At 33.1% G+C, this 63614-nt stretch overlaps 5 protein-coding genes and 2 long non-coding RNA genes across 14 annotated transcripts; 4 read left to right on the top strand and 3 right to left on the bottom strand.

Annotated features, from left to right (window-relative positions):
- Positions 1–6903: 6903 nt before the first annotated feature.
- Positions 6904–9711, bottom strand: LOC111619939 (serine-enriched protein-like). 2 transcript variants are annotated; one of them, XM_023361768.1, is made up of 6 exons: positions 9583–9711; positions 8360–8553; positions 8147–8288; positions 7962–8079; positions 7737–7894; positions 6904–7667 (listed from the first exon to the last, which is right to left on the bottom strand). In XM_023361768.1, exons 1-6 carry the CDS (start codon positions 9634–9636, stop codon positions 7152–7154), a joined length of 1182 nt encoding a protein of 393 aa, XP_023217536.1. In that variant the 5' UTR covers positions 9637–9711; the 3' UTR covers positions 6904–7151. The 2 variants fall into 2 exon arrangements, with proteins under 2 accessions (XP_023217536.1, XP_023217535.1); XM_023361767.1 differs by having other exon boundaries at positions 6904–7894.
- Positions 9712–10457: 746 nt separating this feature from the next.
- Positions 10458–13768, top strand: LOC111619941. The gene is made up of 4 exons (XR_002755840.1): positions 10458–10476; positions 11449–11551; positions 13293–13496; positions 13564–13768. It is a non-coding gene; the product is annotated as an uncharacterized LOC111619941 (long non-coding RNA).
- A 726-nt stretch (positions 13769–14494) lies between these two features.
- LOC111619942 lies at positions 14495–19188 on the top strand. The gene is made up of 2 exons (XR_002755841.1): positions 14495–14555; positions 19005–19188. It is a non-coding gene; the product is annotated as an uncharacterized LOC111619942 (long non-coding RNA).
- A 976-nt stretch (positions 19189–20164) lies between these two features.
- LOC111619938 (serine-enriched protein-like) lies at positions 20165–22975 on the bottom strand. 2 transcript variants are annotated; one of them, XM_023361765.1, is made up of 6 exons: positions 22847–22975; positions 21621–21814; positions 21408–21549; positions 21223–21340; positions 20998–21155; positions 20165–20928 (listed from the first exon to the last, which is right to left on the bottom strand). In XM_023361765.1, the coding sequence occupies exons 1-6, from the start codon at positions 22898–22900 to the stop codon at positions 20413–20415; spliced, it is 1182 nt and encodes a 393-aa protein (XP_023217533.1). In that variant the 5' UTR covers positions 22901–22975; the 3' UTR covers positions 20165–20412. The 2 variants fall into 2 exon arrangements, with proteins under 2 accessions (XP_023217533.1, XP_023217532.1); XM_023361764.1 differs by having other exon boundaries at positions 20165–21155.
- A 4306-nt stretch (positions 22976–27281) lies between these two features.
- Positions 27282–32254, top strand: LOC111619937 (ankyrin repeat and zinc finger domain-containing protein 1-like). 2 transcript variants are annotated; one of them, XM_023361763.1, is made up of 13 exons: positions 27282–27311; positions 27384–27688; positions 28067–28182; positions 28249–28402; positions 28493–28715; positions 28786–29010; positions 29084–29266; positions 30677–31250; positions 31325–31436; positions 31516–31602; positions 31688–31768; positions 31833–31903; positions 31967–32254. In XM_023361763.1, exons 2-13 carry the CDS (start codon positions 27518–27520, stop codon positions 32079–32081), a joined length of 2112 nt encoding a protein of 703 aa, XP_023217531.1. In that variant the 5' UTR covers positions 27282–27311; positions 27384–27517; the 3' UTR covers positions 32082–32254. The 2 variants fall into 2 exon arrangements, with proteins under 2 accessions (XP_023217531.1, XP_023217530.1); XM_023361762.1 differs by having other exon boundaries at positions 27384–27697.
- Positions 32255–32329: 75 nt separating this feature from the next.
- LOC111619940 (paired box protein Pax-6-like) lies at positions 32330–36588 on the top strand. 4 transcript variants are annotated; one of them, XM_023361772.1, is made up of 7 exons: positions 32880–33381; positions 35223–35296; positions 35365–35452; positions 35523–35655; positions 35719–35884; positions 35958–36099; positions 36163–36588. In XM_023361772.1, exons 3-7 carry the CDS (start codon positions 35371–35373, stop codon positions 36519–36521), a joined length of 882 nt encoding a protein of 293 aa, XP_023217540.1. In that variant the 5' UTR covers positions 32880–33381; positions 35223–35296; positions 35365–35370; the 3' UTR covers positions 36522–36588. The 4 variants fall into 4 exon arrangements, with proteins under 4 accessions (XP_023217537.1, XP_023217540.1, XP_023217538.1 ...); XM_023361770.1 differs by having other exon boundaries at positions 35183–35296; XM_023361771.1 differs by having other exon boundaries at positions 35223–35452.
- A 447-nt stretch (positions 36589–37035) lies between these two features.
- On the bottom strand, positions 37036–51932 carry LOC111619936 (sodium-coupled monocarboxylate transporter 1-like). 2 transcript variants are annotated; one of them, XM_023361761.1, is made up of 27 exons: positions 51542–51932; positions 50365–50839; positions 49193–49258; positions 49078–49129; positions 48865–48932; positions 48640–48794; positions 48434–48574; positions 48244–48373; positions 47650–47738; positions 47453–47568; positions 47312–47379; positions 47157–47243; positions 46856–47028; positions 46678–46778; positions 44982–45085; positions 40767–40832; positions 40647–40698; positions 39606–39673; positions 39074–39228; positions 38864–39004; positions 38642–38771; positions 38361–38565; positions 38221–38288; positions 38067–38153; positions 37531–37706; positions 37246–37465; positions 37036–37173 (listed from the first exon to the last, which is right to left on the bottom strand). In XM_023361761.1, the coding sequence occupies exons 2-27, from the start codon at positions 50713–50715 to the stop codon at positions 37066–37068; spliced, it is 3177 nt and encodes a 1058-aa protein (XP_023217529.1). In that variant the 5' UTR covers positions 50716–50839; positions 51542–51932; the 3' UTR covers positions 37036–37065. The 2 variants fall into 2 exon arrangements, with proteins under 2 accessions (XP_023217529.1, XP_023217528.1); XM_023361760.1 differs by having other exon boundaries at positions 50365–51675; positions 51744–51932.
- Between the last annotated feature and the right edge of the window lie 11682 nt (positions 51933–63614).

Raw genomic sequence — 63614 nt, 5'->3', positions numbered from 1 at the left:
TAATAGGCTTTCTATTATTAATACATATCAGAGCTTTTCTAAAGATCAGATGAATGTCCATGTACGATACAGGTCAAAGCCACAATAACAGGGAAAAAGACAAGTTTACGAGGCTCCTGATTTGCATAATCTCATGTGGGACAGGTCCTCTCACAACCTAGGCATGTCTGCAAAAGTCCAAACTTTATTGAAAAACTGCCTAAAATTGCTGGAAAGGTCAAAGGTTGAAGCCCCAATACCATGGGAAAAGACAGCTTTCCCAGGTGACTAATTTGCATAATCTTGTGGGGACAGACTCTCCTGCATTGTTCCAAAGTGTCCCAGACCATCCAAAATATCTATAAAACTGCCCAATTTGTTCCAAGGGGCAAAGGTCAAAGTTCAAACAACTAAAATACACTGAAAACTACACTTTTCTCCCTTCTAATTTGCATAATTCTACATTTCAACTGTCTAATTTGCATAATCTGATGCTATTATATATACATATGTAACTGGCAATACACCTACAAGTAAGCAGGAGTAGTGGGTTCAACTCCTACTTTGGGCCAATTGTTTTCTTTCAGAATATTCTAAATTAAATTAAATTTAATCAATTTCATTTATAATTATTAAATTTATTGCAAGATGGCAGTGTAACCACCTCCAGCTTGTCAAATAACTTTGTTTTGGTTTATTATTTAGTCTAAAAATAAAATTTCAGCAGATTGGTTAGTATTCAAAGGATACAGCTTGTATGAATTTAATAGAATTTAGAACATTTCAGATTGCTGATGTAAATACTCCAGAGCCACAAATGTTGGTGCACACACTTAAAAATGTTGCCCATCCCTTCCCTGCTCCTGCATCCGAGAAATTATCTATACAGAATATTAAATAAAATATTTTGTGAGGGTGAATTAAACTTAGAAATTTGGAAAAAAGTAATTCCATTTTTAAAATAATTTTTAGTTTTTTCAATGATTTGTTTAATTACTTGTTATATTTTAAGTATTAATTTCAAGTAATAAAGGATCTATAAGAAAAACTTTCATATAATATAACTGATATTGCTTCTATGATAATCATAGGCAATGTGGGAATAATATATCAAACTTGTGAGAGAGATGTAAGAGCATATTATTCTCATTAACTGTAACTTGTACATACAAATATAATAAAAAGTATATATAAATAATGTTTTTGAAGTCTAAAATTATTTTTCAGTAATAACTTGTGTTTGGAAGTAAAATATGTTTTTATTGCAGGTTTTAAGAGAGGAGCTGATCCTGGGATGCCTGCAATTACATTACTCAAGTAAGATGGTTTTTATTATGCAATTCTTACTGTATATGTATTTATTTGATTATTGCTGTAATTAATTTTAATACATACCTGTACATATTCATGGCTGGACAGCAAGAGTGGTGAGGCATAAGCCTGCTGCTCTGATGGACTTGGGTATAGTCCAATTAAATCTTCGGAAACCTTCATAGATATGGTTGCATGAACAGGCTGACACACAAGAAGTTGCATAGTAAAACTTTAGCCACCTACACATTAGACCCAGAGGTACAGATACTTCTTCAAGCCACTGTCTTCATCCTCCTGATCAGAGAGAGGGATGATTTAAGAGCATTGGAACAGATGGAGATGTACTGTACAGTACATCTACGAAAGAAATTTGAATTGCAGTAATTTTAAAAATTGTGGCACCATTTTCACTGTTTGAAAAACTGTTTGAATTGCAGTCACCTTTGCTTAGTATACTTATTTTTATCTGTATTTATTTTATCTTATGTTTTATTTTGTCTGCATCATTGACACCTATTCTTTATTCCTTTCTTTAGAATACACTAGTATCAAAATCTTTCAAAACAATTTTAAAGATTTTGACATTGATATAACATTTGAACACACATACTTTGGATTCGGTTGCTCTTACTTGTTAAAATTATTCAATTTTATAAGTTTGAATTTGAAATTTGAAAAAATCATTGTATCTTGAAAAGGTCAGTATAAAGGGAACACATTACAAGCATACTATCCAGTTAAATGATGGAAGAACATTGTCAAGTTCAGTATTATATTTTCACAGATTTATCAGTGATTTTACATCTTGGTATAGTATTGTCAATAAATCTGTGAATTTGTAGTGTGAAGAACACTATAGAACACAGTAAATTGTTAGTCTAATATGTAGATGGTATTAATGATGATGTAGATATTAAATTTGGAACAATAATAAAACTTCTGTAGATAGTTTGGATATTACTATTGTTATGTAGATCTACATAACAATAGTAATGGTGTTTATCATTAACCTGCCTTTAGATTTTCATGTATACGTCAGATATTGCTTATATGACAATTACAAGTTAACTGTTTATTTTGTGATTTAATTAAAATTAATTTATGGAGTATACAGTTAAATAAGATATCCATGACGGATTTTAAAAATTGCTTCCTAGGATTTATTAATTCTTATATTAACAGTAAGGTTTTGGAGTATTTTGACTGAAGTCCAAGTGATTAAACTTGGCTCCAACTTTGATATAAACTTTTATATTTAAACTGTACAGTTAAGTCTAAAGAAAAGCCTGATGATTTACATGATGATAATGAAACACCTCATGGTACTGTTTTAACAGATTTACCATTATTAATTTTAATGAGCTTTTATAAAGGAATCGGAGCCAAAGATATAAGACTTGGAAAGTTGCAGCTGGAATTGGGAATTTAAAAGTGAGAATTGATTTTGTGTATTGATCAAGGTCTAATATAACTGGCCACTGCTTTATTCAGGTAGCTACATCCATGGTAAATGAGAAAAGTTAGCTACACAATGCAAAAAATTACAAATTAATTTGACTGAAAAATAAAGCTGTATATTCAGATAATATTTTTTCACAAATGTCACATTGATTATATATTTTTTGTTTTAAACATAGAAATTTATGCTTCTTTTTCAAGTAGTATAATGTTTTATTATATGTAAAAATAGTTTTTTCATTAGGCTAGTTTTAGTTACAAAAATTTTGTATATGTTATAGAATTGAATAACAGTTTAACAAAAGTGAAGATAATTACCAAAGATGATCGCTTTCCTCTATTTTCAACTTGTAAACCATTCTAGGAGGAAAAATGCACTAAGGTTATTTTGGAGGGTCACTAAGAAATTTGTGTGTTGACTGTCACATTAGAATCTAACAGTTATACAATTTATATCTTCATCTTCTGTTTGAAATTGAGCCAAATAAAGATGACATTTTTGACTGTATCAATCTATTCTTTTCTATTAGAATTAAAAGTGGACATGGTTATAGCTAGAAATTTAATTTGTTCTGTGGCAGACTTAAATATTAAATCATTTAAAAGTATAGTGGGTAATATAGATTTATTGAGCTGTTGTTTTGTATAGGATCAAAACTTTTATAGACAATTTTAGAAGGCTTAATTGAAATAATAGTTAAATGGGTAGATCTAGTTAGATTCTCTACTCATTTGACTACTGGTATTAATTTTACCATTGAACGAACATACTAGCAAGTTTATCGTTTTCTAGATTCTTCATTATCACTTAGTTGTATCAACTTACATAATAAACCCAAACTCCAGCAGTAATGTGAAATATTTACACTGTGGAACAAAAATTTTCAGGGACTTGTATCTCCATTTTCAGGTTTTAAAGTCTGTTGAACATAGAACAACACTTCTGACAAATGTAGAATGATGCATGTAGAAAACGTTTTTTTATTTCTATAGTTTTATGTCTGGGAGCATTTGCATAATACTTTGACACTTGTATATATATATGACAAGCTGCATTCCAGTGTTTGATTAATAGGGCTATCACCCTTTCTATATTAACAATACATATTCACCAAACATTTAATACAATTAGATATATATAAATATAAACATCCAAACCCAATAGTTATATATTAAAGCCGAATGATTGCCTCATTTTATTGGGCTATATTACTACTACTATTGTTAATTAAATGCTAAGTAATGTGGCACTAGAAGCAGGTATTAGATGTCATCTCTTGCTAAATTTAATAATTATAATTAAATGAATATTTTATTAATCTGATTTACCACGTGATCATATTGCTAGTTACACTACCCGAACCTTTGTCCAATTCTCATTTCCAGAACATATTAATTTAGACATAACGATACACAGGTGCTTACTAAATTAATTATTAAAATATTAATTTATTTATAATTATTAAATTTAGCAAGAGATTACACCTAATGCCTACCTCTAATGCCAAATTACTTAGCATTTTATTAATAGTAGTATTAGTAATATAGAACAATATAATTTGGCAACTGTTTGGCTTCAGTTAGATATATAGTTGCCATTCACAGTCTTCAAAATAAGGTCATTGAGGAATTAATTATCTCACATTTTTATAAATATTATGTCTATGCTTTCACTAAAGTAAAAGAATTACATTACTGACAAATATCTGACAACAATTATTGTTTCAAACATAAATAATGTGGGCACCAAACTTTATGTTAGGCGTTTGCCATTTGTTATGCAATTGAGTAAGAGAACATTTTACGTCTGTTTCTAAAAGGTACGTTTACTCTTGCAATACTTAAAACAATAGGCTTTAAGCTCTCATTCTAAAACGAGAAGTTTAAGTATTTCAAAATTTTGTTTACGTTAATTTAAATAGTATTTTAATATTTGTGTGTTAATTTGTATTTAGATTCTTTCATTACTTAACATTTCTTGTTCTATTACAAGAATTTCTGTGACTGAATCTATCCTAAAAAGACTAAACTTTTTTATGCATAATAAAAAATTTGGCTATCCAAAAAAGCAGTGTGAATTTTTATATTTACAATACGATTCCATAAACTTTGCAGTTTAAAGATTTTAATGAGGTTAACAAAATGAGGCTGAGTGTCAGAAATGAATGTACAGTACATCTTAGTTTGGCTTTTAAATTTATTTTAACATTTTGGGACCTGTATGCAGTTATCATTGAAAATGTCAGCTCACAAACCCAAGTTGAGCCAAATTAATATGAGGGTTGGAATTTTAATAACGACAACTCTGAAATTACAATCTGTACAAAAAACATGCGTTTGTCAGATTTTTACTGTCTTTCAATGTAATCATCAGTATCTAATATTTAATTTATACAGAAAATCCAGTGTATCTGAGCTCACTAATTCATTAATAAATACTCGAGAAACTGAATGTCAGTTTCTCGAGTATTTTTGGACAATCAAGTCCATGCTCTGGCTTAGCTGTCAAAGCTAGTTTACAAAAGTAGCAGATGTCAACAACTGGTGCCACTAATTGTCTCTTTTAATCTTCACAATTAAAATGGGTGGTCGGTCAAATCTGTCATCATCATTCAATGCTGCCTTAAGTTTGCTGCTCACAATCATCGGGTTTTAATGTAAGTTAGTTAAGTTTTAATAACGCAGATTTTCAAGTTTAGTATCAAATATTAATAGAGAGGTTGCAGCCGAAGTTTTCATCTCTAAAATGTGAACGTCGAACATCGAGCTCCTCTATCTTGTAAGCAGCGCTTGACATTTGACGTTCAGGTTTCAGAGATGAAAACTTCGGCCACAACCTCGCTATTATGTTATGGATTTGATAATGTGTGTGTGTGGAAACGATAATTTTATTACCCTTTTCTGATTAAGTAAATTATACCCATTTTATAAAATTAAGTATTGAAACCAAACTTACATAAAGTTAGCTTAAATTTTTTTCTTTTTTTTGTAGTTTATTGTGGCAGTGAGAGAGAAACTTTGAAGTTATTTCAGGAGGATGGAAAAGTATATACAAATGTACAGTACATAATATTGGGTTAATATTTTGCGATGTTAAAAAAGTGTCCCTAAAATATGTTATCCGACATTTTTATGTTCATTAGTAAATGATAATAAATTTATTTATAGAATTAGCATTAAAGTATTTGGTTTATTTTTTTATGTAGTTTAGTCATCACATATCTTTCCTTATAATCTTCTCTATCACACAGAGCAGCAACAGGCTTATATGACACATTTCCAGTATTGAGGAAAATAAATTAGTCTCACAGTAGACATTTTTATAAAGTGATTAAAAGGACAAGTCGTTAACAATGACATTATTAATAATAATGTCTCTTAATTCAAGAGATCAGACGAGCACATAGTAAGTTGTCATCCTACCAAATTCGAACCTAATTAAAATGTAATGCAAACAGCTTGAGTCAAATGCTGTTTGTAATCCGTTAATCTTTTGTAGTGTCATTGTAAGCTGGGTTACCCTATAAAAATCATTATTTAGCATATGTGTTCCATAGAAAACCAGTTATTTTTAAATTATCCTCAAAGCTGCAGACACCTTTGCTAAAATAGCAGAAAATCTGGCTGCTGCTTTAGGGAAGCAGGCAGATTTATTAGGTTCTAGTCTTAATTAGTTGAACATTGCATTTTACTACAGTTCAAGCCTGCAAGTAATTGACAAAATTGGCCCCAAATATAATATATAATATGTTGCCTTTCTATAATAAATTAACGGATTTTCTTGTAACTTGGACAATTATTCTATTGTTTAGGAATGATTGCGTTAATCTATCCTTTGCCATTTTTTTTTAAACTAAACTATCAAATTAGCAAAATAAGTATAGTATTAACTCTTAAAAAGTATTGTTTTTAAATTTAGATAAAGAAATGATACTAATAGTGACATTCAGTAGTTTAAAGATCAATGGTTATCTTGAACAGGGCTTGAACATTGAATTAGAATGGCCAGCTTGATCCAGGATCAAGTGTAACAAATTTAAATACCACATCCTGAAGAATTCTATAAATATTTCATATAAAAGAGTTTATCTTATGGAAATTCTTAAAGAAGAGATGCTATAATGTAAAATGTTTATCAAAGTTCACTCTGAGTTGTCTTTTCGTATGCTTTATTATGTAAACATGACACATTCTCGTTCACAAAGCAACCTGAATAAAACTAGTCACAGATATTTTAACAAATTAGAACGATCGGAGTGAAGAAAATATACTCCAACTGATCACACGTCGTCGGTAAATATGGATAAGAAAATATACGCAAATCAATTCCACTCTTCCAACGAGAAAAATCACAGAAGGCAATGGATAAGATTTCATCCATGGAAAAAGGCAGTGAAAGTTCAACTCTCGGCCACCGTCTTGCTTCTCTTATATAATCTGGTTCTCCCCTTACGTCGCTCCCCTTCTGCGGGTTCCTTGGAGGCCATCTCTTGATCGTAAAGGCTTTTGCAGGCATCGTTGGCCAATGGGTACATCAGCGAGGTCCTCCTGAATCTTGTAGGTGTGCCCATTTTGTTCATGTCCACACTGGAAGGATCTGCTTGGAAGGCCAGCGCGTTCATGATAATGTGATCCGGCACTACGGAAAGGGGGTGAACTTCTCGCATTAGAACTCCTGCGGGGATCTTGTAAAACTCTATACACTCGAGAAAGTTTGACATGACGTCGCGCAATTCTGAACTGGGGACAACGTCGCAATAACGTTTACTCCAATGGACTGCCGCCTGAAATTTGGTAAGTTCATCGGCTTTCAACTCCTCGCGCGATAGTATCAGTCTAACGACGTGTTGAGGCAACAGGGCAAAACTACCTAATCCCAAAACCTCATTACCGTGAAGATCTACGAACTCTAGAACCTGCAAAGCGTCAAAGTTGTCTTTATTTATTAATTCACAAGAAATTGGTTGATTTAGAACATAGCTTACCTTCTGTACCAGTGATTTTGTACATTTATATTGTATATACTTCTCTGCCGAGGATAGAAGCGCGCAGACTGTATCCACATTGATACAACACTGTACGAAACCCATACATGCTCTTCTCAGCTCGTCGAGTCCATAGTAATCAGCCGCATTCATCAATCCTTTAAAAAAACAAACACCAGTGAAAAAATACGGTCTTTAGGAGTAAAACAGTAATAAGAATCATACCCAGGAGTGTTCTTGCCTGCAACGTAACACATCCCGTGTGTATATACTCGATTAATTGCCGGAAGACGTCAGGCTCGAATTCTTCGACAATCAAAGTTTGGTGCGCATTAAATGGCACCTATATAAGTAAGTTACGCCATAGAGCATCCAAACTGGACTTAAACGAAATAATTGACCTCACCCACCTGCGTTAAAGGTACATTTAAAATAGGCTCACTACTGCGCTTCAGGAATAATTTCAATTTTGTCTCCTTGCTAAAATCTCTCTTCCGAGATTGAATTTCTCTTGGAGCAACTTGCTGAGTGTACAGAATCTTGTGAAACACCCTAATTCAAAGTTTTCCCGTTAGAAAAGATTTTATTGGCTTTAGTTTTTAGATAAATTTCAAAAAACTCACCTGCTTCTCGCCGCCAAAACGGCTTTTACTGCACAAACTGGCTCCCTAGTTTCACCCACCAAGAACGTTACATCACACAGCTCGGGCATACTTGCCAAAAACTTCATGTCTTCTGCCAGACCGCTCTTATTCTCGAAAACGGAGTAATCTTCAGTATCTTCATTAGATATGAGTTCATCAGACATTTTATTTACCTGTTGATGAGAACGAACACAACAAAATGCTTATTAAAGCTGGTAAAATTGTTCAGATTCCAACGAAAAGTCGATTTTTTTTTTTAAATTTTATGCCCTTAACGTATAACTACAAAGTACAGTGCCATAGGGCTTTCTGGAGAAGAACTCAGGCCCGTGTTCACTTCACAATCAAGGGTCAAGAAGAATTACAGCTTAAGTTATAACTTGGCTTCTTTGAATTGTAGGTAGGAAATCTTATTCTTTAATTTTACTTAAGATAAATTATCAATTGTTAGTAAGGTCAGAATGCCAGACGGGTTTGAGGAAATTCATTGTAAGAACTGGCGATTCCAACGCATCTTTCTAATAATAGATCTTATGGAAACAAAAAACCGTGGACTCAAAGACACAGTTCCTTTACTTTTTTTACATTCTAAATAATGAAAAGCTAATTATTGCGAAAAATCCACGAATATGATCCATACTGAACTCGAGATCAAATATTCAATCAAGTATACCGTTAGACGTTGCATATATCATATTTCGTGTTGGAAACACTTGAATTGTGTGTAATTTAAACAAGATGGAACGTATTTCTTAGAATATATTTGAAGATTTTGTATATTGGCATAAAAATCAAGTTAACAACAACGGTATTTATTATCAAGTCCGACATTTTCGTGCTATTTTAAGAGCATGTATCGGGTGTTTACTAAGCGATTATGCCGAGGGGAATTGAGTTAAAATGGTTTTGCGCGCCATTTATCACGGAAAAATCATATTTTATAACAATTTTTACTTTCGTTTCGATTGTTTACACGCTCGATAGAAAGCGAAGTTAAGTTTTTTTCTTAATTTTTTTATATTTGCCAAAGGAGTACAACTACCTGCCGCCCACCTGTTAGTTCGTAGGCCTAAGATGTTGACATTCTGCGGCGGTTTTTTCGTTATTTTTATCAAAATTCTATCTCTTAACGCCCTTTATCGAACGTGTAAACATCACTCGAGAGTTTAGCACTATTTTAATGGCAAAATTAATTAATTTACCTCCAGTTTCGGGCATTCGAGAGACGGCTTCTCCGCACGACACTTCCACCTCATAACTGTTTATCGATCGTGACGCGTGACCTGCTTTCGTCCTTCTGCCTTTTTTCTTCTTATTTCTCCACTTTAATAACGTTTCGACGTATAAATAAAATATATAAAGGATTAAAAGCGATTAATTTCAATATTTATGCAATACAAATTGTTCTTTATTCTCTCCGATGTCTATTAATCGAATTCTAAATGAACGTAATCCGGCTTAATGCGTTTTAATTAATTAGGTTAATGAAGAACGGGATAGGTTACATTAGGTTATGTAGCGTTGTGACAACAAATTATGCCAATGTATTTCTTTAATAAATTTAATTATTTAACAAATATATAAATATTTTACGCGTATTTTAACAAATTAATGTAATATGAAATGGGTCGTAAATGTACTTCTAATTGTTAAAAATGTCGAAAAGTTTCAAATAATCACGAGGGGCGCTTTGTTCAAAAACCATTTTTAAATTATTAATAAACAGTTTTAATTCAAAAAATAATGTTTTAATTTCACAATAAAACTGTATAATATATTTCTAATTAAAAAACGAATAAGTAATTCTTAATTAGCCTAATTAACTGACTGTGGCGAATTTCCGCTTATACGTCGCCATTTTGATCGAATATGGCCTACATAGATACGAAAATAACATTACCTTTTTAACGGTAAAAATTTATCGAATAACTTAGATGTATTTTTAAGATTATTTAATATGGAATAATTTGCAGCTATGAGCATTAAAAAAAATATATTTCGGTTAATTGACTTTTGGGCCATTCTACTTGTACTGCAATTGGAAAATGCGCCAAGTTTGCCCTGGTTGCAGGAAGAAGAAACTATTGCTGTGTTTTGTAAGTATAAACCGAACTTGAAAGGAAAATTTACTTAATGTTCAGTTTATATTTCGTTGCTTACTTTTAAAAAATTAATGAATTTTATCTATTTTGTACCCTTTAAGTATAACAACGAGTTGCGTGACTTTCCCTTTGTTATATATAACAGCGAGAGTACCACGAAATATTAATTTTTGATATAAAACACGGAAAATATAAACAGTGGCGCGTTATCCCACGGGAAATTGCCCGAGGACCCCAACAATGCTTTGTAAGAAAGTTTCTCCCGAAAAACGATGAGTCAATACTGTGAAGTTGATAATTGAAATTCGTCTGGGCCCCATGAAGCTCTAACGCGCCACTGATTATGACGATACATATTTGATTAATAACGCTAGTGAATAATAATTTAAGCTTATATAAGAATAATTTCTGATTGTTTACGGTTTAAGTTGGTGACATTTAAATATTAATTCCGGTATTTTTGAGTTAAATAAGCAGCTACGCCCTAAAATGTGTACATCGAGTTATCATGTTATTGTATTCATGTTTGTTCGGGAATTTTTTGTAACGCATGATCGATACGACAACAAAATGGTTACTCAGCCATAGTGATGTCATCAAAAATTCTAATGACGTGTATTAAAGCGCCAGAGGCGAGTAGCGGTTGGTATGTAAACAAACTATGACCAAGCAGACAGAAATAATTTAAAAATAATAAAAATTATATATCACAATGGCACGCCGATGCTATTAAAATTTAATCACTCAACTCGAATATGTATGATTAAATAATTTGAAAAGAAATTTCCCCAATTTAATGCTTAAATCGTGATGCATATAAAATAAAGATTATACGAGAATGCCAGAAACTAGCAATTAAATTTATTTTATACTTAAAAAATATTAAATAATTTACAGTTAAAATTAATACATATTTTGTACGTTCGATTTTATTTTAATTTTTAATTCAATTTAAATTGGTATTAGGAATCCAGACGCGCCCCTGGTGGCGATTTTCCGAGGCAGAGCCAGGAAAGTACTCTATTGCACCATCGTGAGAAGTTACATCTGTGAACGGTTTCTGGCTTTGGTACGTTAATTTTATTATTATTAATTAAATCGAAGTAATTGTTTCTGTGGAATATTGCTTCGTTCTCTCTAAAATTAAAATCTTAAACAATATAAATCTAATTTAGATGATAATTACAATAATCTCGGATGTTATATGATGAACACGTGGTTTTATTAGCTTATTGAGCATTATTATGCAATTAGAAATTGTTTCTTAATCTGATAATTTGACGTGGATATGTTCACAGATTATCTTATTTTTTCAAATAATATAAAATTCTTTATGTCGAATGATGTATATAAAAGAACAAATTCTTCTAAAGAAATTGTTCAAAGATTGGATAATTTTGATTGCATAATGGATAATGGTATCGAAGAATGCAACCAAATAGCAACAAGACATTGATAGATTTAATATTCTGTACTGTACATAAAACTTTGGATTGTTTATTCTTATAAGATAGTGTGACAAATTAAATAGAAAGTTAATTTAATCAAATATGTCTCGAGTAAAGATTGCATAAAGGTGGAGAAGTGAAGTATTGTTTGGATGGTAAGATGATCTGATGAAGGATTCATCTCCATTAGATATGAAACTGTAATTTGGTATCATACTCGCAATAATAAAAACTATTTGAAATTTTGGACTCTATGGAATTTCGGTTATTTTTTAAAAGTTGTTTGGAAATTCTCCAAACGTTGTTTCTTTTTCATCGTGAGAAGTTTATATTGCTAATTGTAATTTTGAATTATTGTCATTTCCATTATTTTTCCTTTTTTGTCTCTCCCTCTTTAGTCATTATGAGAGTCTGTTTTAATTGTACTCGTTGCCACTGGTGCGAAAATTGCAGCGGTGGGATGGCGAGAGATTCGGACTTGACATATCTGAATGAACCGTCCATGAAAAATTTTTTGGGGATTTTTTTGACTCGTCCAAATTTGTTCCCGGATCCCCGGAGTGGTAGGCCGACGCCTTAACTGTTTTGGCCGTCCAGCTGTCTCATCCGCGTCCCTATTCCCTACATTTTGACGGGATGGTTAGGTAGTTGAGAGACCTTATTGTAAACAGGTATAATGTTGTAAGTAGTGAATTGACAACATTCATAATATGTATGCAAATGCCACCAGTAAATATTGTTGGTAAATTAACCATAATTTGTAATGTGTTCACTCTATTTACAGTTTCATCTGTGATAAAATAAGTTTTTTTTACATATCTATGAGTTCACTTTTTAATATTTTATATACCTAGATATAATTTTCCAAGCAGTTAATTATTTAATGGTTAAAATAATGTGAAATATATAGTCTGAATCTCATCAGAAGCATATATGCAATTTCTGGCTTAAATTACATTTTTCTATTTGTATAAGTTTTACTGTTATTTTAATCATTGATTTGTAAACATGAAAAATATTTATTAAAATTGAATGTGATTAATTTTTAATAAATATCTTCTGTTGTCTGATAGGTGGACTTTGACAGGTAGCAACATGGGTGTGGGCTAGAGTATTGCAATACTTTTAATGTTTTAAATGTTTGTGTTATATTTTCTCAAATTGTATATCTTTAAAATGCATTTTTATATGCTTAAATTGTTTGAGAATATTAAATATAGTACAACACGTTTCAAAAAACAAATAAACAATGCTTAAATTGTGTTTATCATATCTTTAAATGTATAAGTGAGGCTTTTTTATTATTATTTGCTATATCAGTACATAGCGCATTAATTGAAAAGTCTCTCTCAAAATTTCTAGCCATGGAGAATCCTGAATGTGCCGAAGGAACAGTTGCCTCAAAGAAAGAAAACAAAGAAGCAAACAAGGATTTGAACAATTATTCCACCTTTTCTTTAAGCAACGTAGAAGAAATGTCGACGATGTTAACGGGATTGAGTTTGGCGGATTTTACGCCCGTTGTCGAACGGGAACTATACTCCTTGCAGAAAAATGTGGCAAATGGTAATTACCAAATTTTATAAAGGAAAACTAAAAATAGTTTGTTTATAGCACAGACACTATCTTTTAGGTATAGAAAATGCTTCGGTGCAGTCGCCGCTTAGCGTATCGCGGACTATGGCGTGTTCCATCTGCAGCACGAGTTTTATAGACAGAAGTGAACAGGTGGGTGTAAACTTTGTACATGTTTTGAATTCTATGCACAATCTTAAAAATTGATAAGTATTTTATGAGATTTGAGGGATTATAAGGTAGAATCAGTTGAGCTATTGAACTCATTCTGGGCTGTTAAGGAAAGATTTGAAAATAATTTGCCAGTCAATTTAAATTGGATATCGGGTCAAGCATGGCACTTCAAACTAGATTTCTAAAGAATCGAGTTTGAGGTGGTATACTTCATCAGATATCTGATTAAATATGACATATATTTATTTCTAAAATCAATACAGAAAGACTGTAAGTGATGCCACAAACCTAAGTTTGTAACTTCAAAGCTTGGTTGTCAGTGATTTTAATTACATATAATTGATAGTGAAATATACAATTTGCATTGTCATTTGATGAAAGTTCAACTCATCTGAGCTGTACATTTATCATCAGAACAATTGGTTTTAAGTTCAAGGATTTTTTTTTACCTGTAAAAATTTCTTAANTGTGAGGGTGAATTAAACTTAGAAATTTGGAAAAAAGTAATTCCATTTTTAAAATAATTTTTAGTTTTTTCAATGATTTGTTTAATTACTTGTTATATTTTAAGTATTAATTTCAAGTAATAAAGGATCTATAAGAAAAACTTTCATATAATATAACTGATATTGCTTCTATGATAATCATAGGCAATGTGGGAATAATATATCAAACTTGTGAGAGAGATGTAAGAGCATATTATTCTCATTAACTGTAACTTGTACATACAAATATAATAAAAAGTATATATAAATAATGTTTTTGAAGTCTAAAATTATTTTTCAGTAATAACTTGTTTTTGGAAGTAAAATATGTTTTTATTGCAGGTTTTAAGAGAGGAGCTGATCCTGGGATGCCTGCAATTACATTACTCAAGTAAGATGGTTTTTATTATGCAATTATTACTGTATATGTATTTATATTTGGTTATTGCTGTAATTAATTTTAATACATACCTGTACATATTCATGGCTGGACAGCAAGAGTGGTGAGGCGTAAGCCTGCTGCTCTGATGGACTTGGGTATAGTCCAATTAAATCTTCGGAAACCTTCATAGATATGGTTGCATAAACAGGCTGACACACAAGAAGTTGCATAGTAAAACTTTAGCCACCTACACATTAGACCCAGAGGTACAGATACTTCTTCAAGCCACTGTCTTCATCCTCCTGATCAGAGAGAGGGATGATTTAAGAGCATTGGAACAGATGGAGATGTACTGTACAGTACATCTACGAAAGAAATTTGAATTGCAGTAATTTTAAAAATTGTGGCACCATTTTCACTGTTTGAAAAACTGTTTGAATTGCAGTCACCTTTGCTTAGTATACTTATTTTTATCTGTATTTATTTTATCTTATGTTTTATTTTGTCTGCATCATTGACACCTATTCTTTATTCCTTTCTTTAGAATACACTAGTATCAAAATCTTTCAAAACAATTTTAAAGATTTTGACATTGATATAACATTTGAACACACATACTTTGGATTCGGTTGCTCTTACTTGTTAAAATTATTCAATTTTATAAGTTTGAATTTGAAATTTGAAAAAATCATTGTATCTTGAAAAGGTCAGTATAAAGGGAACACATTACAAGCATACTATCCAGTTAAATGATGGAAGAACATTGTCAAGTTCAGTATTATATTTTCACAGATTTATCAGTGATTTTACATCTTGGTATAGTATTGTCAATAAATCTGTGAATTTGTAGTGTGAAGAACACTATAGAACACAGTAAATTGTTAGTCTAATATGTAGATGGTATTAATGATGATGTAGATATTAAATTTGGAACAATAATAAAACTTCTGTAGATAGTTTGGATATTACTATTGTTATGTAGATCTACATAACAATAGTAATGGTGTTTATCATTAACCTGCCTTTAGATTTTCATGTATACGTCAGATATTGCTTATATGACAATTACAAGTTAACTGTTTATTTTGTGATTTAATTAAAATTAATTTATGGAGTATACAGTTAAATAAGATATCCATGACGGATTTTAAAAATTGCTTCCTAGGATTTATTAATTCTTATATTAACAGTAAGGTTTTGGAGTATTTTGACTGAAGTCCAAGTGATTAAACTTGGCTCCAACTTTGATATAAACTTTTATATTTAAACTGTACAGTTAAGTCTAAAGAAAAGCCTGATGATTTACATGATGATAATGAAACACCTCATGGTACTGTTTTAACAGATTTACCATTATTAATTTTAATGAGCTTTTATAAAGGAATCGGAGCCAAAGATATAAGACTTGGAAAGTTGCAGCTGGAATTGGGAATTTAAAAGTGAGAATTGATTTTGTGTATTGATCAAGGTCTAATATAACTGGCCACTGCTTTATTCAGGTAGCTACATCCATGGTAAATGAGAAAAGTTAGCTACACAATGCAAAAAATTACAAATTAATTTGACTGAAAAATAAAGCTGTATATTCAGATAATATTTTTTCACAAATGTCACATTGATTATATATTTTTTGTTTTAAACATAGAAATTTATGCTTCTTTTTCAAGTAGTATAATGTTTTATTATATGTAAAAATAGTTTTTTCATTAGGCTAGTTTTAGTTACAAAAATTTTGTATATGTTATAGAATTGAATAACAGTTTAACAAAAGTGAAGATAATTACCAAAGATGATCGCTTTCCTCTATTTTCAACTTGTAAACCATTCTAGGAGGAAAAATGCACTAAGGTTATTTTGGAGGGTCACTAAGAAATTTGTGTGTTGACTGTCACATTAGAATCTAACAGTTATACAATTTATATCTTCATCTTCTGTTTGAAATTGAGCCAAATAAAGATGACATTTTTGACTGTATCAATCTATTCTTTTCTATTAGAATTAAAAGTGGACATGGTTATAGCTAGAAATTTAATTTGTTCTGTGGCAGACTTAAATATTAAATCATTTAAAAGTATAGTGGGTAATATAGATTTATTGAGCTGTTGTTTTGTATAGGATCAAAACTTTTATAGACAATTTTAGAAGGCTTAATTGAAATAATAGTTAAATGGGTAGATCTAGTTAGATTCTCTACTCATTTGACTACTGGTATTAATTTTACCATTGAACGAACATACTAGCAAGTTTATCGTTTTCTAGATTCTTCATTATCACTTAGTTGTATCAACTTACATAATAAACCCAAACTCCAGCAGTAATGTGAAATATTTACACTGTGGAACAAAAATTTTCAGGGACTTGTATCTCCATTTTCAGGTTTTAAAGTCTGTTGAACATAGAACAACACTTCTGACAAATGTAGAATGATGCATGTAGAAAACGTTTTTTTATTTCTATAGTTTTATGTCTGGGAGCATTTGCATAATACTTTGACACTTGTATATATATATGACAAGCTGCATTCCAGTGTTTGATTAATAGGGCTATCACCCTTTCTATATTAACAATACATATTCACCAAACATTTAATACAATTAGATATATATAAATATAAACATCCAAACCCAATAGTTATATATTAAAGCCGAATGATTGCCTCATTTTATTGGGCTATATTACTACTACTATTGTTAATTAAATGCTAAGTAATGTGGCACTAGAAGCAGGTATTAGATGTCATCTCTTGCTAAATTTAATAATTATAATTAAATGAATATTTTATTAATCTGATTTACCACGTGATCATATTGCTAGTTACACTACCCGAACCTTTGTCCAATTCTCATTTCCAGAACATATTAATTTAGACATAACGATACACAGGTGCTTACTAAATTAATTATTAAAATATTAATTTATTTATAATTATTAAATTTAGCAAGAGATTACACCTAATGCCTACCTCTAATGCCAAATTACTTAGCATTTTATTAATAGTAGTATTAGTAATATAGAACAATATAATTTGGCAACTGTTTGGCTTCAGTTAGATATACAGTTGCCATTCACAGTCTTCAAAATAAGGTCATTGAGGAATTAATTATCTCACATTTTTATAAATACCATGTCTATGCTTTCACTAAAGTAAAAGAATTACATTACTGACAAATATCTGACAACAATTATTGTTTCAAACATAAATAATGTGGGCACCAAACTTTATGTTAGGCGTTTGCCATTTGTTATGCAATTGAGTAAGAGAACATTTTACGTCTGTTTCTAAAAGGTACGTTTACTCTTGCAATACTTAAAACAATAGGCTTTAAGCTCTCATTCTAAAACGAGAAGTTTAAGTATTTCAAAATTTTGTTTACGTTAATTTAAATAGTATTTTAATATTTGTGTGTTAATTTGTATTTAGATTCTTTCATTACTTAACATTTCTTGTTCTATTACAAGAATTTCTGTGACTGAATCTATCCTAAAAAGACTAAACTTTTTTATGCATAATAAAAAATTTGGCTATCCAAAAAAGCAGTGTGAATTTTTATATTTACAATACGATTCCATAAACTTTGCAGTTTAAAGATTTTAATGAGGTTAACAAAATGAGGCTGAGTGTCAGAAATGAATGTACAGTACATCTTAGTTTGGCTTTTAAATTTATTTTAACATTTTGGGACCTGTATGCAGTTATCATTGAAAATGTCAGCTCACAAACCCAAGTTGAGCCAAATTAATATGAGGGTTGGAATTTTAATAACGACAACTCTGAAATTACAATCTGTACAAAAAACATGCGTTTGTCAGATTTTTACTGTCTTTCAATGTAATCATCAGTATCTAATATTTAATTTATACAGAAAATCCAGTGTATCTGAGCTCACTAATTCATTAATAAATACTCGAGAAACTGAATGTCAGTTTCTCGAGTATTTTTGGACAATCAAGTCCATGCTCTGGCTTAGCTGTCAAAGCTAGTTTACAAAAGTAGCAGATGTCAACAACTGGTGCCACTAATTGTCTCTTTTAATCTTCACAATTAAAATGGGTGGTTGGTCAAATCTGTCATCATCATTCAATGCTGCCTTAAGTTTGCTGCTCTCAATCATCGGGTTTTAATGTAAGTTAGTTAAGTTTTAATAACGCAGATTTTCAAGTTTAGTATCAAATATTAATAGAGAGGTTGCAGCCGAAGTTTTCATCTCTAAAATGTGAACGTCGAACATCGAGCTCCTCTATCTTGTAAGCAGCGCTTGACGTTTGATGTTCAGGTTTCAGAGATGAAAACTTCGGCCACAACCTCGCTATTATGTTATGGATTTGATAATGTGTGTGTGTGGAAACGATAATTTTATTACCCTTTTCTGATTAAGTAAATTATACCCATTTTATAAAATTAAGTATTGAAACCAAACTTACATAAAGTTAGCTTAAATTTTTTTCTTTTTTTTGTAGTTTATTGTGGCAGTGAGAGAGAAACTTTGAAGTTATTTCAGGAGGATGGAAAAGTATATACAAATGTACAGTACATAATATTGGGTTAATATTTTGCGATGTTAAAAAAGTGTCCCTAAAATATGTTATCCGACATTTTTATGTTCATTAGTAAATGATAATAAATTTATTTATAGAATTAGCATTAAAGTATTTGGTTTATTTTTTTATGTAGTTTAGTCATCACATATCTTTCCTTATAATCTTCTCTATCACACAGAGCAGCAACAGGCTTATATGACACATTTCCAGTATTGAGGAAAATAAATTAGTCTCACAGTAGACATTTTTATAAAGTGATTAAAAGGACAAGTCGTTAACAATGACATTATTAATAATAATGTCTCTTAATTCAAGAGATCAGACGAGCACATAGTAAGTTGTCATCCTACCAAATTCGAACCTAATTAAAATGTAATGCAAACAGCTTGAGTCAAATGCTGTTTGTAATCCGTTAATCTTTTGTAGTGTCATTGTAAGCTGGGTTACCCTATAAAAATCATTATTTAGCATATGTGTTCCATAGAAAACCAGTTATTTTTAAATTATCCTCAAAGCTGCAGACACCTTTGCTAAAATAGCAGAAAATCTGGCTGCTGCTTTAGGGAAGCAGGCAGATTTATTAGGTTCTAGTCTTAATTAGTTGAACATTGCATTTTACTACAGTTCAAGCCTGCAAGTAATTGACAAAATTGGCCCCAAATATAATATATAATATGTTGCCTTTCTATAATAAATTAACGGATTTTCTTGTAACTTGGACAATTATTCTATTGTTTAGGAATGATTGCGTTAATCTATCCTTTGCCATTTTTTTTTAAACTAAACTATCAAATTAGCAAAATAAGTATAGTATTAACTCTTAAAAAGTATTGTTTTTAAATTTAGATAAAGAAATGATACTAATAGTGACATTCAGTAGTTTAAAGATCAATGGTTATCTTGAACAGGGCTTGAACATTGAATTAGAATGGCCAGCTTGATCCAGGATCAAGTGTAACAAATTTAAATACCACATCCTGAAGAATTCTATAAATATTTCATATAAAAGAGTTTATCTTATGGAAATTCTTAAAGAAGAGATGCTATAATGTAAAATGTTTATCAAAGTTCACTCTGAGTTGTCTTTTCGTATGCTTTATTATGTAAACATGACACATTCTCGTTCACAAAGCAACCTGAATAAAACTAGTCACAGATATTTTAACAAATTAGAACGATCGGAGTGAAGAAAATATACTCCAACTGATCACACGTCGTCGGTAAATATGGATAAGAAAATATACGCAAATCAATTCCACTCTTCCAACGAGAAAAATCACAGAAGGCAATGGATAAGATTTCATCCATGGAAAAAGGCAGTGAAAGTTCAACTCTCGGCCACCGTCTTGCTTCTCTTATATAATCTGGTTCTCCCCTTACGTCGCTCCCCTTCTGCGGGTTCCTTGGAGGCCATCTCTTGATCGTAAAGGCTTTTGCAGGCATCGTTGGCCAATGGGTACATCAGCGAGGTCCTCCTGAATCTTGTAGGTGTGCCCATTTTGTTCATGTCCACACTGGAAGGATCTGCTTGGAAGGCCAGCGCGTTCATGATAATGTGATCCGGCACTACGGAAAGGGGGTGAACTTCTCGCATTAGAACTCCTGCGGGGATCTTGTAAAACTCTATACACTCGAGAAAGTTTGACATGACGTCGCGCAATTCTGAACTGGGGACAACGTCGCAATAACGTTTACTCCAATGGACTGCCGCCTGAAATTTGGTAAGTTCATCGGCTTTCAACTCCTCGCGCGATAGTATCAGTCTAACGACGTGTTGAGGCAACAGGGCAAAACTACCTAATCCCAAAACCTCATTACCGTGAAGATCTACGAACTCTAGAACCTGCAAAGCGTCAAAGTTGTCTTTATTTATTAATTCACAAGAAATTGGTTGATTTAGAACATAGCTTACCTTCTGTACCAGTGATTTTGTACATTTATATTGTATATACTTCTCTGCCGAGGATAGAAGCGCGCAGACTGTATCCACATTGATACAACACTGTACGAAACCCATACATGCTCTTCTCAGCTCGTCGAGTCCATAGTAATCAGCCGCATTCATCAATCCTTTAAAAAAACAAACACCAGTGAAAAAATACGGTCTTTAGGAGTAAAACAGTAATAAGAATCATACCCAGGAGTGTTCTTGCCTGCAACGTAACACATCCCGTGTGTATATACTCGATTAATTGCCGGAAGACGTCAGGCTCGAATTCTTCGACAATCAAAGTTTGGTGCGCATTAAATGGCACCTATATAAGTAAGTTACGCCATAGAGCATCCAAACTGGACTTAAACGAAATAATTGACCTCACCCACCTGCGTTAAAGGTACATTTAAAATAGGCTCACTACTGCGCTTCAGGAATAATTTCAATTTTGTCTCCTTGCTAAAATCTCTCTTCCGAGATTGAATTTCTCTTGGAGCAACTTGCTGAGTGTACAGAATCTTGTGAAACACCCTAATTCAAAGTTTTCCCGTTAGAAAAGATTTTATTGGCTTTAGTTTTTAGATAAATTTCAAAAAACTCACCTGCTTCTCGCCGCCAAAACGGCTTTTACTGCACAAACTGGCTCCCTAGTTTCACCCACCAAGAACGTTACGTCACACAGCTCGGGCATACTTGCCAAAAACTTCATGTCTTCTGCCAGACCGCTCTTATTCTCGAAAACGGAGTAATCTTCAGTATCTTCATTAGATATGAGTTCATCAGACATTTTATTTACCTGTTGATGAGAACGAACACAACAAAATGCTTATTAAAGCTGGTAAAATTGTTCAGATTCCAACGAAAAGTCGATTTTTTTTTTTAAATTTTATGCCCTTAACGTATAACTACAAAGTACAGTGCCATAGGGCTTTCTGGAGAAGAACTCAGGCCCGTGTTCACTTCACAATCAAGGGTCAAGAAGAATTACAGCTTAAGTTATAACTTGGCTTCTTTGAATTGTAGGTAGGAAATCTTATTCTTTAATTTTACTTCTTAAGATAAATTATCAATTGTTAGTAAGGTCAGAATGCCAGACGGGTTTGAGGAAATTCATTGTAAGAACTGGCGATTCCAACGCATCTTTCTAATAATAGATCTTATGGAAACAAAAAACCGTGGACTCAAAGACACAGTTCCTTTACTTTTTTTACATTCTAAATAATGAAAAGCTAATTATTGCGAAAAATCCACGAATATGATCCATACTGAACTCGAGATCAAATATTCAATCAAGTATACCGTTAGACGTTGCATATATCATATTTCGTGTTGGAAACACTTGAATTGTGTGTAATTTAAACAAGATGGAACGTATTTCTTAGAATATATTTGAAGATTTTGTATATTGGCATAAAAATCAAGTTAACAACAACGGTATTTATTATCAAGTCCGACATTTTCGTGCTATTTTAAGAGCATGTATCGGGTGTTTACTAAGCGATTATGCCGAGGGGAATTGAGTTAAAATGGTTTTGCGCGCCATTTATCACGGAAAAATCATATTTTATAACAATTTTTACTTTCGTTTCGATTGTTTACACGCTCGATAGAAAGCGAAGTTAAGTTTTTTTCTTAATTTTTTTATATTTGCCAAAGGAGTACAACTACCTGCCGCCCACCTGTTAGTTCGTAGGCCTAAGATGTTGACATTCTGCGGCGGTTTTTTCGTTATTTTTATCAAAATTCTATCTCTTAACGCCCTTTATCGAACGTGTAAACATCACTCGAGAGTTTAGCACTATTTTAATGGCAAAATTAATTAATTTACCTCCAGTTTCGGGCATTCGAGAGACGGCTTCTCCGCACGACACTTCCACCTCATAACTGTTTATCGATCGTGACGCGTGACCTGCTTTCGTCCTTCTGCCTTTTTTCTTCTTATTTCTCCACTTTAATAACGTTTCGACGTATAAATAAAATATATAAAGGATTAAAAGCGATTAATTTCAATATTTATGCAATACAAATTGTTCTTTATTCTCTCCGATGTCTATTAATCGAATTCTAAATGAACGTAATCCGGCTTAATGCGTTTTAATTAATTAGGTTAATGAAGAACGGGATAGGTTACATTAGGTTATGTAGCGTTGTGACAACAAATTATGCCAATGTATTTCTTTAATAAATTTAATTATTTAACAAATATATAAATATTTTACGCGTATTTTAACAAATTAATGTAATATGAAATGGGTCGTAAATGTACTTCTAATTGTTAAAAATGTCGAAAAGTTTCAAATAATCACGAGGGGCGCTTTGTTCAAAAACCATTTTTAAATTATTAATAAACAGTTTTAATTCAAAAAATAATGTTTTAATTTCACAATAAAACTGTATAATATATTTCTAATTAAAAAACGAATAAGTAATTCTTAATTAGCCTAATTAACTGACTGTGGCGAATTTCCGCTTATACGTCGCCATTTTGATCGAATATGGCCTACATAGATACGAAAATAACATTACCTTTTTAACGATAAAAATTTATCGAATAACTTAGATGTATTTTTAAGATTATTTAATATGGAATAATTTGCAGCTATGAGCATTAAAAAATATATATTTCGGTTAATTGACTTTTGGGCCATTCTACTTGTACTGCAATTGGAAAATGCGCCAAGTTTGCCCTGGTTGCAGGAAGAAGAAACTATTGCTGTGTTTTGTAAGTATAAACCGAACTTGAAAGGAAAATTTACTTAATGTTCAGTTTATATTTCGTTGCTTACTTTTAAAAAATTAATGAATTTTATCTATTTTGTACCCTTTAAGTATAACAACGAGTTGCGTGACTTTCCCTTTGTTATATATAACAGCGAGAGTACCACGAAATATTAATTTTTGATATAAAACACGGAAAATATAAACAGTGGCGCGTTATCCCACGGGAAATTGCCCGAGGACCCCAACAATGCTTTGTAAGAAAGTTTCTCCCGAAAAACGATGAGTCAATACTGTGAAGTTGATAATTGAAATTCGTCTGGGCCCCATGAAGCTCTAACGCGCCACTGATTATGACGATACATATTTGATTAATAACGCTAGTGAATAATAATTTAAGCTTATATAAGAATAATTTCTGATTGTTTACGGTTTAAGTTGGTGACATTTAAATATTAATTCCGGTATTTTTGAGTTAAATAAGCAGCTACGCCCTAAAATGTGTACATCGAGTTATCATGTTATTGTATTCATGTTTGTTCGGGAATTTTTTGTAACGCATGATCGATACGACAACAAAATGGTTACTCAGCCATAGTGATGTCATCAAAAATTCTAATGACGTGTATTAAAGCGCCAGAGGCGAGTAGCGGTTGGTATGTAAACAAACTATGACCAAGCAGACAGAAATAATTTAAAAATAATAAAAATTATATATCACAATGGCACGCCGATGCTATTAAAATTTAATCACTCAACTCGAATATGTATGATTAAATAATTTGAAAAGAAATTTCCCCAATTTAATGCTTAAATCGTGATGCATATAAAATAAAGATTATACGAGAATGCCAGAAACTAGCAATTAAATTTATTTTATACTTAAAAAATATTAAATAATTTACAGTTAAAATTAATACATATTTTGTACGTTCGATTTTATTTTAATTTTTAATTCAATTTAAATTGGTATTAGGAATCCAGACGCGCCCCTGGTGGCGATTTTCCGAGGCAGAGCCAGGAAAGTACTCTATTGCACCATCGTGAGAAGTTACATCTGTGAACGGTTTCTGGCTTTGGTACGTTAATTTTATTATTATTAATTAAATCGAAGTAATTGTTTCTGTGGAATATTGCTTCGTTCTCTCTAAAATTAAAATCTTAAACAATATAAATCTAATTTAGATGATAATTACAATAATCTCGGATGTTATATGATGAACACGTGGTTTTATTAGCTTATTGAGCATTATTATGCAATTAGAAATTGTTTCTTAATCTGATAATTTGACGTGGATATGTTCACAGATTATCTTATTTTTTCAAATAATATAAAATTCCTTACGTCGAATGATGTATATAAAAGAACAAATTCTTCTAAACAAATTGTTCAAAGATTGGATAATTTTGATTGCATAATGGATAATGGTATCGAAGAATGCAACCAAATAGCAACAAGACATTGATAGATTTAATATTCTGTACTGTACATAAAACTTTGGATTGTTTATTCTTATAAGATAGTGTGACAAATTAAATAGAAAGTTAATTTAATCAAATATGTCTTGAGTAAAGATTGCATAAAGGTGGAGAAGTGAAGTATTGTTTGGATGGTAAGATGATCTGATGAAGGATTCATCTCCATTAGATATGAAACTGTAATTTGGTATCATACTCGCAATAATAAAAACTATTTGAAATTTTGGACTCTATGGAATTTCGGTTATTTTTTAAAAGTTGTTTGGAAATTCTCCAAACGTTGTTTCTTTTTCATCGTGAGAAGTTTATATTGCTAATTGTAATTTTGAATTATTGTCATTTCCATTATTTTTTCCTTTTTTGTCTCTCCCTCTTTAGTCATTATGAGAGTCTGTTTTAATTGTACTCGTTGCCACTGGTGCGAAAATTGCAGCGGTGGGATGGCGAGAGATTCGGACTTGACATATCTGAATGAACCGTCCATGAAAAATTTTTTGGGGATTTTTTTGACTCGTCCAAATTTGTTCCCGGATCCCCGGAGTGGTAGGCCGACGCCTTAACTGTTTTGGCCGTCCAGCTGTCTCATCCGCGTCCCTATTCCCTACATTTTGACGGGATGGTTAGGTAGTTGAGAGACCTTATTGTAAACAGGTATAATGTTGTAAGTAGTGAATTGACAACATTCATAATATGTATGCAAATGCCACCAGTAAATATTGTTGGTAAATTAACCATAATTTGTAATGTGTTCACTCTATTTACAGTTTCATCTGTGATAAAATAAGTTTTTTTTACATATCTATGAGTTCACTTTTTAATATTTTATATACCTAGATATAATTTTCCAAGCAGTTAATTATTTAATGGTTAAAATAATGTGAAATATATAGTCTGAATCTCATCAGAAGCATATATGCAATTTCTGGCTTAAATTACATTTTTCTATTTGTATAAGTTTTACTGTTATTTTAATCATTGATTTGTAAACATGAAAAATATTTATTAAAATTGAATGTGATTAATTTTTAATAAATATCTTCTGTTGTCTGATAGGTGGACTTTGACAGGTAGCAACATGGGTGTGGGCTAGAGTATTGCAATACTTTTAATGTTTTAAATGTTTGTGTTATATTTTCTCAAATTGTATATCTTTAAAATGCATTTTTATATGCTTAAATTGTTTGAGAATATTAAATATAGTACAACACGTTTCAAAAAACAAATAAACAATGCTTAAATTGTGTTTATCATATCTTTAACGGCCGATTGCAGAGACAGAGTTTACATTAAACGACGTTTACATTGGCTCTTACTTACTTCGCTATTACTCCCCTGTTTTAGGAGTCGTTCGGCCAATCGGATTATTTCTTCGTGACGTCAGAAATGGTCGAGTGAGTCTAGAAAATAGGTCAAATAACTTGTTTCTAATCGCTGTCTACAAGACAGCGATTNCTTTCAGAATATTCTAAATTAAATTAAATTTAATCAATTTCATTTATAATTATTAAATTTATTGCAAGATGGCAGTGTAACCACCTCCAGCTTGTCAAATAACTTTGTTTTGGTTTATTATTTAGTCTAAAAATAAAATTTCAGCAGATTGGTTAGTATTAAAAGGATGCAGGTTGTATGAATTTAATAGAATCTAGAACATTTCAGATTGCTGATGTAAATACTTCAGAGCCACAAATGTTGGTGCACACACTTAAAAATGTTGCCCATCCCTTCCCTGCTCCTGCATCCGAGAAATTATCTATACAGAATATTAAATAAAATATTTTGTGAGGGTGAATTAAACTTAGAAATTTGGAAAAAAGTAATTCCATTTTTAAAATAATTTTTAGTTTTTTCAATGATTTGTTTAATTACTTGTTATATTTTAAGTATTAATTTCAAGTAATAAAGGATCTATAAAAAAAACTTTCATATAATATAACTGATATTGCTTCTATGATAATCATAGGCAATGTGGGAATAATATATCAAACTTGTGAGAGAGATGTAAGAGCATATTTTTCTCATTAACTGTAACTTGTACATACAAATATAATAAAAAGTATATATNATCTCTGAAGAGAAGTTTGTAGAAGTTTCTGGTTGGTATTTTATAATTTATAGAATTTTATATAATAAAATTCAAGAGTAACAATGCTTATAAACAAACGTAGGAAATATATCGAGTCTGTCGGGATCGGATAGTGATGATGCCGAAAAGTCCGACGGCGATACCAGCAGCAGCGATGTCTACAGCAGTCCTCAACGGAGGAGACTCTCTGTTCTCCCTCATTGTATCAATTCTCCCATGCGACGTGAGAGGTCGGCGAGTGTAACTTCGACTGATACGGAAACAGACGATTCCGAACGTCCGGACAAGAATAGTGTCACGCAGTCTCGATTACAACCGAAACTGTATTTTAGAAACCAGTTTCACAAAATTATTGCTTTGTATAGATGCGTAGTACATGGGAAACAGGTAATAATGGTGTGTTTTAGATACATTTAAATATTTTTATATAAACATTATAAAAGTTTGAAGGTTGTTCTTGCTGTTTTGAATGCTAGTTGTATCCAGTTTATCTAAGGGTCCTGGCAAGTATGATATAAATGCTTGACAGTCTGCTGTCACATACTATTTTGGAATTAATATACTTTTGTGTAATAGCATAAAATAGTATACTCTACATTCAAGCTACAATTTGGCTAGTAGAGAATGGAATAATGCTTCAAATTTTCTTTATTTTAATGTTTAATATATGTGCCAAAAATATCCTTGACAGTAAATAGCATAATAAATATTCATTGTGTAATTTTGAGGATAAATTATATACTAACGATTAAAATTCTCTTGCAGAATGTTCCAAAAAATCAACGGGATTTGTTAAACATGGTAACGGCTATCCCCAATCAAATGTATTGGGCCATTATTTTGATCGGAGGGGGCCATTTTGCTGCTGCCGTATACAATCAGTAAGTTCAGTAAAATATGCATCGATCAGTCTACGAAGAAATTCAAATGTGATAATATCACTTCAGATCCGAAATAATACTGCACAAAACTTTTCATCGCTACACGGTGAGAGCAAAACAGGGAAGTGCCCAGAGCTCTAGGGACGGAAAGCACGGAGGCAGTCAGCCGAAGTCAGCGGGCGCATCTCTTCGCAGACATAATGAGGCATCTTTAGTGAAAGTAGATATTTTCTCAGTATATTTTATGGTAACCAAGTATTCATTTTGAGATGAGAAATTAATTTTTAATATATGAAAAAACTTTATTCAGGAAATTCAGGATTTGTTGCAAAGTTGGAACACTGATTTACAGAAGTGCAGTTGCATATTCTATCGCGCCCCTAGTTTCAACAGGGTCACTCTCTTTAGAGGAAAGAATCCGCCTTTTAAGAAAGATGACTGCCGTTTAAGAAACATCCCATTTCCGACCAGAAGGGCCACTTTTAAGGAAGTGCAGAGAGTTTACAGATTGTTATCGACGCTTGAATGCTTTGGTAAGTCGACTTTTTTATATTGCATTAACTGGTTTGAAGAAATTGACTTATAATTTTGAAAATTGTACAGGAGATGTTTCAGAAGAGGATAAACAAATTCCAAAATCACCCAAAGTGTATTTAGGCTCAAAGAAAGTTAAAAAGAAATCTTCAGACTTGTCTCTGAATTGTGGAAATCTGGATAAAATTCAGGACTCCGAAAACTCGAAGAGTGGAAAACAGAGATTCAGGAAACCTGCAACAAATAAAAAAGAAGGTTATAAATATAAAACAGAAGGGATTGTTCTTGCAGAAGGTTTGTATAATTATTTAATATTTTATTATTTTATAATAGGTTTTATGCAAATTAACTATAATTAAATTTGCAGAAAAGTCAGAATTAAGTGATAGCAAACTGTCAGATTTGGATAACAGCATGGAATTTCAGTTGGTAGAAGAAATGATTACAACGTCAGATCTAAAAGAAATGACGGTACCAAAGCGAAGAAAGCATAAATCTAGGAAGAATTCTCTTACGAAACGACAACAAGATCCGGCTATGGATGTTTTAAGTAAGTACTATATTTAAAGTTTCGTAATTGTTGCTAATTTAATAATTGTTCTCTAAAGATGCCAGTTCTATAAGCATTGAAAAGAAATTGCCAGAAAGTAAAGCAAAACATGTTTCCAATTTGCTGGATGGTCCAAAACTTGGTTAAATGTTATAAAGAGTAAATTGCCATTGTATTCAACTACTTTTTAAACTTTGTATAGAGTAATACAAAGTATAAACTTTTAGTATAAGTTTTTGTATAAACTTTTATTTTAAACTTTGTATAAAGTAATACAAAGTTTAAAAAAAATTTTATTAAATGAGATTATTCTTGTTCCTATAAAAATTTCACTAACAAATTTGGAGGAGGATTCGTATTTGTAAGTGTGTGAAACAAAATGTTAACTGACTTCTGGACCATCGTATATAGTATAGTGTTAATCAAAATTATAGATACATCTTACATTTTTGAACTTAGTTCAGTTATTTAAATTAATATTTCTTTCTATACCAAATTAAAGTACACCTATTCAACACTCTCCATGGAGATATTTAGTAGTCCAAGTGAAGTCAGATTGAAATGGTAACATTTGTGTAAAAAATAATTAGTTCCAAAACTTGGTACTTTTGGCACTATAAGCAGCAAGCATTTTATTTGTACAAGGCATTCATACTATACAGAGACCTTAAGGGTGCGACTATGCAGATGCGAGCGAGCGAATTTTCCGAGAGAGCGAGAATATGTGGCGAGAAGAGGCGAGACATGATAAATATCAAAACCTGTCAGATATGTGCGAGAATCAGAAAGTGCATGAACAGTGTGTTCAATAACCGACTGTAATTGATCCTCTATGATACTTCTCATATGTAGTTTGATACTGTCATTTGAAGCTACCAGATTTTCAATCTGTCATCACACTTTTTAAGTGTTTTCAAAACAAACAAACAACAAAAACACAGATTAAGATGTAGAGAATGATATTGCTAAGATGGTTGGAGATATGTGACTAGACACCATAAAAAATGTAGTTTTTGTGCATTAGAACTTTATAAACACACTAATATTGACATTTTGATAGGGTTTCATTTGAAAGTTTGGAATTTACTCGGCATTCTACAGCTGATTTATAAACATTGAACATTGATGAACAAATTGTTTTTAAATGTTGATTGAATAATGGGATATTTAGTTGTAGCAACACCATATACATATGTATTATTTTGTAACATAAATTACAAATTTACCTATTAATTTCAGTACAAGAAGCCGCTACGAATATAACTAGAATGGAAGTATGAATAGAAATTTTTAGTATCTGTAAATAAAAACACTTTAAGATGATGCAGCAAGCAATATGTAATCAGATCTCTAGTAAAATTAATATTAATATAATATTCTCATATTATTTTAATTGTCATAAATTTATAGGTGAAGAAAACTATCTCATGAAGAGTGCACTGTACACTGCTTGTCAGACAGGCGATGTACAAGAACTAGAAAAACTGTTAAATATTTTGAAAAGTAGAATGTTACCAGTGGATACAAAGAAGGAAGATCTTAATGATAAGTGTAATTCTAGTCAAAACAGTATTACTTTAAGGAATTGTGACAAAGTTCAGACCGAAGAACCCAGAATGCATGACAATAGTACTTCAGATATTGAAATTGAATACAATTCAAATGAAAGTTTGAAGCAGGATGAGACAAAAGTTTATTTTTCTGTTAATGATGATAAAGAAATGAAACTGGATTTCTCACCAGTTCAAGATGGCAATCCAAAGCCAAATAGAATTTTAAATATGGATTTATCTAGTTCAAAACCTAGTAAAAGGCGTAACAAGAGTGGAACGGGAGGCGAATTTAATTCTCCGTTGTTAACTGTCGACGTGCTGAACGAAGTGATAAGTGACGGAGGTGCTACGCTTCTTCACGTTGCCACAAAAGAGGGACATCAAGGAGTAGTCAAGATGTTAATGGAGTGTGGAGCCAATCCTACATTGAGGTAAAATTTATTATCTATCGTAGCAAGAGATCTTATAGCAAGAAGATAATGATATCTTCTAATTATATTTGTAGGGATAAACGAGGATTAACGCCTTACATGGCATCTAATGATCGTGAAATGAGGAATGTGTACCGTCGTTTCATGGCCGAAAATCCCAACAGATTTGACTACAAGAGTGCAGAGGTAGATAAATTCCCATTGCTTTTTACCAACTGTAGATTTATAACTAACAGTTTAAAATGGTATAATAATTAATTTACAGATTCCAAGTCCTTTATCGGAAGAAATGATGGCGGAACGCCTGGAGAAGAAGAAGGAAAAGCAAAAATTAAAAAAAGAGCGGCTGAAGGTATATGTATATGACTTGTATCAAGCAAAAGAATAATCCTTGTTATATAAAATTTAAAATTTTTAACTTGATTATTGAATTATAGGAAAAGAAGGCAGTTGAAATGCAAAAGAAGTTAGAAGAGGAAGAGAAGAAAAGATATCTTTCACTCAGTGACAGAGAAAAGGTACCATTCACTTTATAAAAATATGAATATACAATGTAACATTGCTAAACAGAAAACATTTTAGAGAGCTCTGGCCGCCGAGAGACGCTACCTCGGTCATCTTTCGCAGACGGGTCAACCCACGGTCGTTCTAAGGTACGAATCACTTCACTTTACATTAGTATCGGTCTTAATCTAACTTACTCTGTCACCATTTAGTCGCTGTTTCCAGTGCGGAGTAGACATCACGGGCAAGACTCCCTTCGAATATAACGACAGCAGATTCTGCAGCACGGAGTGCGTAAAGAGCCACCGAAAGTGCGGAAAATCCTGATACCCGTCCTTCCTAATCACTCGCAGCTTTTAATCAAAAACCTCATCGGAATCACTGATTTTATTTTGTTACGAAATCATTTGTTATATACACTTATATACATTTTAAAGCTTTTAATATATTTTATTTGTTTTAAGTCAATGGGAAAAAAAATTAAATTTATTTTTAATATTTGAAAATCAGTCTGAAAAGTTTTTGCATTTAATTAGTTGCAAGTACAACAGATTTGGCTTGTTATTTTATGCAACTTTTTGCAGTTGAAACACTTTCAAAAAAAAGCTAATTTTAAGCAATTCGTAAAGTTAAAGAAGTAGAAAGAAGCCAAAAAAGTGGCATACATCATCCTATTGGTTGGCTTCTCCTCTATACTATCGATTGCCAGATAACGTTACGTTTGAAAGGATGCGTTGCCATTAAGCCGATGAAAAATCAATATAAACACAATATTAATTTGAACAAAATACATTTTAATTAGAAAAAAACACAGCTTTGTTACGCGCAAAATCGTTGGTACAGGCGTTAAAAGCGGGTTATTCGTCGTAGATCACTCCGGAGGAGAGTCGCGCAATAACGAAGTTTTCCCCTTTTCTTTTTGGCCGTTTTTTTACGCGGAAATATGAAAGGATTCGACTTCATTCTCGTTTAGAGGTGAAAAATGACGAAAAAAATGCATCTTTAGTAACCGCATAACGTACGAAGTAGGCAGAAAATGAAGGGAAGCCCTACAACAGGGATCTACGTCATCTACCCGAGTTTCGGTGTTTAAAGTTTTACGGGGGATAAGTTGAAACGATCGCCATGAACGAAAACGATAACGAGGACCCTTCCGATTCCAACACGTTATCCTTCTTGCAGAATTCTGCAGAGAACACCTTCTCCTTCCTGGATCAAGCGGATCAATTGGGCTTTCAAGGAGGCAAATACTTGAGTGAGTAATCTCTGACGTGTACTTTCTACCGATTTAAGAAATTTTAGCCCTTTGTAACGGTTAGAAACACGCGCACTCTTCTTACCTGCCTAGCGTTAAAGAGGGTTTCCACCCGTTCTCCTATCCACATTTAACGCAGCTAACTCAATTTGTTCAGCAAAGAAGGAAATTTAATTAAGAAGTGGTAGTTGCCATGGATACCTCATATATTGGTCTCTATGACGACGCTTGTTTGGTTTCCAAAGTTCATTTAAATTAAGAGCAATCCTCGGTTGATTCCGCATTCGGAAAACGATTCGAAATTTTCGGCCATTTATTTTTTCTAGCGGAAAACCTTCACCCATTACCAGGAACCCCCTTGTTATTTCAAAGGTAGGGTGTTTTCTCGTGTTCGTAAGAAATTTCGTTATTGTGTGATGTGTTTAAACAAAGTACAGTGGTCCCCTCTCACCAGGAAATTTGCTTACACTTTATCACACGGTGCCATTTTCCTAATTATATTCCTATTCCCGTTAAAGCGTGTGTTAGATAGATGGTATAAGGCAGCTCGACACGTGGGAGATCTACCCATAGAAGATGCCTGTCGTAGGACTTTTTGGGTGTGAGAAATTGGCCCTATTCGGGTGAAGAAAAGTTGCACTCGACTAGCCTGTTAGTGGGGTTATCCGCTCGACTATTGATGACGAAATAATTTAGTTTCCTTCTAATATAAAGCTATGTTGTTATACTGAAATAATAAAAGTTTTACTAGAAAACATGTTGAGTCCGTGAATTTGAGAGAGGAGGTAGAAAATGAAAGGAAAAATCGAAACTTAATGCCACAGTTTTCTAGCTGTTGAGTTACAAATGTTGTGCACAGAAGACACGAAAGATTTCCAGATCCTTAATTTGCTCTAAAATGTTTTATGTATAAATTTGCTTAATTTTGTTCTAAAATGTTTCAGTATAACTGACAAAAGCCCATCAATAATTATCAGTACAGTAGACCCCCCCCTATAACGCTTAGATACGTTCCACGTTATTCGAATTTTACGTAGTAGGAATCATTAAGTACATGAGCCAATCGCAGCCCGACACGTGTGAAGTTTACGGACTAAGGCTGTTTGAAAGGTTTTCTTCTATAAAATTAACCGATTCTAGACTAATTCCACTCAACATTTCCAAAACACGTATAATTTTTTTTGGGAATAATCCGTATAAACTACGCTATAAACAAAAAATTGTAGGATTACTTACCGAGTGTGCACCGTTCGACTACGCCGTTGCTCAAGCTGGTTTTCGTCGTGGAACAGCGCACGAAATGGCGGCCGCGATTTCTGATAACGAATTTTTCGCAGAAAAATAACTTGAACTTTGGAGACATCATTAATATAAATAATTTTTATGGCCGTTGAATAAGAAATGTTTCGTTCACAAGAATTGTATAAAATTAGTGCTGTATTAGACTTACGGTACCTAATTTTCATACTGTACAGACGATAATAAACTCAACTTACTAGCCTAAACTCTCGGTAGCGTGGCGCTAGATGACGGAAAGTATATATATAATTATAATAAAGTTACAATAAATTAAGTTAATATATAATTATACATACAGTAATTAATTTATATATAATTATATATAAATTAAGTACTGTACATATAATTATATATTAATGCTGTACAGACGATAGCAAATTGAATTTAGCCGCCTAAACTCTCCGTAGCGTGGCGCTGGGCGGCGGAAAGTAGTTCGGCTGCTCGTCCACTATTGTTCCAGATTCGACCAATCTTGTCGCGACAGGAGTCGGCGACGACGTTTTGCGAGTCACTTTATACGAATACTGCTACAATTTTTTCGCTATGTTACAGGAATTTCCGTTATAGGAGAAACCCACGTTATAGGGGGGTCGACTGTAGTTGATTTTTGATGTTTTTTCATATGCTGCAAGTTGAGGATTTCGTTTCTACTCAGTATTTTTATACGTTGTACAAAAATAATTTAGTGTTATTAAATATTAATTATTTTGATTACGTGAAATGTCAAAGAATTGAAGAAAGGTTTATCTGGTTTGCTTTGATGGGATGCCGCAATGCAATGCGTGCGATCTGCCTAGTGGGAAGAGGACTTTCTATGGGAATCTACTCCTACTGAGATGTTAAACACATCAACAAATTCCTGAAATTTCCACAGGACCATACCTGTTTTACGAAAGATTTTTTTGTCTCGGAAGGCCACTCGGCAAAGAAGGGCGAATCCGCGAAATTTGGACTTGCCAGTGGCCGAGTGGATAAAACTTGGTAGTTGGTTGTAGATCCAACTCGCTAATATCAGCAGTCCATCAAAATTGATGGACTGCTGATGTTAGCGAGTTGGATCTAATGATGCTGATGATGGAAAACGACAGGAGAAGAACAAAAGGAAAGGTTTTACTTTGTGAAAAAGTTGTATTGTATATTAAATGTAAATAACCATCGACCATGTTTTTATTTTTTTTTACTATTTTTACCGAAATTTATAAACATTTTTGTAGACTTTTCTGACATTGCTTCCTCATTGAATAACGAGTTATGTAGCTTTCAATCCGCCGTAGAAACGGATAAGCAATCTTCTGTTGATGAAAAACGTGAAGATTCTCAAACAGTAGAAGTATATAACTCGGAAAGGTAAGTTTTATAACTGAATCATAAATAGAGGAGCTTAGATATTGAGAGATGTCTCTCTTTTAGCCCATCAACCAGCAGTGGAAAGAGAAAACAGAGAAGATACAGAACCACTTTTACAAGTTATCAGTTGGAGGAACTGGAGAGGGCATTTCAGAAAACTCATTATCCAGACGTCTTCTATCGTGAAGAATTGGCTTTGAAGATCGATCTGACTGAAGCAAGAGTGCAGGTATATTCTATTATATCTGTATCGAGATGCAATGGTTTTAACTAGATTACAAATTTATACATTCTTCTTAAAGGTTTGGTTTCAGAACCGAAGAGCAAAATGGAGAAAGCAAGAGAGATTAGTCAATAAGCATCAGTTTTCACAGGAGGGTGCGGAAGTAACCGAGGCATTACTGAATTCTTCTTGTGATACGGATTTACTTCAAGAAGTAGAAAGTAAGTTTCCCATACGCGTGGTGTCTTTCACAGTGGACGATTTTAACAATGGCATATTTTCAGGCGCGTTGTCGACTCACCAAATGGATCTTCCCGCTCTTTTAGTGGATCAACCTTCATCCACTACTTTTACTTTCCCCTTATCCAACGTTTATCTTCCTGGCAACATCAGCATCGATTGGAGCCACTTTTGCCACAGTCAGCATTTGGCCTGTTTGGCATCTCAGGAACCTCTATCCAACGAAACTGATGTAGTGAAATTGGCTTTGGCGGCCGCAGAAGAGAATTGTGGATCTCTTCTGGATGCCCCTTCCCCGTGTGAAGAGAAGTTGTGCCTAGAGGAGTATTCCTCTTCCACCAATACACACTTTAATTTACCATCTCTGGAAGGTTGCGCGCTCTTGGATGCTGATCCAAGTTAACTCGTTGTCAATCTTTTTTGAGGATTATTTATTTTTAGATTAAATAAACCATCTTTTCTTTCTAAAATATATTTTTGGATCATTTTCCTCTCTGAATTCTGCTTTTTCAATATTAACAGTTCCTAAAATATGAGATAAAGGGTGAATACTCGTAAACGGATCATCAACATAAACATTAAATGGAGAACCTTTCGGTGTATATGAATTACTAAATATACAGTTTTGCATTGTACTTGACATTATCACCAAATCACGTGAATTTCAAATACTCTAACTAGAGCTTGTGGGTAGATCTCATTACTATATATATACAGTATACTTGTATATTGTTAGTCGAGGTACTTCCGTTTAGTTCCATTTGAGGCGAATAAACGACAGCACTAGAGGTTCAGCCGAGAAGGGCACACATACCATGTGTATTCGAGTTAATGGGTTTAAAATAGGGTTGATAAAAAAATAAAATACAAGTTTTAATACATACAAAACAAATCCGATTAAATTACAAATATTTGTGTACATAAAAACTCTATAAACATAATAAAAGTCACTCTACATTCCCGTTAGGTGACTTCTCCCTGGAGGAAAGCTCCATACTGTCTTCGAAGGCTCGATTATGGATTCCTTCTGCCTGAAGGTCTTTACCTGGTACAATCTGAAATTTGATTACGTGTTAAATTAAACCTTTGGTAAATCGATAAGAATTGAGGCAATGAGTTAATCTTACTTCGTTCTTGAAGCGCTCCATCCCCAATTTCTTCCTGACTGAACGAGGTAGAGAAGAAAATATATCTCTGACAACGGGCGACAATAAATTGACGTCCAAGTCCTTTGCTTTTGTGTACCCTGTGAGGAAACTTACTAAAATCCCTACTATTACTGCTACTATACATCCGATAACGCTGTACCACATGTATGACACTCTGTACAGTGGGAAGATGTCTTGGCTGCAAGAAATAGCTGTTAGAATAGGAGGAGGAAGATTATGAAAAGCGAATTGAGTGCCACTTACTTTATCGTTGATCTGGTTGGCTGAGTGAAGTTTGATTGTGAAGTAATGTTCAAGTATAGAGGTAGACAATCTTGCACAGAAACGGGTAACTTTTCAAAGTAAGGTTTGTAAATGAAAGCGCCTATGCCCATCCAAAAGGAAATGCCCAAACCGGCCAACACACCTGCTAATGCGCCCTAAAAAGTAAAGTTTATGATATCATTTATGTGAGAGCTTTCTAATTCTCTATTGTCTATGGTTTCAGGAGAGATTCTAGTATAGGAAGGTTAACAGTGTACACACCAAAAATTTCACGCAACTAAAAGTTATGCGAACGAATGAAAGCATTCTATTGAGAATGATGGCCAAATTTTTCGGCCGTTTTGAAGGCAATTACAGAAGAATATTCTAAGAGTTGGCACCTCAAGAGCTGCTATTTATCTCAAAGAACAACAACAATCCCACATTACCTCATGCTTTTTCTATAGTTTGGAATAATAGCATTTTGGATGCTGCTGAATGTATAGATAACTCTTCGAGTATGAGTGTGTACTTACCGTCGAATTGATCCAAGGAAAGAACATTCCCATTGTGAACATGGATAACATAGGACCTCCGACCATACCAAAAATACTAATGGCAGCCTGCAACGATAATTAAATTAAGTTTTACTTCAATTAAATGTCGAATTGCGAACGTGAATTAACTTACACTCAGTATGTTTCCCATTTGGCGTGCCACAAGAACCAAAAGAATGGCTACAATTCCATACAAGAAAGCTAGAAATAACAATTAAGAATACGTGGAACACGTGATTGCGATGACAGATTAAAATTATGAACAGTAATTACCTAGAATTTTCGAAAGTCTCGTTGCCGAAATTTCAGACAAGTCGGGTTTAATGTAAGTTTTGATCAGATCCTCTAAAGTGATGGCCGCCAAGGAATTAACACCCGAGGAAACTGTGCTAAGCGCTCCACTGAAGACCCCGGATACGAAGAGTCCGGGAATTCCGGGAAAATCTCCTAATATCTCCATGACAAATAAGGGAAATAACTGAAAACGGAAATTTATTAAGCTTTAGAAGGGCTGCAATTCGATGTAGAGATGGTTAAATGACGTCGATATTCACCTGATCCGGAGCGGAGACCCTTTTCACCATCATAGGATCGCATCCATGATATTTGCCATAGATAACCAACCCGGCAAGACAGGCTAATGACGTCAGCAGAGCTAATCCAGGTAAATTGATCCAGATCGTCCTTTGAGAAGTAGAAAATTACATTCGATAATTCATAATTATGTTGATAAAGAAAGGAAATTTTTCAGGGAAGGAAGAAGGAAAATTACCTACTTCTGAGCAGCCTTGAGGGAGGGCAGTGCCACATAACGCTGGATCATAGCTTGATTGCATCCGTAAGTGGTAACCCACATAAAATATCCTCCGATGGCTAAGTTCCATACAGTGTGACGTGTGGTGACGTCTGTATCGAAACTGAAACGTAGGATAAGATCTGTGACATCAATATTCATCAATGCTAAAAATAAATGAAAAACGTCATACTTGAATAGCTCTATTCTTCCCGAATCGGCACTAACTTTGAAGACGTGCCTCATCCCACCGATATCGGTTGCACCCTTTGCAACAACGGCTATCATAGAACAGTACATCATTATCACCTGAAACAGGTCGGTCCATACCACAGCTTTCAGTCCACCCTGAAATTAAACAATTGCTCGTCACGTGGAAAAACCGTTTCTTTGTTTGATACAAGGAAACAAACATTTTTTTTTTCACGTCTGGACGAGGAAATACAATCACTTGTTACCGAGTGTGGGGAATTTTCCCTTAATAGCCTTTTAATTATGGTAAAGAACTGTCTCGTTACTCGTCATACCACAAACGGTAAAGTATCAATTAGTAAGGAAACTAAATTTACAACCGGATAATAGGGAGAGGTTTCATTTTTCAAAGCTCATAAATATGTAAGTTCTCAGAAAATATTATTGTCACGAAAATCGTGAATGTATCGTGTCCTTACGTGGTTTTGTTTCCCAGAAAATTCGAGTAGAAATCCTTTTCTTTGCATACTTACTATTGTTGTGTAGAAGGTGCATACTAGACCAGTGGATAACACTGCGAACCACAGACCAATTCCAGTAACTGGAAGTAAAAATAATTCAGTTATAACACGTGAAATTATACACAGTAAAATCTTAGTTTTTACTTAATTAGCATAACTTGTCCAGCCATTTCTATAAATAGTGGCATAGTTTTCGAGGGGGGAGGAGGTTTAAGAAATGGCACAGTTTGTAGACACGGAATAGCTCGTTAGAATTTAAAGAAACCTCGCAGCTTATCCAAATTACACACACGAATACGGACATATTTTGTCAATAAATTGCACGGTTTGCCAAGAAGTTACGCAATTATTATCTATGGAAGTTATAAATAATTGAAGAATTCGGGGATATTAGGAAACTGAATGCCTAAAAAATGGAGTCCGTAAACATCAATTAATCGAAAGTTAAGTGTGGGTTGTTAGGAAACTTAATTTGTGATCGAGTTATGGTAAGTGGAGCGTGTCCGTGCGAGAGATCACGTGGCAGAGAGGATCCTGTCGGTCCCAGAAAGTGATGGGATGGCTGGCGGCGTTTAAAATTGCGTGATTTGTCTCGAAAGGCATTCTATCTAATGATAATTGAGTCGTAATTAATAACCACGTGTAATAATGATAAACGAATATGATATAGTCTATTTGTTACCTAATATGGTCTAGTTATCTTCGTAATTTTTTGCCATCGTAACGTGACTAACGAGAGTTGGAACCACACGGATTTTTCGTGTATTCGACGATAGAGTAATTCACGCGGTCATTATCAAGGATGGAACTACCTGTATCACGAAACGGAGCGAGATGTGTTCTACTCGACCCCTTGTTCTAGAATTAGCGTGTGCGTATTTTGTAAAAAGTGTCACGAAAGAATTCGATATCTGCTGTCGTAACGTTTTTTCCAGTCGAAATAATTCGTCGAAACGAGGATGAATTAATTCACCACCCCCTCCAACAGATGGAAACACGAGAATTTTGCAATTTGTATAGTTATACGTCAATGTGTCAAGTGCAGTAACTTACCTTGGGAGAGAGCCAAGGATGGAGCGTAGAGGACAATCGCCATATACATCAGCTGTAGGGAAATTAACAGCGTGTTACTAGTGTCATATAGAAATTCGAGTATAGAATAGTTTTACTTACCATGTTTAGGGAAAATATGGTAGATGCTATAGATCTCAGTATTCGATTGAAGCGTAGCTGTAGATACTGCAAATATAGAAAACCAGTTACGCGTTATCCACATTTTAATGTTACGTTATTCGATCGCGGTTTCCCTTTACAAGAACACAAATTCCATCGCTCATTTCTCGTGTTACGCTATCGGAGATTTTAAGAGAATTATTAATAATTTACTTTCAAATTAAGAAATTATCTGTAGAAAGTCATTAAAAAGCAGTCTGATTTACTTGTACTATTTCTATTATTGTGATGTGATGGTAACACGGAGCCGTTATCGGCTCCGTGTTACCATCACAATAATAGAGCTCATGAAAGTGAAGCTCCATTTACGGGTATGCATTAACAACCGCGATTCTAACACACTGTATACAATGAAGGGTGTAAAACTATAGGTTGTATTGAAAACAATAGTTTAGGACAACTCTTGTAGTAAGAAAACAATAGCCTAAAAGCTCTTGTGGAGAATACAGAAGTCTGGAAGAACTGTGTGCCTTACTTCTAATGCAACACTTACTTTCAATTTCGGAAGTAGTAGCATTTAATTTCCGGTTCATATTTCCGGAAAGGACCGGAAATAAAATGCTACTACTTCCGAAAAACAAATCAAATACAATTACGATTGCATTTTTGAGGGAATTGAAGTTTTACGCTTCATTTCTTAACTCCAATAATGAAAGACAACGATATAAAATAGCGGCTTTTTTCAGTTTTTAGATGAGGAAAATAAGTGAAAACTGTGAAAGTGATAATGCAATAAAAGTGAAAGCCAAACTCGATACAGTTAAAGGTAAAAGTAGCAGAAATATTTTACTAGATATTTAATTTCTGGTAATATCGGATTACGGACGATCAGATTAGAATTAAATCTTTCTGTACTTTAAGTGATAAAAAAAATTCGATAATGTTTAGGAATTTCATCAGCCAACAGGAAACTAAAAGAAATATTCTTTCTATTCATTGGATTATACACGAAAATGTAAGGTCTATCGTCAATTATTTAAGTGATTATCCGTTACGACACACGATTGTTATTGATTTAATAGCGAAATATCGAGGGAAATGACGTAAAACTTTCGTGACACGAAGAATAAAATTTTTATTGAAACTACATCCGTTCATTCTGTGTATAAAGTAACAAAAATAATGAGGATGATCGACAAGGTCGGGGTTAGTCGAAGACGATGGAAAAATCCACTTTTTTTTTGTTTTGTTTTATTTTTGCTCCATCACTCCGTGATCTTAATATAATATTTTGTAACGGCGACTCCACCCTTTGTATCAATATCGGTTAGGGAATAAAACTTCCTGTTTTCACGATCGTTAAAAGTTTGCGTAACGTTTCGTTCTCTGGAATGGAGGAAGGAGGAAGCAGAACTTTTTAGTGTGTAAGTAATTTAAAAATATCGCGCTCGGTACGGTTCTGTCTTATCATTTGCCTTCTATAAAGTCAGCCTCGCTGCCTCCCTTATAGGGAATTCAACATAATGGAGTGAATTACTAAACATTCGATGACTGGCGCGATGAAGATCGTTTATGAAATTCCTAATTTCGGGAAAATTTAAGAAATTCCAGTTGGACATTTAGATAAATGCTATAATTTAATAATAGTATTGTACACTTGTACGAGTTTGCCACTTATAATAGGGCATTTCGATCAAAGAATAGTTCTGAAACTATCGCGTGAACACTTTAAACCGGTAAAGACCGAAAAAACTTCGTATTCACACGTAATTTTTGAAATAATATTAATTAAATTTTGTAAGATGAGCCTCGTATTTTCATATAAACAAATGAAACAGCCTGCCAGCCATGTTGGTGGTCAAAGTTTCATTTCAAAGTGTATATTATCGATTCTTCCAAGGACAATTATGATCCAATTCTCATAACTTTAGGCCCTGGGCTTTCTAAAGAAGGGTCCATAAATTGCCTTAATCGAGGAATTGTTTAATACGAACATCCTTCATCACGGTCCATCATCCTCGGATCCTTCATCCCACAGAATCAGAATAAAGATGCTCACGCGCTATCATTAGGTGAGTTATGAGAAAAATTATGAGAAGGACTTGTTACACGAGTTGTTAAAAACCTGTAAATTTAATTACGGGGCATTTTAAACACTAAGAATATAAGAGAAGGGAATTCAAAGCCATATTTTAATATTAACGTAATCTAGCGAGGAAAAAAAAGGAATAATATTAGATAAGCGTAACAGTTACGGTGTTAAAGCGTGAAGAAACCGCAAACCGTTAAGACGATAACAGAAAAATACAGTATTGTTACGCTGGTGGGACTTACCTCGTGAGCGCTGGTGACTCCCAGATTGTAGAAGACCGGAAGATAAAGGTAAGCAGATGCGGGTATCATCATCAAGAAGCCAAGACAACACACGACGAACATGGTACCATTCTGGTACACCTCGGCAGGTACACCGAGAATGGTGACGGCCGACAGGAAACTGGCTAAAACGGACATTGCTACAGGGAAGACTTTCATGTTCCTGTTACCCAGGAGGAATTCTTTGGTTGTTTTTTGCTTGTCTCCGCTGCACGCATAGTAGATTCCTATGGCAGCCGATACCAACAACATGGCCACGAACACCACGTAGTCGACGATACCGAAGCGCGCCACATCAACCTCGACCATGGTTTGATACTAAACGTAAACCTGTCGCAACTTTTAAGTACCCGCGACGCTCCGATGGTACTTCCTGAGAAAAAGCCGACGGGTCTAGCAACTTTAGTACCTCTATCCGACGACAGATGGTGATAGCGAAGAAGGCAAGGTGTGACATAATTTATCCGGTTTCTCGCGTAACGCGTAAAACCTTTAGGTATAATTTTAAGAAAAAATTACTCGTCACATGCCTTAACTCGCTAATTAGCACGGATAATCGGGTGTGGCACCCCCTATTTATTCTAACACCAACGTATCACAATTAGTAGAGGTCAATTGAAGGTTCTTATCTAGAAGGGTTAAAGGTATAATCGGGTTTTTATTCATCATTAGGACATTTAACTTTGCGTGTAAGAGAACGAGTCCGGTGGCTATAATTATTAAGCGCTTTATTTAACATTAAATAAGAAGTTGGAGGTGAAAAAAAGGGTGCAAATCTTCTACGTGAACTGCTCTATTCGGGGGTTGACGTAACCTTACAAACGTGTTTGCTTCTCGTGTTTGACGTCGTCTTCGTTTGTGACGAAACCACTGTTGGATATGCCATTACGATCCTTGTAATCATCGTCTTCCTGTAATGAGTGACGTAAACGGGCTTTTAATTGTGACGTCACGTCAAAAGCCGTATTCTACGGGTCACCGAGGTGTAATGACGTCAGAAAAAACTGACTTTTCTTTTTAATTCATTAGAGTTTAGTGTTATTTTTGGAATTTGTAATCCATAAATAGGAGGCGAGTAATTGTGTTTCGGTTATTGTTAGAAAGAAAAGAAAAAAAAATTACGATATTTTAAACTTTGTTTTTTCATTCAGTTCATCCTGTTACGAGTTAAACAAGTCTTTAACACGTAAAAATATACTTTTAAAGCTTTTTTTTTTTTCTTATTATTTACTACAATTTATTAACTTATAAAAGGCTCTAAAATGGCAATTTTGCACTTTAAAACCACCCAAAAATTGTATTTTTAATTATAAAACAGTTAAAGAAACACATTATTATTTTTTACTAACATAAAATCCTATTTTTAATGCTCGTACACTATATATTAGTATTGTTATACTCTCATTAAAATACAAAAACCTGTTTGATTCCTGCAGAATAATGACTTATTTTCTTTTAAAAAAGTACCTTTTTTTACTTATTTAATACGAGAATTTCGTTTTAAACTCGCTTAAAACGTTTCCTTTTTGATTATTTTCCCAGCAAAAAACGTTTATTCCCAGTTTTTAAAGCTATTTTACTGTATAAAAGGCTCCTTTTTCCATACGTTTAGCCATTACTCGCCACATATTTCATGTCTCAATTCCTCTATTAAAATACAGTACTTTAACATTATCTATTATTTGCAAGCTACTAATTTTCCACTCGATAAAAACTCGTAAACTCTCGACACAATACCAGATCGTCTCATTAATTGTAGTTCACGTTCGGTGCGTGTGTCGCATACAAGAAAGACAGCTAGAGTAAGTATTCTCAGAAGGGAAAACATTAGAGTAGACTTACTTTTTGTTGAAATTTCGGTCTTATTGGAAGAGGTAGGAACTTGTAAAGGTCGACAATAGGTGGAGAAAGAAGTTTACAAGATACGTCTTCGGGTTTCTTCGCACCTATGTAAAAAAACGGCGTATATTTAGAACAAAATACAGTCGACCCCCCTATAACACTGTTGATTATTCCGTTTTATATGAATTCCATGTTGTACGAGTCACTTAGATTTTACAAATACGTGAGCAGTTCACAGCCCGGCACACGTATTTGTAAAATTTGAATGACTCGTACAACATGGAATTCATATAAAACGGAATAATCAACAGTGTTATAAAGGTATCACCAATCGCTTTGAGAAACAAGATGGCGGCGAAATGACTATTAAGACATTATTTTTTCCGTTTTTTTTAAAACTTTGTTAAGAAAATCTGTTGATTACTTCCGTATATAATATAAGAATATGCCAAAAATTTATATTAATTCGGGACCATACACGAAGATGAATTTTTCAATGATTCATGGTTTTTTGTAAGATGTAATTGGAATATTGGAACAACTCCAATATGCCAGAAGTGAGAAGGGAGCAATCACTCGAAATAATAAATAGTAGAATATTTTGATTGTTATATAATTCAACAATTGCAATTTATACACAAACACGTTTATAAATTATACAGAATTTCTCTGGAAGTGTTTAATATGTGATCGTCTGTTTACATGCCACACGGAGAATTGGAAAATATTTATAATTAACATAAGATTTGGTTATGTAATTCATTAAAATACGATTTTACAACTTAATTTGTATACAAAACAATAAATTTTCGGGTAATTAATGTTTTTATGAGTGTAAATGAGGAGTCATTTACACTCATAAAAACATTAATTACCCGAAAATTTATTGCATTAAATGATATTGTAATTCATTTGTCTTTTCTTCAATTAAAATAATCAAGAAGGAATTACTAATAAATATCATTGTCCAAACGTTATATATAGCCTATATATTATATCTTTATGGCATACATACTTCGTTTAGAATGTGTAACTGATTAGAAGTGTGTGTACACCCTTTGAAAGAAAAGAGAAATGCTATTTAGTAACACATAAATATATATAACTCCTATGGTTTTAGAAAGAAAAAAAAACACTATATAGAAGCTATTCACCTTTCCTTATACTAGGAAAATACGAGTGGATACATTCGTACAGTTATAATTTGTTTTCTTGAAGCTATATTGTCTATAGAACTGCAGTTACACACGTACACAGAGAGAGAGAGAGTGAAATACTTTTAGTACGTAAAAATATACTAAAAAGAAAGATAAATAAATAACTTATTACTGAATTTACCTGTTATCTAAGGTTGCAGTAACAAAAATTATGGAAGAATGTTTTAGTCACGTGTTTGCACAGTCGATAATCTGTCTGTCACGCTTTATCCACCAAGTACTTCGATAAAATAAAAATATTATCTTGTATAACCTTGATTTTCATTGTAAACAATACCGTGTAAATAGTTTATTTCTGTAGATATTTTTACTATTTTTTAATCTGTTATTTTTCATTAAAACGTGGTAACAACAACAAAAACATCTTATACATTGTTTACAATAAATTTATTTTCACAGTTCAACAGACAAAACGCCAGTCATCCTTGTCATACTTTCAGAAATTACCTAGCGAATATATGAAATTTTATTAGACTAACCTGTACAAAAACTGACTATTAATCCTACTATAGTACACCAGAGACACCCTATGACGCTGTACCAAACGTATGACACTCTATACAGAGGGAATATATCTTGGCTTGGGGGAAAAAAACAATAAGTTTTAGCAACACGTTGTGACGTAGTAGTGAATAAATTGTTGAAATCAACACTTACTTTGTGCGCACAGTTGTTGTATTGTTGCGAATGATAGTAGTGACGTTGAGTAGAGCTTCTGAACACCCTTGTATCGATACAGGAGCCTTGGGAAAGTAAGGTTTGTATATAAACACTCCAATCCCAATCCAGAAAGAAACAGCTAATCCACTTATTAATCCAGTAGCTGCTCCCTTGAGAAGGAAGTAATGTAAGGATATTAGTTTTATATAATAGTGTGGAAAGTTAATAAAGAAAGGACCAACTTCTACTATAGATACTATCCATAAATCCGTTTTTATGCAACATAATCTTAACTCACCGTGCTGTTAGACCATGGGAAAAACATTCCTAAAGTGAACAAACCTAGTAGAGGTCCACCAATCATGCCAAAAAGACTCAAAGTAGCCTTGAGATAAAATATAAACAATAAATATGACTGATTTTAATGTATTTACTACTCTGTGTGACATTTACCTGAAGTACATTTCCCATGTATTGAGCCACTATAACTAACAAAATGGCCACTATACCGTATACCAGAGCTGTAATACATTAATAAAATAAATAAGAACAACGAGTATATTATTTTTTTAAAAAAATTCTTAACACATTTACCTAATATTTTGGTGAGTTTAGTCGCTTTACTCTCCGTTAAATCGAATTTGAAGTAAGCTTTTATGAAATCTTCCAGAGTAACCGCTGCTAAAGAATTAACTCCTGAAGAAACAGTGCTGTGAATAATAATCGTAAAAGGATTAAGAAAAGAAATACGACACGCGTAATTAAATACTTCTAAAACATTTGTACAATACCTAAGAGCACCACTAAAAATTCCAGAAACAAAGAGACCGGGCAATCCTGGAAAATTTCCTAGAGTATCCATAACGAAGAGGGGGAACAACTGAAGAAAATATCAATGCAAATGCTTAAGATTAGAGTCATTTTCTTCTAATTGTTCTAATTGTAATTTGTTCTAGTTTATTGTAATAAATAATTTGCACGTTTATTCCAAAATGTATACCAGTTACCTATTTTTCTAATGAATCTTTGTTTGTTGGATACATCAAGCACCGTGTATTTAAACTATCATAAACTATAAACACTGTATTGCAATTACTGTATTTGAAGGTAAATGAATTTACTCAAAATCTAACGTAATGTTACCGTTTAAGACCTAGTTTCGCGGCGCTACAATCGACAGGTAACGTGGTGGTGGTTTCTACTGTATATAAATAGTACACTATACAGATACCCAATTAGATTCTGTTCTAGATGAAACGATGCACACTTAAACACTTAGAACAAGCTCTTTAGGGTATTTATATCACATTATGTTTATTTACTGACACGATTTAATACCAGTAATTACTTAAATTATAAATTTATTGCATAATTTTAATAATTACCTGATCGGGTGCTTGAACTTGTTTCGTTAATATCGGATCGCAGTCGTGATATTTTGTGTATACAATCAGACCAGAAAGACCACACAAAGTTAGCAGCAGTGTCAAAGCAGGTAAATTGATCCAGACAGTTCTGAAAGATTTATATTCGTAAAATACGTCTCAAACAGTATATCCAAGATATACAACTTACTTCTGAGCAGCTTTGAGAGAAGGTAGACTGAGGTATCGCTGTACCATAGCTTGATTGACTCCATATGTCGATAACCACATGAAGTATCCTCCGACTAGAAGATTCCAAAATGTATGTCTTTGTCCGATATCTGTGTCGAAACTACAAATATTTCTTGTGTAAACGTAGTGTGAAGGCGGTTATTTAGGTTAAATTGAGAGAATTACTTAAAAAACTCGATCCTCTTTCCGTTTACGCTGGTCTCCCAAACTTGTCTCATACCTCCCACGTCATTGGCACCTTTGGCTACTACGGTAAACATGGAAATGAACATCATGAAAACTTGAACCAGATCGGTCCAAACTACAGCTTTCATTCCTCCCTAAAGAAGAGAAACAAGGCCCGGTATAAGGAGTTGCTCAAAATGATAAAGGAAATCCAACGATACTCACGATTGTGGTGTAAAATGTGCAAACAATACCCGTCGACAAGACAGCGAACCAGAGACCAATACCTGTAACTGAAATGTTTGAAAAAAGAAATGAGGTGTTTACAGTGTTTTGATCCTTATGCAAGCTTCCAGTAATTTAATCCTCGTTCAGGAAAACGTGTCACAACTCCGGATGCACTAAACGTCACGCAAAGCGTCAAACCACTACACTTACCTTGAGACAGAGCTAGAGAAGGGGCGTAAAGTACTATGGCCATGTAAATCATCTGAAAACAAAATCAAATTAGTGGTGTAGCCAATTAAGACTTCTATGAGGTAATAATACTTACCATTTGAAAGGCGAAGACGGCAGAAGCCACGCTTCTGATATACTTGTTAAATCTTAATTCTAGGTACTATAATGTAAAGATGAGTATCAATTGAGGGATAAGGTTTATTGTTTTGAGAGATTTTAACATTAATTAAGTTTAGAACGACTCAGTATATAAATATATAAAACCTGTAGGATTGCATTTATCTAAAAAGGAAAAGCGTTAAGGAATATAAATATATCAAAGAATTATAAAAACAGGAGGATGTAAAATATAGAAATAGCTTATGGGCATTAAATAACTAAATTTCCTCACGTTGTTGACATGTAATTCGTAGAATTTAGAAAATCAGAAATGAGGAACATCTGTGTCCTCATCTCTGATCCATTGCATTTCTGATGTTCCTCATTTCGTAAAGATGAGTAATCTGATTTGTTTAATGTTCACGAAGTTAGGTATTTGGGAAAAATCAATATTAATTGAGATCGTGTGCCTCAAATTTGGCACACGCGCGTGTTTAAATTTCCTCAAAATTTGTAGATTCACATAAAAATTAAAGGATCTGGGTTACGATTCTCGTTAAATTAATAGGGAGGAAACCAATATAGAAGTGGTAAAAATATTCAACAGGTATGAAAGTAGAAACAAGGGAGTAAGTAGAATTTCAAGAAGAAAAAAATAAAAAGTTAGTTAAGTATATAAATAAATGTAATTCGTAGTAATGTAAAAATGCTTGTTACTCTGTAGCAACTTGAAAAAAACAATGAGTTTGGGAGGTAGAAACACGGAAAAGCCCCCATATTTGTATAGAAAGAGGATAACTATAGGAATTATCCTATGGATATCGTGATAAAAGATATTTAAACAGTAGCATATAATTTAATTTAAAAGATGGCAGTTTGATAAAAGAGTTAATCACATTCTAAAGGTTTAGTGGTATTTGTATAGATCATAATAGGATAATGTTTGACATACTAACTACATAATTACATAAAGCAAACACACAACAATATAATTCTATTCCAAAAGGAAGCTTATTATACTACGATCAATGATAAAAATGTATATATATATATAATTACTTCCCGTTACCGCTCGAACCAAGGATGATCTTTGAAAGCATCAAGGCCAGCGACGTACGCGCGTGGCACAATTTTTTAAGATAATTTCATAATTAAAAATGAACTCACCTCGTAAGCGCTGGTTAATTTGAGATTGTAGAAAACTGGAAGATACAAATGAGCAGCAGCCGGGACCATGAGGAAGACTGAAATCCCGATCATGGTATAGAGTGTGCCATACTGGTACATCTCCGCTGGTAGTCCCAAGAGAGTGATGGCCGAGAGAAAACTGGCCAAGATGGACATGGCCACAGGAAAGATGCTCATGTTCTTGCTTCCTAGGAGGAACTCGTTGGTTGTCTTCTGTTTCTGACCGGTGCAAGCGTAGTAGATACCAATGGCTGCCGATACTGCCAACATGAATGCGAATACCACGTAATCTGCCACGCAGAAGCGACCGACGTGATCTCGTTCGGACATTTTCCAGACAAATGACAAAGCCCCCGACAAAATGCGAGTAATACAATAGAATGGATTATTATTTTACGTCAGTCGATCACGTGGTTGGCATTGTTTCTACAAGTAAACGACAAGGGACGGTTTGCTGCAATTTAAAAATTTATGTTATGATGTGGTAAATTGCTGAAAAGAATTCATATTGCGGAACTTTCGAAATTTCCTTTATTTTGTCTGAAAAACTTTGAGGAAAGTTTGTCTTCAAAAATATGCATTTATAGAAAGTCTTCAATGACCTTTCCTTTTAACTCTTTCTGATTCAATATATGGTTAATTTTAGCTTTTGTTTTCATTTTCTCGTAGAAACTCGCTAATTTTTCATTATTTTTCATAAAAATATGCTCTATATAATCGAATATATCACACGAGTCCATACGATTAAGCTCTTTGCTAATCGTATGGACTCTAAGCTACCACACCTGATATTGAAGATAATTTAATAGGAATTTATTGGATAATTATACATTCACATTATACTTTCTTAAGTATGATATTACTAAATTCACTAAGACTTCATTTGACACGGTTAAAGGTATTTATAATAGGAGGAATACCTTTTCATATAACTTAACCTTCTGTTGTTAAATTAATGATGACCCTTGAAGAACACTCAAAGAAGTTTTTGTAATCAGTGAGCGGCCATAACTATCTCATTTTCTATTCACTATTAAGTACTAATTTCGAAGTTACTATTCGTGGAAGGAGGGAGGGACGGACATTTTTTTTCAGTCCTCTTATAAATTAGATCATAATTAAACTAATTCTTGATATTAGGTGAGAGAATACTTACTTTTAACTAATGATATTGGTGTTTAAAGAGAGGAGGGATGGACGACGTTACAAATCTTCTGTTCAATCAACTGACAAAAGGCGATGTCTCGATACCGATGATAGATGATGATGGTTAAAATGGATCGTTAATTCCTACAGATTTTAATGTACTCTATTAGTATCGAAGGCAGCAGAACTAGTCTCAACTAAGAATCACTAACTCTTAACAGATCCTCCTCCGTTGAGGGTAGAAGACGAAATATAAAAGTCTACTGTAGCACGTAATTAAGATGACAGAATGAATTGTAGATGCAATGGAGTTCTGGTCGGTATATTACGATCCTTAAACGAAAATTAAATCACGTGCAAAAAAGTACTTGGAATTTACTCGTACAACCTCATTTATGTCTGAACGAAGTTAAATTGTTAGAAAATAAAGATTTAATAAGGGAAAATCGTTATTGCGTCCTTCAGAAATAACTTAATAACAAGAAAGAATATTGGAAATTTCCTTAATTAAATGACTTCCTTGAACTGTTCCTTTTTTCTTTTGCAATTCTTCTGAATAATTCTATTTAAACTTTATACATGTATACAATGCAATCACCAGATGAACAACTGTTATACTAGATGATACCCCAGATCAGCACACTATAAATAGCGATTTTAAGTCAGTTTAGATAAATTTATTCCTTCAGATTGCTTTAAAATTGATATTCCTGGAGTAACTACAAATTCCAGTCTCTTAGGCGGAATATGACAAAGGTCCCTCCAATGCTTAATTTACGTTTCGCGCCAGCCAAATAAAAATTTCAAATCTAATGATGTCTTTGACAACACATTCTTTCTCGTCATATTATTGGTTAAGTACAAACAGACCACATTGTTTCTTTCAATTCAATTCTTTCATTGTTTCTTTCAAAAAAGATTATTTGTTTACAGCGATTGCCGAGAGAGGGATGTCTCTTCGAAGGACTTTCTTACGGAAAGTGGCCCCTATTTACATACTACAAAGGTGAAAAAAACCCCGAAAACTCCACGTGACCGTGCGAACCCGTGACAAACTACCATTGTTTAGTAGTTTCATCCACTCGGCCGTTGGTGGGCTTTTTTACGTATACACGTGGTGCATACGTAACACATGAATACAATTGTGCATACACTCATACATGCATTGTCCCAATGCCTAAGGGATTGACGATTTATCATAATATTTAAGACGATTTATCATAATATAATCTCTGATAGTAAAAGTAGAACATTGCAGAAATTGATACAAGAAAGCGAGCGTCACGTCTGCCTTTAGTAATAATAGGCACAAAACCTGAAATTTTGCAAGGGAAAGTGCGGTCCCCTACCGGAATAGTATAAAGTTCAAGAAGTTCCTCACCTCTAATTCTACACCAGACGTGAATAGAGTTTAGAGTAAAATGCACTTGTTACAGCTTATGTATCGTTGAGCACGCTGTGCCCAATGGTGCACATCGTGACGATTATATACTTTGTTCCCAGAAAACAGTGTTCCGCAGGTTTATAAAACGTGCCGAAGGAGTTGTAGTTCGTCACGCTGTAAATTTACCATACGCGCATCACTCAAATCGCTGAGGCACCCTCTGCGTGTCGTGAAGGTTGCGAATAGCGACGGAATGGGCGTGTATCGTAACGACGTAATATGGAGTGTATTTGTCACAACCTACCTAATCAAAGCACAATAATAGACACACAAATTGATTTAGTTCAACTAGTAACACGATTTCAAGACATAACTCTGCAATATACGAATTCTATATTTTCAGACAGTTTAGTAAGACACAAAAATGGCCTGTTTTCTGCCATTTTTCTGAAAAAACATGCAGAATTATAAAGTTGGGTAAATATAAACTACTTATTAGTTACGTTAGGGGTCAGAATCCTCAGTAATTCATACGTGAAGAGTCCAAAAAATTAGGCTTTCTGGTGTAATTTTATGCTAGTTTTAATCCGATCAAGCAAGATTACTAAAAGATTCAGAATCTTTGACATTTATTCAAATTATTATTGGGCTCATACTAAACTTATTTCGCTTAAATCATTCCATATGATTCACTCAGACAACGTCATATGATGCGATTTTCCCGATTAATCAGGAGATGACTCCATAATCATTATTGAATTGGATTGGATTGATAACATACGGTAACGCAACAAGTGGGCGATCTGCCAAAGGGTGCCTCTCAGGATTTCCTATATATCGTATGCATCGATGTATACATCGTACATATTCATGTATGTAATGGATATATATGGAAAACCGGCTTCTTCACAGAAACCATTTGTATAATCGGGGAAACTCCACGTTGGTCAGGTGCGAACCTTTGACCAACTACCAATGTTCTGTGATTTTACTCGGCCACTGAGTGGGCTAATCGTAATTGGCCTAAATATCAATTTCGAAATACTTTGCAGATATTTCATAACTGATGTTTCGCTTCTCTAGGAATTCCCACCACATTTGAGATAAGAATGCGCAATCAATGGACTAGTTCAATTGTTTGTTTTCCAGTTAAACACCAGACAAACTTGTTTTCAACTGATAATTCAATTATAAAACGTGGTATTTAGAGAAACAAAAAAGAAAAAAATAATACGTGATTCAGCACTTTTTGTAATTATTCACTCGTAATTGACAATACCATCGTGATATCATATTTTTATAGTTTCCTAGAGTTCTGGCCAACTTTTAATTATATGAAAAAGGATTATTGCTTTATAAAATGGTATAACTTATTTTTTTTTGTGATTTTCTTAGTAAAATTTTCATAATTTTTTAGATGCCAGCCGGAAATTACCCCTCGACCTCTAACCACCAATAAACAAACGAACCTCCCTGCAAAATTTCAGAAATTCTCGACAAAAAACACAGGAGTTATTATGCTTCAAAGAGGGTGAATAAAATCGTGTGCCCCCACACACTAACAACCATACATACAGAAATACCCCCACCCATTTTTGTGCATTTCTCGACGTTTCAAGGGGTCCTAAGTCCAAAAATTTTTAAATCTTGGGGGGATTCATTTTTTGACGATCGCCATCCTTTCCCTCTGTTATATAATAACAGAGTAAAAGTAAAACTTAAAAACTATAAACAATTCACTCAACTTTTTTAAATGAAAATGTTTAAGCCTTTATTTAATTCTTTCGAAGAACCACAATTTACAAGAATTACAGTTTCGTGCACCTATCTCATTCCCCATCTGTTTGTTTATGAAAGTCGTGATACGTCATTGACAGCACCATAGTAAAATAATGCAAAGTGATATACTTTACCTAGAACAAGTACAAAAATATTTTCTCTCGATAATTATATGTTTAACGAAATATTATTTATAAAAATCAAGACCTTCATAACTTTGTTAAACGTTTCCACACTAGTTAATTCCCCAGTTTGTTAAAGTTCTGTTTAAAATTAAGTGTTTAATAGAAATTTATAATTAAATTATATTCTTGCTATGAACTAAAATGTTGAACACCAAACCGCGTGAGAACTTAAAGGATGGTGTAAGGACCTCCAAATAAACTCGTGATAAGGGGACAATCAAATTCTTTGGTGTTGTGTCAGAACAATCCTCACGCGTACAATAATGTTCTTACACGACAACATTGCTGATTGTGAGGTAATACGGGCATAAAAAAAGCTGCATTACACTGCAAAATATTCGATAAATTAGTTGGCCCCATGTATTTTTTAATTGTGTCGGGTGCAGTTATGTGGAATTGGGATAGCTTAGAACAATGTTCTTCAACCTTCTTGAATAAGCGACCTTTTTACAAGTTAAAAAATTCTGGCGACCCCCCCAGAGCCACATTAAAACTATGTCAGTGATTTTAAAAACTACTTTTTTAAGTTTCTTTCTGTTGAGACTTAAATATCGATCAAAAAACCAATTGTACTGTAAAATAAACAGGCACAGCCTTTTCACTGAGATTGTAGTCTTTTTTATTCTGGTGTAGGACCTACAAAAATTTGTCTTTTTCTTTTATCCGCGACCCCGTGTAAGGTTTTGCGACCCACAGGTTGAAAAACACTGGCTTAAAATGTAGAAAATTTAAATAACAACGCTAAAACTTAAATCTTTGAACTTAATTTGAATAAAATTTCGTTAAATAACAAGAAATATTATTTAATTCGTCCCTTGAAACAGTATTTGAAGCGATTCTGTTTTAAAATATTTCGTACCTAATTAATTCTTTGGGAATATTGAAGGAGGGACGTTATGATAAAAACACCGTGATCTTGTAGGAATACAAATATACTTTTATTCTTTGAATACAAATCTCCCAGAATGTGAATCCTCGCCTACAAATCATTTTCCTCCCCGAAAATTTTTCTCTTTTAGACCAAACCTTTCCCCTGAATCTAGATAAATTTACCCAACTTGGTAACGTTATAATAAGTTTTGAAAAGCCAACTAAGTGACGAAGGTGATCGCCCTGAAACAGAGCAGACAAACAACGATGCCAGACAAATGCGGCGGTAAATAGGAAAGATTGCAAGGCCGTCAAAGTATCTCACTGAAAGACTGGAATGGAACATTTCCACGAATTCTTCGTGGGCAATGTGTTTCCGCTATGTTGGTTCCTTCCTGGTGACACGCAATGTGGCCTAGCCAAATTCACGTTGAATGTGGAAAAGCTCTTAGTTCCCATAGGGTAAAAAGTGCCAAAAACGAAACAATCTAAGTTGAGGACCAAATTCCATAGAAGTCTTCTCGTAAGGTATCTTTACAGCTTGTCCTCCAGTTGCATTGCCCTAATACTTAGCACTTCAGGAAAGTTAAAATGTAAAAGGGAATCGGAATTTATCAGACTAGGAAAATAAATGAAAATAATTGGAAAAAAACATAACTAATTCCATTATGAGATCCACATCTCATGTAACTATAACATAAATGTCCTGGATAGGAAGGAGCAACGAGACGTGAGCTCAAGGTTTTCTTTTATTCGTCTTCAATGGCTACGTCTGAAAAAAATAAACAGCAGACAATGCGCTTACAGTTAAGCTTGCTGCAATTTAACTGCAACCCTTCAAGGCTTAAACATGTTTTAAAGAAGGCCTAGTTTCACTTCTAACAATGTAAATGACTGATCCCAACACGTCTGCAACTGCAACCACTTCTATTGAGACCTCTGGCTCTCATCCTCAGTTGGTGTAGTCTTCAGAAGATGAAGTTATCATCTTACGAAAGGAGGCTCTCATAGTGTCCACACGGTGGTGAGTTAGAAATACCCCCTTGACCTTTCACCAAAATTTAATACCATAATCTTAATAATACACAAACCCTCAAAACTCCAGAAACTTTCGACAAAAAACACGGGTTAAGTTTCAAATTGGCTGAACAAAATTGTGCCCACACACAGCTGCTTATGCATATCACTAGCTTATTGTAAAACAAAGGGCTGCTGTGCATCCGTGCAAAGTTCCATTTACTGTAAAAGTGGAAAAACAGACTATAGTATTAACATGGGGGTAACTCTTTAACTTAAATATTTCAGGATTGGTACAGGTAAATTGGAAGGATCGGTTGACGGCTTAACAGTTTTACTTATCACCATTATAACTGGGGTATCAGCAAGAAATGTCCACGTTTTATGTTCTCTCTTAAATCTGTTGACATTAAAGCTACAGTCAAGTTTCAAAAACACATTGAAAAACAATATTATCTGTTTACTTTTGTGCTTTTCCTATGTTAATTACTTGATGCAAAAATCTCTGTCATGTGATCACAATTGATTAGCCAGTTGAACAAGTACTTGGGCATTTGGTGAATATATGGAAGCAGTGTTCATACCTACGTATGGCTGTAACTTCAAATTTCTACTATGTTCATCAGAAATCCACTTACCTCATTTATTGATCTTCCCTTGTATAAATAAGATAAAGATTCTCTACAATGATCAATTAAATATTAATCTTCATTGGTTAAAAGAGCCGAAGGGACAAAATGAACAGAGTTCCTTTCAGTGGCCAAAAAATGAATACATAAAGTATAAAATAAACACACATTACATGGAGTAAAATTTGTTTTCTGTAGGTTATTTTGCCATCTTGGATATAATAGTTCACTCAGCTCAACATTTGATTAATATTAACTACAAATGCCAGATATTTGAGGTTCATTTTTACAATTTTTCTCTGCGACAGTCTATTTACTTATATTTATCTGTTAAGAAATGTCTTTTGTATTTTGCTTCTTGCCTCGTGTTAACCCAATGCGACACAAAGACTATCTGTTGAAGGTGAGTGGCTCCCAAAGGTCTTTCGATGGGAAACAAGTTCTACTTAGGGACTACATGTGTGAAAAAAACATTCCATGAGCTAGCCTGTTGTCAGGCACAAATCCTGGACATACTACTAGTTTTTTTTAGTAATTTTATTCACTCAGCCACTGGTAATATTGTTAAACAAGCTGTTATAAGTTTTAGTTTCACAGACTTGTTGTCACTAAAGCACATTTTATTTACAAAAAAAAAACTTTTAACTGTATGCAGCAAAGGCAACGAACATGGTATCGCAATACTATATTTCACTCGATCATAAAATGTTGACACCAGTTGTAAAGCAAGCATCTATTGTATTAAACTATTAAAATATTTTCATTTCATAAATTCGATTTTAATCTCCAGCAAGAATTACAATGCTGTACTTTTTAAAATATTTTGAGAATAGAAAGTGTCTCATTCCTTGCACTGATCCTTCAGAGAGAAACTACCTTTGGAACGGCATAAAGAAGTCCTTATATCTTAAAATCGTGTTTAAAAATGGTCCAAATAACCAGTTAAAATTCTACGGATTAAAAAAAAAAGGAATGAAAACAGAAAAACTTCAATTTTTCATTTATTTTCTAAAATTACAAGTTAAATCTATTTAATAACAAAATTCTAAATTACAGCAAAACTACACTTCTTATTTGAACAAATACGTGTACTATTCATTCTCAAAATAAACAATGTACATTCTTTTAACCATTTGTGAATTACCTGAAAAATAAAAGAATTTTGTCAGAATATTATTTTAAAACATTTAGGACATAACATCAATTAATATTAATATTATTATTTACTTTTACGTATTTTTAATGTGTTAAGTGATTTAATAAGTGCAAACCTTTGTACAAATTACATTCTAATATACAGATATATATATATATATATAAAGTGTGTTGTTCTTTTGACTCTTAACTCTTAAATAAATTAACAGAGAATTAGTTCCAAGTCCAACACTTAATTTCTATTGAGTTGATATCATTTATGAAGTAGGTATGTCTGATGAACCTTAATTAACAAGGCTTTTGAAGTTTCTTACAGATTAGTGAGTTTTTGTAGTAAGTCACCGTGCTCTTCCAGTTTATAGATTGTCGGGACTGTTTTTGCTTGACCGAAATTAACTTTGGCAATATATGTACTTAGGAATGTAAGTAAAAAAATGATTAATGCGACAAAGCTTTGGATATTTTGTTGTTAAAATATTCTCGTAGCATACTGGATGTAAGACAATTAGATAAGGAAACACACCAATTGATTTCCAGCAGTAGTGCCATAAAAACATTTTTAACCTATTCATAGGTCTTCCTTGGTTACAACAAACAAATTTCATAAAAAGTATTTTGAGATTAAAATAGAACAATATACAAATTTTACAAATTTGAACAAATATAAAATAAAATTTAAATAAAGTAAAACTAGTATTACAAGTTGTTAAGATTTCTATTGGGTTGGATTATTGCTGTGCGCAACTATGCAAATTTTATGTCTTGCACCCTGGTGTAGTTAGCTAAGACTGGCTGTTTGTGTTCCTGTTAACTGTATATTGATATTCCTTGAGTCTCTTTTAAGCTCATTATTGTACTTCCCATGTACTGTACATCATGTTGAAAACATTGATCTTCCAGAGGGATGGAGTACACTCTAGATGCATTGGAATGGTTTTCTTTTAGTTTATCATTTCTGAGTATAATAAAAATTGTATGATTGCATTTATATGCTACTCTTACATTGTTTTTCTTAGCAACATCCTTATGGACTTTTTCAAATGTGGGAAAGTAATTCACCATGCACCTCCTTAAGGTATTCTGTTGCTAGGATTTACTTGTTTATATGCCAAAATTACGTGTTGTTGTTAGATAACCATGCTGTATGGCAAGTTTAACAATATAATTGAATCCTTTTACTATATCAATAACACTTGGGAAGTACATATGTACAGGTACTCTGAATACCAACAGTTTGATATAGAAGGGATGCAACGAGTTGTACGGAATGAAGATTGGCTAATACATACGTTTCTGGTATATGTTAATATGCATGCTACTGCCCTTAAGATTGATGGAGATGTCCAGAAAATGGATGAAGTGGCACTTTCTTGTTTAAGTTCCAGATTTAGTCCAAAAGGGTTATTGTTGAACCTGTGTAATGGTAGTTTAGTCGGGTCTCTTTTGCCTTAAGTGAATTAAACCATTTTATTGCACAATGTCATTCCTCTTCGATACATGGATGATTGCAATGTCCAAATACAAGTGTTAGCAACACCCCACTAACAGACAGGAAAACTTGTTTACTATCTAGCTGTAAAGAATAAAAATAGTGTTTTTAGTTGTGTCTGTGTATGTTATCTGAACCTTCTTTCAATTACAAAAGTGATGCATGTCTGGCAGATGATTTAAAGGTAAAAAATAACATTTTATTAAAGATTACAATTTTAGATTCCTAAAATAATGGGCATTCTCTACCCTCAATATTAATTAGTTTGAGTTTGCATTTTGTGTGTAAAAAAAGGAAATAGTGATATGAAAATTAAAAATTTTAAATGCAGTTTTATATATTGGCAGATGAAAAAAATATTCTCTTTAATTTAACACAGGAATATAAAGATTTAAAAATGACATGGGCATATACAGGGAATAGAAGATAATATATAGTGTAAAGTTACCATGCTAAATTTTGTTTGATAATCTTTACTCGATCCTGAGATGTTAAATGATAGATGCCTACATACATATGCACAGGTATCAGTTTTTGACATTTTTGAGAGGTTCCCTGGAATAGAATACATCACATATGAAATAGTTAGAAATTCACATGATATTTTACAGGATTATTTATATAATTTATATAAAGATTGTATTAGATATCAAGTTTTTCCTAACGTATGAAAAGTGAGCAAAGTGACTGTTATATATAAAGGTGGGAATAAAAGTAGAGAAGATCAAAAGTCATATCGTCCTGTGTTTAATTCCCTATTGGGAAAATTATTATAACAAATAATTAAAGTTACATGATAAAATAAAGTATTTGGATGAAAAAAAAACAATATGGTTTTAAAAAGCATTTGTCGACAGAGGACTCTTTACTTAGTATTAAAAAAATATAGAAACTATGGATATGTTCTTGGTGTTTTTACTGACATTAAGGGTGCATTTGATTATTTATGGTGACCCGTAGTGCTAAATGAATTGAAAATACAATGGGTGATCAGTTAACAAACAGTTCGGACTGTGAACAAATTGGACAACGAACACTTTTGTGAAAGATTTTTATGTTTGGATAACAAAAACCTGACAGAAAAAACACAAGAAGTGATGCTGCATTTAACATTGTAAAACTATATTTTAATGGCATCTATGAATGGTTAATGGGGCAAGACTTTCACAGTTGTATGCAAAAGCTTTTTTGCACTAGTTAATTTCTGTTCTTTAGATTTTTGTGAGTGCTTTTCTGAACTTTTTATTTAAGAAAACTGATAATATTATGGGGCCTAAAAAAGAGTGGAGTGTCAAGAACTGTGTTCACTATAGAAACTAAGCAAGAGATAATAGCCAAGGTAGAGCGGGAAGATGTCTGATGTTGCCAGGCAGTATGGCTTCAGCAGGTCTACAGTAGGCACAATCTTAGCTAAGAAAGATATAGTGAAAAAGACTCAAGCAGATAAAAGAGTAATAAAAATTGCATGTAAGAAACATTTTTATCATTTATTAACGTAAATAAACATAGTAAGAAAGTATATAATTTTTTATTTATTTTCTGGGGTCTTCGGAACAAATTACAGTAGAGTATAGATTATCCGACCCCCGATTAACCGTCACATCGGTTAACCGACTGTTCTAGTCGGCAAATTCAAATGTCCGCTAGTGATGTGGCATTACAATATTTGGCTATGTCTTGGCTACTTTAATAGTACTTTTACGTGTTTTAGCTGGCAACATGGCTCGACCATGAAAGGGAGCCAGTATTTAAATGAGGCTTAATTTTCTAATTTTTAACGATACAATAGCAACAATTATTATTTTAAAAAAATTTTTGTTACGCTTAACATCGATGATTTTATTATATAATTCTTGATTATTTTGAGAATAGAAAGGTTGTATTAGTTGAAGGCATCGATAAAGTGTATAAGAATGTAACAAGGAGTTGCCTTCAGAGTTCAGTCCTGTGACCTTTATTGTAAAATTTGTTTTTTGATGGATGTTTGAGGATATTGAGAAACTTTGGAATTGTTCATATTGCATTTGCAGACGATTTGGTGTTGTTGATACCTGCAGATAGCCACAGAAAATTGGAGAAAAAGTCACAATTTGCTGTAAAAGTTCTAAATGAGTGGTTAAAGTCTAAAAGGATGATTTGTCTGTTGAGAAAACTAAGTGTATGTTATGGAAAGGATGTCTTGCAAAATAGCAACCACCTGTTATCAAATTGGATAATAAGTTTGGATATGTTGCATTTATAAAGTATTTGGATGTATGTTATGGAGAATGCCTAAACATTACTCTACATGTTGAATATGTGTGTAATAAAGATCTTTATTGTTTTTACAAATTAAGAACTATTCCAGGAAAAGATGGGGAATGAGTTATAAGATTATTGAAATTATATATAGAGGGTTAATGATACCAATATGCCAATAGTTTCACCATACATTTATACTGTATACCAATATGGTATACAGTATAAATGTATGGTGAAACTATTAAAAATATCATACAGATAAGTTTATGAAGAGTCAAAGAGTTGCATTGGCAATGATATCAAAAGGATATAGAACAATTTCTATTGCTGCTCTCCAAATATTGACCAATTGTTTACTAATTGACATAGAAATGATGAAATGGTATTATTTTAGTAAAATAAGGCAAAATACAAATACAAAGTTTTGTATTTAAAGGCCTTGAATATGATTATAGTATAGATGTTGATAATACAAAGATTAAAACTATTAAATATAATATAAATAAAAAATTATTGGCATTATGGCAGAGTAGATAGGATATGGAAGTTAAGGGTAGATAACATCAATGTTTTTCCCTACAGTGGAACAAATAGTAAGTAAAAATTGAACAGAATTGAATTATTATCATACCCAGTTGTTGAGTGGGCACAAAGATTTCCGTCAAAAATTGTATCAGTTTTCATTAGTTGAAAGTAACATATGCGAATGTGGAAAGATGGATACTTTAGTACATTGTTTGAATGTGATTACTTGAAAGATAAAACTGATATTATTATCAGTTTAAACAGGAATATGTGAAAATTGGTCTTTTTAAGATAAGTGTTATGAAATAGTGTGAAAATAATTTTATTAAAATAATCAAAATTGTTAAAAATATGTTTGAAATTAGATTCGTTGCAATTAATTTTATATAGCTGGTTATAACTGAATGCTTGTTTGTTTAGTCCCATTTATAATTTGTTTTAATTAAAGGGATTTCTAATAAGCTATTTTAGTATATACAATATTTGTTTAACAGTAACAATAATGAAAAGTGTCTTGCCAGTAAGCCTATAGCAGGAATGCAAGGGGAGTGTAGTAAGACTTCTGGGACAGTAATCATCTTCAGCTTTTATTCTGCAAGTAACCATTTATTACAATCATCAATGTTGACTCACTAAAAGTTTTTTGCAGGATTTAAAGTTAGAGGGAGTTTTCCGTGAGTGTGAAAATTTCTGAAACTAAGTTTTAGGGTGAATTGTTTCTAGAAATTTTCAGAAAAATTAACTGTTGCACAGTGTGTAAATCTTGCAATCAAGATAGAAAAACTTCAATTTTTCAATTTAACCCAGAG

Source organism: Centruroides sculpturatus, unplaced genomic scaffold (assembly GCF_000671375.1).
Source record: "Centruroides sculpturatus isolate CEXI.00-Female unplaced genomic scaffold, Cexi_2.0 scaffold235, whole genome shotgun sequence".
NCBI lineage: Eukaryota > Metazoa > Arthropoda > Arachnida > Scorpiones > Buthidae > Centruroides > Centruroides sculpturatus.
The sequence above is the reverse complement of the archived record's forward strand: the minus strand, read 5'-3'. Positions and strand labels throughout refer to the sequence as shown.

Bases quoted from the DNA above. Each gene is read 5' to 3' on its own strand.
- LOC111619939 (XM_023361767.1), bottom strand. From the start codon at position 9,636: ATGAGGTGGAAGTGTCGTGCGGAGAAGCCGTCTCTCGAATGCCCGAAA. The intron at 8,554-9,582 runs GTAAATTAATTA...TCTCATCAACAG, and splicing joins TCGAATGCCCGAAACTGGAG to GTAAATAAAATGTCTGATGA. The intron at 7,895-7,961 runs GTATGATTCTTA...GTTTTTTTAAAG, and splicing joins GCAGGCAAGAACACTCCTGG to GATTGATGAATGCGGCTGAT.
- LOC111619938 (XM_023361764.1), bottom strand. From the start codon at position 22,900: ATGAGGTGGAAGTGTCGTGCGGAGAAGCCGTCTCTCGAATGCCCGAAA. The intron at 21,341-21,407 runs GTGGGTGAGGTC...TTACTTATATAG, and splicing joins TAAATGTACCTTTAACGCAG to GTGCCATTTAATGCGCACCA. The intron at 21,156-21,222 runs GTATGATTCTTA...GTTTTTTTAAAG, and splicing joins GCAGGCAAGAACACTCCTGG to GATTGATGAATGCGGCTGAT.
- LOC111619937 (XM_023361762.1), top strand. From the start codon at position 27,518: ATGCGACGTGAGAGGTCGGCGAGTGTAACTTCGACTGATACGGAAACA. The intron at 31,603-31,687 runs GTATATGTATAT...ATTGAATTATAG, and splicing joins TAAAAAAAGAGCGGCTGAAG to GAAAAGAAGGCAGTTGAAAT. The intron at 31,769-31,832 runs GTACCATTCACT...AAAACATTTTAG, and splicing joins CACTCAGTGACAGAGAAAAG to AGAGCTCTGGCCGCCGAGAG.
- LOC111619940 (XM_023361769.1), top strand. From the start codon at position 32,880: ATGAACGAAAACGATAACGAGGACCCTTCCGATTCCAACACGTTATCC. The intron at 35,885-35,957 runs GTATATTCTATT...TTCTTCTTAAAG, and splicing joins TGACTGAAGCAAGAGTGCAG to GTTTGGTTTCAGAACCGAAG. The intron at 36,100-36,162 runs GTAAGTTTCCCA...GCATATTTTCAG, and splicing joins TTTACTTCAAGAAGTAGAAA to GCGCGTTGTCGACTCACCAA.
- LOC111619936 (XM_023361761.1), bottom strand. From the start codon at position 50,715: ATGTCCGAACGAGATCACGTCGGTCGCTTCTGCGTGGCAGATTACGTG. The intron at 45,086-46,677 runs GTTAGTCTAATA...TTTTTTACATAG, and splicing joins AATAGTCAGTTTTTGTACAG to GTGCGAAGAAACCCGAAGAC. The intron at 39,674-40,646 runs GTAAGTTACTGC...TTTTACTTCCAG, and splicing joins ATCCTTGGCTCTCTCCCAAG to TTACTGGAATTGGTCTGTGG.